Source organism: Aegilops tauschii, chromosome 7 (assembly GCF_002575655.3).
Source record: "Aegilops tauschii subsp. strangulata cultivar AL8/78 chromosome 7, Aet v6.0, whole genome shotgun sequence".
NCBI classification, from domain to species: Eukaryota; Viridiplantae; Streptophyta; class Magnoliopsida; order Poales; family Poaceae; genus Aegilops; species Aegilops tauschii.
The window spans coordinates 542588479-542660567 of NC_053041.3; the positions used below are offsets into that span (position 1 = coordinate 542588479).

Consider the following 72089-nt stretch of genomic DNA (forward strand, 5'->3'; position numbering starts at 1 on the left):
GCTCGTATACTTTGTTGGAGAAGTTGACGAGGAGCTGCGATTCGCCTCTAACAGTACGGCGCTTCACCCCTAGAGCCGTCGCGGCCTTCAGGCCAGCAATGAGGCCTTCGTATTCTGCGATGTTGTTGGAGACTTTCTCGCCGTTCTGAAAGCAGAGTTGCACGGCGTAGTAGAGCTTATCCTGAGTGGGAGAGATTAGTACTGCTCCAGCCCCTGCGCCTTGGTGCGCGAAGGCGCCATCGAAGTACATGACCCAACCGTCCGGTGCCTCGCTTCCTGGCGAGGTGGATCGGTCTTCGCCTTCTTCGAGTGTCAGGGCATCCGTCCATTCCGCCACAAAATCAGCAAGCGCGGTCCCCTTGATGACCCTGGTAGTGCTGAACTCCAACTGGAATGCTTGCAGGTCGATGTTGCACTCAGCGACCCTTCCAGCTGAGTTGGGGCTCCTGAGCACCCTCTCCAATGGGTAGGCCGAGACGACCTTGATAGGGTGGCCCTAGAAGTAGTGCCGCAGCTTGCGTGAGGCCACCCAGAGCGCGAGCAGGAGCTTCTGAGGCATGGGGTCTCGTGCCCTCGCGTCCCGCAACACGGTGCTGACAAAGTACACCGGGTGTTCGACGAGGGCTGGCGCGCTATTGAGGCTCGGGTCTTGCGGAGATTGTGGCGTCTCCTGAGGTGGAGGGGCTCCTAGGGCTTGACTGCTTTCAGGAATTTCGGCAACGTCGTCTTGCCGAGCTTGGTCTTCTGCTGCCAAGGCTTTTGCGGCGCCTTCCTGACCCTGCATTACTGCAGCTATAGCTTGGCGCAATGCGCCCTTGGCTTGGTGTTCCTCCCGAACCGCCACCAGCGCTGTGCTGCCGGAGTACGGGGTGGTGGCAAGGTAGAGCACTAGGGGCCCGAGAGGTCGTGGTACCACCATCACCGGAGGGCTGGTCAGGTACTTCTTGAGGTCTTGGAAGGCTCGGTCGGCCTCCGGGGTCCACTCGAACGGGCCCTTCTTCTTCATGAGCTTGAAGAAGGGTAAGGTGCGCTCTCCCAGCTTGGAGATGAAACACCCTGCTACCTCTTGAGCACTGCATTGGTTTTCCGTTGAAGAGGAAAGGGTGATGCAGCAAAGTAGCGTAAGTATTTCCCTCAGTTTTTGAGAACCAAGGTATCAATCCAGTAGGAGGCCACGCACGAGTCCCTCGCACCTACACAAACAAATAAATCCTCGCAACCAACGCAATAAAGGGGTTGTCAATCCCTTCACGGTCACTTACGAGAGTGAGATTTGATAGATATGATAAGATAATATTTTTGGTATTTTTATGATAAAGATGCAAAGTAAAGAAAGCAAAATAAAAACGGCGCCAGAAATAGCTTGTTGTCGGGAGATTAATATGATTGAAAATAGACCCGAGGGCCATAGGTTTCACTAGTGGATTCTCTCAAGAGCATAAGTATTATGGTGGGTGAACAAATTACTGTTGAGCAATTGACAGAATTGAGCATAGTTATGAGAATATCTAGGTATGATCATGTATATAGGCATCACGTCCGAGACAAGTAGACCGACTCCTGCCTGCATCTACTACTATTACTCCACACATCGACCGCTATCCAGCATCCATCTAGAGTATTAAGTTCATAAGAATAGAGTAACGCTTTAAGTAAGATGACATGATGTAGAGGGATAAACTCATGCAATATGATATAAACCCCATCTTGTTATCCTCGATGGCAACAATACAATACGTGCCTTGCTGCCCCTACTACCACTGGGAAAGGACACCGCAAGATTGAACCCAAAGCTAAGCACTTCTCCCATTGCAAGAAAGATCAATCTAGTAGGCCAAACCAAATTGATAATTCGAAGAGACTTGCAAAGATAACCAATCATACATAAAAGAATTCAGAAGATTCAAATATTGTTCATAGATAAACTTGGTCATAAACCCACAATTCATCGGTCTCAACAAACACACTACAAAAGAAGATTACATCGAATAGATCTCCACAAGAGAGGGGGAGAACATTGTATTGAGATCCAAAAAAGAGAGAAGAAGCCATCTAGCTAATAACTATGGACCCGAAGGTCTGAGGTAAACTACTCACACATCATCAGAGAGGCTATGGTGTTGATGTAGAAGCCCTCCGTGATCGATGCCCCCTCCGGCGGAGCTCCGGAAAAGGCCCCAACATGGGATCTCACGGGTACAGAAGGTTGCGGCGGTGGAATTAGGTTTTTGGCTCTGTATCTAGTAGTTTGGGGGTACGTAGGTATATATAGGAGGAAGAAGTACGTCGGTTGAGCAACATGGGGCCCACGAGGGTGGAGGGCGCGCCAAGGGGGGTAGGCGCGCCCCCTACCTCGTGCCCTCCTGGTTGATGTCTTGACGTAGGGTCCAAGTCCTCTGGATCACGTTCGTTCCGAAATCACGTTCCCGAAGGTTTCATTCCGTTTGGACTCCGTTTGATATTCTTTTTCTGTGAAACTCTGAAATAGGCGAAAGACAGCAATTATGGGCTGGGCCTCCGGTTAGTAGGTTAGTCCCAAAAATAATATAAAAGTGTATAATAAATCCCATTAATGTCCAAAACAGAATATAATATAGCATGGAACAATCAAAAATTATAGATACGTTGGAGACGTATTAAGCATCCCCAAGCTTAATTCCTGCTCGTCCTCGAGTAGGTAAATGATAAAAATAGAATTTTTGATGTGGAATGCTACTTGGCATAATTTCAATGTAATTCTGTTAATTGTGGTATTAATATTCAGATCACAAAGATTCAAGACAAAAGTTTAATATTGACATAAAAACAATAATACTTCAAGCATACTAACTAAGCAATTATGTCTTCTCAAAATAACATGGCCAAAGAAAGTTATCCCTACAAAATTATATAGTCTGGCTATGCTCTATCTTCACCACACAAAGTATTTAAATCATGCACAACCCTGATGACAAGCCAAGCAATTGTTTCATACTTTTGATGTTCTCAAAATTTTTCAATCTTCACGCAATACATGAGCGTGAGCCATGGACATAGCACTATATGTGGAATAGAATGGTGGTTGTGGAGAAGACAAAAAGGAGAAGATAGTCTCACATCAACTAGGCGTATCAACTGGCTATGGAGATGCCCATTAATAGATATCAAAGTGAGTGAGTAGGGATTGCCATGCAACGGATGCACTAGAGCTATAAGTATATGCAAGCTCAACAAAAGAAACTAAGTGGGTGTGCATCCAACTCGCTTGCTCACGAAGACCTAGGGCGTTTTGAGGAAGCCCATTATTGGAATATACAAGCCAAGTTCTATAATGAAAATTTCCCACTAGTATATGAAAGTGATATCATAGGAGACTCTCTATCATGAAGATCATGGTGCTACTTTGAAGCACAAGTGTGGTAAAAGGATAGTAACATTGTCCCTTCTCTCTTTTTTTCTCTTTTTTTTATTTGGGCCTTTTTTTATGGCCTCTTTTTTTTAGTCCGGAGTCTCATCCCGACTTGTGGGGGAATCATAGTCTCCATCATCCTTTCCTCACTTGGGACAATGCTCTAAAAATGATGATCATCACACTTTTATTTACTTACAACTCAATACATAGAACAAAATATGACTCTATGTGAATGCCTCCGGCGGTATACCGGGATATGCAATGAATCAAGAGTGACATGTATGAAAGAATTATGAACGGTGCCTTTGCCACAAATACGATGTCAACTACATGATCATGCAAAGCAATATGACAATGATGGAGCGTGTCATAGTAAACGGAACGGTGGTAAGTTGCATGGCAATATATCTCGGAATGGCTATGGATATGCCATGATAGGTGGGTATGGTGGCTGTTTTGAGGAAGGTATATGGTGGGTGTATGATACCGGTGAAAAGTGCGCGGTATGAGAGAGGCTAGCAATGGTGGAAGGAAGAAAAGTGCGTATACTCCATGGACTCAACATTAGTCATGAAGAACTCATATACTTATTGCAAAAATCTACAAGTTATCAAAGCAAAGTATTACGCGCATGCTCCTAGGGGGATAGATTGGTAGGAAAAGATCATCGCTCGTCCCCGACCGCCACTCATAAGGAAGACAATCAATAAATAAATCATGCCCCGACTTCATCACATAACGGTTCACCATACGTGCATGCTACGGGAATCACAAACTTTAACACAAGTAATTCTCAAATTCACAACTACTCAACTAGCATGAATCTAATATCATCATCTCCATATCTCAAAACAATTATCAAGCATCTAACTTCTCATAGTATTCAACACACTCATAAGAAATTTTTTACTAATCCTGAATGCCTATCATAATTAAAGCAAATTACCATGCTGTTTTGTAGGACTCTCAAAATAATCTAAGTGAAGCATGAGAGAACAAAAGTTTCTATAAAACAAATCCACCACCGTGCTCTAAAAGATATAAGTGAAGCACTAGAGCAAAAACTATATAACTCAAAAGATATAAGTGAAGCACATAGAGTATTCTAACAATTTCCGAATCATGTGTGTCTCTCTAAAAAGGTGTGTACAGCAAAGATGATTGTGGTAAACTAAAAAGCAAAGACTCAAATAATACAAGACGCTCCAAGGAAAACACATATCATGTGGTGAATAAAAATATAGCTCCAAGTAAAGTTACCGATGGAAGTAGACGAAAGAGGGGATGCCTTCCGGGGCATCCCCAATCTTTGGCTTTTTGGTGTCCTTAGATTATCTTGGAATGCCATTGGCATCCCCAAGCTTAGGCTCTTGCCACTTCTTGTTCCATAATCCATCAAATCTTTTACCCAAAACTTGAAAACTTCACAACACAAAACTTAACAGAAAATCTCGTGAGTTCCGTTAGCGAAAGAAAACAAAACACCACTTCAAGGTAATGTAATGAACTCATTCTTTATTTATATTGGTGTTAAACCTACTGTATTCCAACTTCTCTATGGTTTATAAACTATTTTGCTGGCCATAGATTCATCAAAATAAGCAAACAACACACGAAAAACAGAATCTATCAAAAACAGAACAGTCTGTAGTAATCTGTAACTAACGCAAACTTCTGGAACTCCAAAAATTCAGCCATAATAGGACGACCTAGAAAATTTGTTTATTGATCAGAATCAATTGGAATAAATATTTTATCACGTTCTGATGATTTTTAACAATTATTTTCGTGAACAGAAAGTTTCTGGAAGTTTCAGCAAGATCAAATAACTATCATCCAAGAAGATCCTATAGGTTAAACTTGGCACAAACACTAACTAAAACAAAAAAACAAATCTAACCAGAGGCTAGATCAAATATTTATTCCTAAACAGAAGCAAAAAGCAAAAAAAAACTAAAAATAAAATTGGGTTGCCTCCCAACAAGCGCTATCGTTTAACGCCCCTAGCTAGGCATAATAGCAAGGATAGATCTAGGTATTGCCATCTTTGGTAGGCAATCCATAAGTGGCTCTCATAATAGATTCATAAGGTAATTTTATTTTCTTTCTAGGGAAGTGTTCCATGCCTTTCCTTAACGGAAATTGGAATCTAATATTCCCTTCCTTCATATCAATAATTGCACCAATCGTTCTAAGGAAAGGTCTACCAAGAATAATAGGACATGAAGGATTGCAATCTATATGAAGAACAATAAAATCTACGGGCACATAATTCCTATTTGAAATAATAAGAACATCATTAAGTCTTCCCATAGGTTTCTTAATGGTGGAATCCGCAAGGTGTAAGTTTAGAGAGCAATCATCAAAATCACGGAAACCTAGCAAATCACACAAAGTTTTTGGAATCGTGGAAACACTAGCACCCAAATCACACAAAGCATAGCATTCATGATCTTTAATTTTTATTTTAATAGTAGGTTCCCACTCATCATAAAGTTTTCTAGGGATAGAAACTTCCAACTCAAGTTTTTCTTCATAAGATTGCATCAAAGCATCAACGATATGTTTAGTAAAAGCTTTATGTTGACTATAAGCATGTGGAGAATTTAACACGGATTGCAAAAAGGAAATACAATCTATCAAAGAGCAATAATCATAATTAAATTCCTTGAAATCCAAAATAGCGGGTTCATTAATATCTAGAGTTTTGATCTCTTCAATCCCACTTTTACCAATTTTTGCATCAAGATCTAAAAACTCCGAATTTTTGGAACGCTTTCTAGGTAAAGGTGGATCATATTCAGTCCCATCATTATCAAGATTCATATTGCAAAACAAAGATTTAATAGGGGACACATCAATAACTTTTAGATCTTCATCTTTATTTTCATAGAAACTAGAAGAACACGCTTTCACAAAACAATCTTTCTTAGCACACATCCTAGCGGTTCTTTCTTTGCACTCATCAATGGAAATTCTCATGGCTTTGAGAGACTCATTGATGTCATGCTTAGGTGGAATAGATCTAAGTTTCAAGAATCAACATCAAGAGAAATTCTATCAATGTTCCTAGCCAATTCATCAACTTTAAGCAATTTTTCTGCAAGCAAAGCATTGAAATTCTTTTGCGAATTCATAAAATTCTTAACACTAGTATCAAATTCAGAAGGCATCTTATTAAAATTTCCATAAGAATTGTTGTAGGAATTACCATAATTATTAGAGGAATTACTAGGATACGGCCTAGGATTAAAGTTTCCTCTATACGCGTTGTTACCAAAATTATTCCTACCAACAAAATTCACATCCATAGATTCATTATTATTCTCAATCAAGGTAGACAAAGGAATATCATTAGGATAAGAAGAAACACTTTTATTAGCAAATAATTTCATAAGTTCATCCATCTTTCCACTCAAAACATTAATTTCTTCTATCGCATGCACTTTTTTATTAGTAGATCTTTCAGTGTGCCATTAAGAATAATTAACCATAATATTATCTAGGAGTTTAGTAGCTTCTCCTAAAGTGATTTCCATAAAAGTGCCTCCCGCGGCTGAATCTAAAATATTTCTAGAAGGAAAATTCAATCCGGCATAAAAAAATTGTATGATCATCCACAAATTCAAACCATGTGTAGGACAATTACGTATCATTAATTTCATCCTCTCCCAAGCTTGTGCAACATGTTCATGATCAAGTTGCTTAAAATTCATAATATCGTTTCTAAGAGAGATGATCTTAGCGGGAGGAAAATATTTAGAGATAAAAGCATCTTTGCACTTATTCCAAAAATCAATACTATTTTTAGGCAAAGATGAAAACCAAGCTTTAGCAAGATCTAAGCGAAAAAGGAAATAGCTTCAATTTAACAATATCATTATCCACATCTTTCTTCTTTTGCATATCACACAAATCAACGAAGCTATTTAGATGGGTAGCGGCATCTTCACTAGGAAGGCCGGCGAATTGATCTTTCATGACAAGATTCAACAAAGCATCATTGATTTCACAAGATTCAGTATCGGTAATTGGAGCAATCGGAGTGCTAAGAAAATCATTATTGTTGGTATTGGTAAAGTCACACAACTTAGTATTATCTTGAGCCATCGTGACAAGCAAGCAATCCAACACACGAGCAAACAAGAAGCAAGCGAGAAAAAAGCGAATGGAAAAGAGAGGGCGAATAAAATGGCAAGGGTGAAGTGGGCGAGAGGAAAACGAGAGGCAAATGGCAAATAATGTAATGCGGGAGATAAGGGTTTGTGATGGGTACTTGGTATGTTAACTTTTGCGTAGACTCCCCGGCAACGGCGCCAGAAATCCTTCTTGCTACCTCTTGAGCACTGCATTGGTTTTCCGTTGAAGAGGAAAGGGTGATGCAGCAAAGTAGCATAAGTATTTCCCTCAGTTTTTGAGAACCAAGGTATCAATCCAGTAGGAGGCCACGCACGAGTCCCTCGCACCTACACAAACAAATAAATCCTCGCAACCAACGCAATAAAGGGGTTGTCAATCCCTTCACGGTCACTTACGAGAGTGAGATCTGATAGATATGATAAGATAATATTTTTGGTATTTTTATGATAAAGATGCAAAGTAAAGAAAGCAAAATAAAAACGGCGCCAGAAATAGCTTGTTGTCGGGAGATTAATATGATGGAAAATAGACCCGGGGGCCATAGGTTTCACTAGTGGCTTCTCTCAAGAGCATAAGTATTACGGTGGGTGAACAAATTACTGTTGAGCAATTGACAGAATTGAGCATAGTTATGAGAATATCTAGGTATGATCATGTATATAGGCATCACGTCCGAGACAAGTAGACCGACTCCTGCCTGCATCTACTACTATTACTCCACACATCGACTGCTATCCAGCATGCATCTAGAGTATTAAGTTCATAAGAATAGAGTAACGCTTTAAGTAAGATGACATGATGTAGAGGGATAAACTCATGCAATATGATATAAACCCCATCTTGTTATCCTCGATGGCAACAATACAATACGTGCCTTCCTGCCCCTACTGTCACTGGGAAAGGACACCGCAAGATTGAACCCAAAGCTAAGCACTTCTCCCATTGCAAGAAAGATCAATCTAGTAGGCCAAACCAAACTGATAATTCGAAGAGACTTGCAAAGATAACCAATCATACATAAAAGAATTCAGAAGATTCAAATATTGTTCATAGATAAACTTGATCATAAACCCACAATTCATCGGTCTCAACAAACACACTGCAAAAGAAGATTACATCGAATAGATCTCCACAAGAGAGGGGGAGAAGATTGTATTGAGATCCAAAAAGGAGAGAAGAAGCCATCTAGCTAATAACTATGGACCCGAAGGTCTGAGGTAAACTACTCACACATCATCGGAGAGGCTATGGTGTTGATGTAGAAGCCCTCCGTGATCGATGCCCCCTCCAGCGGAGCTCCGGAAAAGGCCCTAAGATGGGATCTCATAGGTACAGAAGGTTGCGGCGGTGGAATTAGGTTTTTGGCTCTGTCTCTAGTAGTTTGGGGGTATGTAGGTATATATAGGAGGAAGAAGTACGTCGGTGGAGCAACATGGGGCCCACGAGGGTGGAGGGCGCGCCCAGGGGGGTAGGCGCGCCCCCTACCTCGTGCCCTCCTAGTTGATGTCTTGATGTAGGGTCCAAGTCCTCTGGATCACGTTCGTTCCGAAATCACGTACCCGAAGGTCTAATTCCGTTTGGACTCCGTTTGATATTCTTTTTCTGCGAAACTCTGAAATAGGCAAAAACAGCAATTATGGGCTGGGCCTCCGGTTAGTAGGTTAGTCCCAAAAATAATATAAAAGTGTATAATAAAGCCCATTAATGTCCAAAACAGAATATAATATAGCATGGAACAATCAAAAATTATAGGTACGTTGGAGACGTATCACACACCAACGCAGTCACTCACCCCGCTAGCTTCTGCATCTCTTTGAGGGTCTGTGGTGGGCTCATGTCCTCGATGGCCTTGATCTTCTCCGGGTTCGCCTCGATCCCTCTGTGGGACACGAGGAATCCCAGCAGCTTGCCGGAAGGGACACCGAACACACACTTCTCCGGGTTAAGCCGCAAGTTCATTACCTGGCGCAGGCTCTCGAAGGTCTCCTCCAAGTCTTGAATCAAGGTTCTCGCCTCCCGAGACTTTACCACTATGTCGTCGACGTAGGCCTCTGTGTTTTTCCCGAGCTGCCGTCCCAAGGCGATGTGCATCAACCGCTGAAAGGTCGCACGCGCGTTGCGCAGCCCGTAGGGCATGCTGGTGTAGCAGTACACCCCACACAGGGTCAGGAAGGCTGTCTTCTCAACATCTTCCACCGCCATCTTGATCTGGTGATATCCTAAGAACGCATCCAGGAAGCACAGCAGGTCGCACTCGGCAGTGGAGTTGATGATCTGATCGATGCGTGGGAGCGGGAACGGATCTTGGGGGCAGGCATTGTTAAGGTTGGTGAAGTCGACGCACATCCGTTCCTTCCCGTCTTTCTTCGGCACTACGACGGGGTTCGCCAGCCATTCAGGATACCGAACCTCGCGAATGGCTCCCGCCGCCTCCAGCTTGCGGGTCTCCTGGACAATGAAGGCCCGCTTCTCAGTGGACTGCCGTCTCGCCCGCTGCTTCACGGGGCGTACATTGGGGCACACCCTTAAATGATGTTGAATCACCTCTCTCGGGACTCCCACCAGCTGATTAGGCTCCCACGCAAATATATCCTTGTTTGCATGCAAGAACCTCACCAATGCTTCCTCTTGACCTGGGTCGAGGCTGGCACCTATGGTAAAGGTGGCTCCTGAGGGTCTGTCCTCGTTGACTGGCACCTGCTTGGTTTCCGCTTTGTCTTGGGTGAACAGCTGCTTCTTCTTGGTAGGCGCGGCCTCCTTAGCTTCGGGGGTACCGGCGCCGGCGGGCTGCGCTGCCGCTGCGGTCTTGAAAGCAATGAGTGTCGTCACGGCCTCCTTGGTGTCCCCCTTGATGGTGAGGACGCCTTTGCTGCCAGGCATCTTCATGAGGTTGTAGGCCGGGTGAGTCGCCGCCATGAACTGGGCGAGAGCTGGGTACCCGAGGATGGCGTTGTATGGGAGACCAATGCGGGCGATGTCGAAGTCGACCAGCTCGGTGCGGTAGTTGTCGCGTGTGCCGAAGGTGACTGGGAGACGGATTTGTCCCAGAGAGTGGGCAGCGCCGCCACCAACTCCTGAGAAGGGCTTACTGAGACTGAGCCGCTCGAGCGGCACGTGAAGAAAGCTGAAGGCCTCCACGGAGAGCAAGTTGAGGCCGGCACCGCCGTCAATGAGGGTCTTGGTAACAGCCACGTTGCAGATGGTGGGCGTGCAGAGCATTGGGAGCATGCCCGAGCTGGCGGTGGAGTTGGGGTGGTCTTCTGAGCTGAAGGTGAGGTCGGCCTCTGGCGCAGCCCAACCCGGCAGAGCCCCCGGGCGCTTGGAAGCGGCCCCAATCTGACGGAGGAACGGCTTGACGTGGCGATCTGAAGGCGGTGCTTGAGAGCCACCCAGCAGGGTTGCGACTGCGTGGTGCGCCGGCACCGCATAGCGAGCAGTCAAGTGGTCGCGGAGTTCCCCCCAGGACGCCACCGTGGATCCAGGGAGGTTGAGCAGCCAGGCGCGTGGCTCGCCGGCGAGGGCCATGGGGAACCAGTTGGCCATCACCTTGTCGTCGCCCCCGGCCTCGAGGACGGCCTCCTCGTACACCAGTAGGAATGGCGACGGATCCGCCGCGCCGTCGTAGTGCGGCGGCATCTCCGGCCTGAACTTGGGTGGCCATCGCACCTGTCGCAGGGCGGGGGCCAGGGCTCGGAGCCCCCTGGCCCCGTCGTCAACACCGGCCGCAGGAGCGGATGGCGGGGCACCTGCCATGGGGGCGAAGTGCGGCGGCGCGGGGCATAGGCCGGTGGAGAGAAGCTACGACACACCCCTACCTGGCGCGTCAAATGTCGGATGTGGGGTGCACTTGAAGTTCCTTCCCTCCTACCAATCTACGCCCTAGCTCGCTAAGATCTCGCGGACGAACTCAACAAACTCACTACACGGAGAGACACGGGGTTTATACTGGTTCGGGCCACCGTTGTGGTGTAATACCCTACTCCAGTGTGGTAGTGGTGGATTGCCTCTTGGGCTGATGATGAACAGTACAAGGGGAAGAACAACCTCCTGAGGTTGAGGTGTTCCTTGTGGGACTAACCCGTGTAGGAATGAGTTGCACTTTCAATACCTACACGGGTTAGTCCCACAAGGAACAAACAAGGATATCCATAGACATAGAGTGATGTTCACATAGGATGATGTCCATGAAAGCATTAGGTTACCTTGTCCCTTGTCTTACCAACAAGAGGGTTTGTGACTCCTTGAACTAGTGCAAGATATGGAAGTTGTTTGCACTTGTCCTTGTCAAAATGATAAGAGTGAAGTATGTTGGCGGAGTCACCCTCAAGAACTCTCTAGTTCTTCTTCTTAGGGATCCACACCATCTTGATGGGAATCCTTGGAGTTGTAGTCGTACTTGATGAAGTGGAACTTGATGTAGTCTTGGTAACCCACTTGACAAAGGACTTAGGTGCTTCTTCAAATGCATCAATCTCCTCTTGAAGCTTGTCCTTGCCTTTTAGCTTGTGGTCTTGTGGTGGAAGATCATCTTGAGCTTGTGTTCCTTGGAAAGAAGTAGGATCATACTTCTCTTGTTGAGGAACAAACTTCATCTTGGGGTATTGATCTTCTTCCCACTCAACTCCATTGGCATTGAACTTTCGTTCAAACCAACACCTTGATTCTTCCAGTGTCTTCCTTGCTTGCGTACAATTTCCTCAAATTGCTTACTTCCGACAAGACTCTTCTAAACACCTTTCTCTATAATCCCCTTCAATAAGCTATTTTCTTGCTCAAGTGTAACTTGGCTAAGAGAATCATTAGTGGAATCAAGAGAACTACTAGAAGCAACAACATTGGATTTAGCATGATTGTTGTTACTACTAGAGGAAGAATCTTTCTTGTTCTTGTTGCTAGATTTAACTTGTGGCATGTAAGTAGACAAGAGTAAATGCTTGGCAATGTAAGAAGAACTTTTCTTGCGAAGATCACCATTGATTGCTTTTAAGAACTCATGCTCTTTCTCAAGGTTGAGCTTTTCAAAGCGTAGCTTCTCATGAGTCTTTAAAAGTTCTCGATGATCTTCCAAGGTAGTTTCATGAGCTAACTTAAGAGTGTTTAGTTCTTTAGTTAGACGCTCAATCTCCTTCTTATCATCGTCATTCGTTTTATCTTGATTATCATGATTAATAGCAAGTTCATCATAGTTCTCATAACTAGAGTTGTCAACAAGTAAATCATCATCTCCTAGCAAATCATCTTCATCACTATTGAAATCAACATACTTGGGGTGTGTTACCTTTGGACCTTTAGCCATGAAGCATCTTCCAATTCCTTCATTTGGTGAGTCAAATATGTCATGGGAGTTGGTTGACACAAGTGCTAGACCAGCAACACCTTCATCTTGATTATATTCGGAGTCGGAGTGATAACTTCTTTCGGAGTGATTGTCGGAGCCGGATACCCATTCACCAACATGAGCTTGATGTCTTCTTTTTGTGTAGCTCTTTGATGATTTGTCCTTCCTCTCCGAAACCTTGCTTTTCCGAGAGGATCTTCGTTCATAACGATCATATCTACTCCTTCTCTCTCTTGGCGGTGATTCTTCTCTTCTACTTCTTCTTTTGGGAGAATCTTCTCTTCTTTTGTAGGGAGTCGTACACTCATTGGAGTAGTGTCCGGGTCTTCCACAATTATAGCAATTTCGTTCACGACTTGAAGATCTCTTGTCATTGTAGGACCTTGACTTGGAGCTTCTTTCCTTGCTTCTACTCTTGTAGAATTTGTTGAAGTTCTTCACCATTAGGCTCAATTCTTCATTGAAGGTTTGTTTCTCACTTGATGATGTGGGAGCTTCACATGAGGCTTTGTAAGCACCACTTGACTTGTTGTGGAGCTCTTCCTTATCCTTAAGTGACATCTCATGAGCAACAATTCTTCCAATGACTTCCGTTGGCTTGAGATCTTTGTAGTTGGGCATCATTTGGATCAATGTGCACACGGTATCATATTTTCCATCCAAGGCTCTTAGGATCTTCTTGATGATGAATCTATCGGTCATCTCTTCACTTCCTAAGCCGGCAATCTCATTTGTGATGAGAGCAAGCCTAGAGTACATTTCAGCGACACCTTCACCATCCTTCATTTTGAACTTGTCAAGTTGACTTTGAAGCACATCCAATTTTGATTCCTTGACGGAGTCGGTACCTTCGTGCATATCTATCAAAGTATCCCAAATTTCCTTTGCATTCTCAAGACGGCTGATTTTGTTGAAATCTTCGGGGCACAATCCGTTGAAGATAATATCACAAGCTTGAGCATTGTATTGCAGCATCTTCAACTCTTCCGCGGTAGCTTCACAGTTCGGTTCTCTCCCATCAAAGAATTCACCTTGCAAGCCAATACACACCATAGCCCAAACGGCGGGGTTATGTCCAAGAATATGCATTTTCATCTTATGCTTCCAACTAGCAAAAGTAGTACCAACAAAGTAAGGACCTCTATGGTGGCAATTTCCCTCGCTAGACGCCATACTCTCCTAGGTTATGAAACCAAGGCTATGATAACCAAAAGCTATGGAAATCAAGGCAAATGGAGACCAAAGCTCTGATACCACTTGTAGGGTTGAAAGTATGTCTAGAGGGGGGTGATTAGAGTACTTGACCAAATAAAAATCTAGCCTTTTCCCAATTTTAATCTTGGTAGATTTTAGCAACTTAGCACAAATCAAGTAATCAACCTACACATGCAATTCTAAGAGTATAGCAGCGGAATGTAAAACAATTGCATATGAAGGCAAAGGGAGGAGTTGGGAGGGAGAAAACGCAATGTAGACACGGAGATTTTTTATCCGTGGTTCCGATAGGTGGTGCTATCGTACATCCACGTTGATGGAGACTTCAACCCATGAAGGGTAACGGTTGCGCGAGTCCACGGAGAGCTCCACCCATGAAGGGTCCACGAAGAAGCAACCTTGTCTATCCCACCATGGCCATCGCCCACGAAGGACTTGCCTCACTAGGGTAGATCTTCACGAAGTAGGCGATCTCCTTGCCCGTACAAACTCCTTGGTTGAACTCCACAATCTTGACAGAGGCTCCCAAGTGACACCTAGCCAATCTAGGAGACACCACTCTCAAAAAGGTAATTGATGGTGTGATGATGATGAACTCCTTGCTCTTGTGCTTCAAATGATAGTCTCCCCAACACTCAACTCTCTCTCATAGGATTGGATTTGGTAGAAAGATGATTCGAGTGGAAAGCAACTTGGGGAAGGCTAGAGATCAAGATTTATGTGGTTGGAATGGAATATCTTGACCTCAACACAAGTGTAGGTGGTTCTCTCTCAGAAAATGTATGTTGGAAGTGTAGGCATGTTCTTATGGCTCTCTCCATGAATGAAGAGTGGGTTGAGGGGTATATATAGCCTCCACACAAAATCTAACCGTTACACACAAATCACCAAACTCGGTGGGACCGAATTAGAAAACTCGATCGGACCGATTTAGTTTAAAATGTGAACGTTAGGATTTTCGGTGGGACCGACATGTGAACTCGGTGGGACCGATGTCGTTAGGGTTAGGGCATAACGTAATCTCGGTGAGACCGATTACACAAACTCGGTGGGACCGATTTTGGTAATAGACAAACAGAGAGTTGGTCAGGCAAACTCGGTGGGACCGATTCGCTCATCTCGGTTAGACCGAAATGTTACGAAGGGGAAACAGAGAGTATGCATTAGAATCTCGATGGGACCGATCGCTCATCTCGGTTGGACTGAAACGTTACGAAGGGAAACAGAGAGGTTGCAATCCCATCTTGGTGAGACCGAGATCCCTATCGGTGAGACCGAAGTGACTAGGGTTTGTGGCAGTGGCTATGACAAGTGAACTCGGTGGCGCCGGATAGAATATTTCGGTGGGGCCAAGTTTGACTTTTGGTTTGGGACATATGTGGATATGAGAAAGTAGTTGAGGGTTTTTGGAGCATATCACTAAGCATTTTGTTCAAGAAACTCATTAAGCAACACCTCACCCCCTTTTAATAGTATTGGCTTTTCCTATGGACTCAATGTGATCTTGGATCACTAAAAGTAAAATGTAGAGTCTTGTGCTTTGAGCTTGAGCCAATCTTTTGTCCTTAGCATTTTGAGGGGTCCACTTTCTAATCCATGCCATGCCGATCATCGAGCTTTCCTGAAATATTTATCTTGAAATAGCATTAGCTCAATGAGCTATATGTTGTTAGGAATTACCAAAACCACCCAGGGATAGTTGAACTTTCAGTGCGCCATACTTTACGGCTTAGAACCGGGACTTCAAAAATGTTTTGAACGACAAGGAGCATATAAGATGTTCCAAGAGCTGAAATTGATATTTTAGACTCATGCCCGAGTTAAGAGGTATGCGACCTGTGACAAGTATTTTGCCTACAAGATGGAGGAGAATAGCTCAACCAGTGAGCATCTGCTCAGAATATCTGAGTACTACAATCGCTTCAATCAAGTGGGAGTTTATCTTCCAGATAAGATAGTGATTGACAGAGTTCTCTAGTCACTATCACCAAGTTACTGGAACTTCATGATGAACTATAATATGCAAGGGATGAGGAAAACGATTCCCAAGCTCTTCGTGATGCTGAAATCAACGAAGGTAGAAATCAAGAAAATCATCAAACGTTGATGGTTGACAAGACCTCTAGTTTCAAGTAAAAGTGCAAGTGAAAGAAAGGGAACTTCAAGAAGAATGGCAAGCAAGTTGACACTCCCATGAAGAAGCCCAAAGCTACACCCAAGCCTGAAACTGAGTGCTTCTACTACAAAGGGAATGGTCACTCGAAGCGGAATTGCCCCAAATATTTGGCGGATAAGAAGGATGGCAAAGAGAACAAAAGTATATATGATATACATGTTATTGATGTGTACTTTACTAGTGTTCATAGTAGCCCCTGGGTGTTTGATACTAGTTCAGTTGCTATGATTAACTCGAAATAGGAGTTACAAAATGAACAAATACTAGTTGAGCGCGAGGTGACGATGTGTGTTGGAAATGATTCCAAGGTTGATACGATCACCATCTCACACTCCCTTTACCTCCGGGATTAGTGTTGAACCTAAAATAAATGTTATTTGGTGTTTGCGTTGAGCATAATATGATTGGATCATGTTTATTGCAATACAGTTATTCATTTAAGTCAAAGAATAATTGTTATTCTATTTACATGAATAAAACCTTCTGTTGTCATACACCCAAGGTGAATGGTTTATTGAATCTCGATCATAGTGACACACATATTCATAATATTGATGCCAAAAGATGCAAAGTTGATAATGATAGTGCAACATACTAGTGGCACTGCCGTTTATTTCATATTGGTGTAAAGCGCATGAAGAAACTCCATGCGGATGGACTTTTGGAATCACTTGATTATGAATCATTTGATGCTTGCGAACCATGCCTCATGGGCAAGACGACTAAGACTCCGTTCTCCGGAACAATAGAGCGAGCCACTGACTTTTTGGAAATAATACATACCGATGTATGCGGTCCGACGAGTGTTGAGGCTCGCGGCGGGTATCGTTATTTTCTGACCTTCACAGATGATTTGAGCAGATATGGGTATATCTACTTAATGAAACACAAGTCTGAAACGTTTGGAAAGTTCAAGAATTTCAGAGTGAAGTTGAGAATCATCGTAACAAGAAAATAAAGTTTCTACGATCTGATCGCGGAGGCGAATATTTGAGTTACGAGTTTGGCCTTCATTTGAAACAATGTGGAATAGTTTCGCAGCTCACGCCACCTGGAACACCACAGCGTAATGGTGTGTCCGAACGTCGTAGCCATACTTTATTAGATACGGTGCGATCTATAATGTCTCTTACCGATTTACCACTATCATTTCGGGGTTATGCATTAGAGACAGCTGCATTCACGTTAAATAGGGCACCATCTAAATCCGTTGAGACGACACTATATGAACTGTGGTTTAGCAAGAAACCTATGCTGTCATTTTTTAAAGTTTGGGCTGTGATGCTTATATGAAAAAGTTTCAACCTGATAAGCTCAAACCCAAATCGGAGAAATGCGTCTTCGTAGGATACCCAAAGGAAACTGTTGGCTACACCTTCTATCACAGATCCGAAGGCAAGATATTCGTTGCTAAGAATGGATCCTTTCTAGAGAAGAAGTTTCTCTCAAAAGAAGTGAGTGGGAGGAATGTAGAACTTGATGAGGTAATTGTACCTTCTCCTGAATTGGAAAGTAGTTCATCACTGAAATCAGTTCCAGTGATTGCTACACCAATTAGTGAGGAAGCTAATGCTGATGATCACGAAACTTCAGATCAAGTTACTACGGAACCTTGTAGGTCAACCAGAGTATGGTACGCACCAGAGTGGTATGGTAATCCTTTCTGGAAGTCATGTTACTAGACCATGACGAACCTACGAACTATGAGGAAGCGATGATGAGCCCATATTCCGCGACATGGCTTAAGGCCATGAAATCTGAGATGGGATCCATGTATGAGAACAAAGTATGGACTTTGATTGACTTGCCCGATGATCGGTGAGCCATTGAGAATAAATGGATCTTCAAGAGTAAGACGGACGCTGATAGTAGTGTTACTATCTAGAAAGCTCGAATTGTCGCAAAAAGTTTTCGACAAGTTCAAGGTGTTGACTACGATAAGATTTTCTCACTCGTATCGATGCTTAAGTCTGTCCGAATCATGTTAGCAATTGCCACATTTTATGAAATCTGGCAAATGGATATCAAAACTGCATTCCTTAACGGATTTCTTAAAGAAGAGTTGTATCTGATGCAATAAGAAGGTTTTCCATCCTAAAGGTGCTAACAAAGTGTGCAAGCTCCAGCGATCCATCTATGGACTAGTGCAAGCATCTCGTAGTTGGAATATACGCTTTGATAAAGTGATCAAAGCATATGGTTTTATACAGACTTTTGGTGAAGCCTGTATTTACACGAAAATGAGTGGGAGCACTACAACCTTTCTGATAAATATATGTGAATGACATATTGTTGATCAGAAATGATGTAGAATTTTCTGGAAAGCATAAACGAGTGTTTGAAAGGATTTTTTCAAAGAAAGACCTCAGTAAAGCTACTTACATATTAGGCATCAAGATCTATAAAGATAGATCAAGACGCTTGATAAGACTTTCTATGAGTACATACCTTGATAAGATTTTGAAGAAGTTCAAAATGGATCAATCAAAGAAGGAGTTCTTGCCTGAGTTGTAAGGTGTGAAGTTGAGTAAAGACTCAAAACCCGACCACGGCAGAAAATAGAAAGAGAATGAAAAGTCATTCCCTATGCCTCAGTCATAGGTTCTATAAAGTATGCTATGCTGTGTACCAGACCTATTATATACCTTAGCATGATTTTGGCAAGGGAATACAATAGTGATCTAGGAGTAGATCACTAGACAGCGGTCAAAATTATCCTTAGAGGACTAAGGAAATATTTCTCGGTTATGGAGGTGATAAAAGAGTTCATCGTAAAGAGTTACATCGATGCAAGCTTTGACTCCAATCTGGATGACTCTGAGTCTCGATCTGGATACATATTGAAAATAGGAGCAATTAGCTAGAGTAGCTCCGTCCAGAGCATTGTAGACATAGAAATTTGCAAAATACACACGGATCTAAATGTGGCAGACACGTAGACTAAAACTTCTCTCACAAGCAAAACATGATCACACCTTATTACTCTTGGGTGTTAATCACATAGCGATGTGAACTATATTATTGACTCTAGTAGAACCCTTTTGAGTATTGGTCACATGGCGATGTGAACTATGGGTAAAGATTTGAACTATTGGTGTTAAATCACATGGCGATGTGAACTAGATTATTGACGCTAGTGCAAGTGGGAGACTGAATGAAATATTCCCTCGAGGCAATAATAAAGTTATTATTTTATTTCCTTATATCATGATAAATGTTTATTATTCATGCTAGAATTGTATTAACCGGAAACTTGCTACATGTGTGAATACATAGACAAAACAAAGTGTCCCTAGTATGCCTCTACTAGACTAGCTCGTTAATCAAAGATGGTTAAGTTTCCTGACCATAGACATGTGTTGTCATTTGATGAATGGGATCACATCATTAGATAATGATGTGATGGATAAGACCCATCCGTTATCTTAGCATTATGATCGTTGATTTTTATTGCTATTGCTTTCTTCATGACTTATACATGTTCCTCTGACTATGAGATTATGCAACTCCCGAATACCGGAGGAACACCTTGTGTGCTATCAAACATCACAACGTAACTGGGTGATTATAAAAATGCTCTACAGGTGTCTCCGAAGGTGTTTGTTGGGTTGGCATAGATCGAGATTAGGATTTGTCACTCCGTGTATCGGAGAGGTATCTCTGGGCCCTCTCGGTAATGCACATCACTATAAGCCTTGCAAGCAATGTGACTAATGAGTTAGTTGTGGGATGATGCATTATGGAATGAGTAAAGAGACTTGCCGGTAACGAGATTGAACTAGGTATGATGATACCGACGATTGAATCTCAGGCAAGTAACATACCGATGACAAAGGGAACAACGTATGTTGTTATGCGGTTTGACCGATAAAGATCTTCGTAGAATATGTAGGAGCCAATATGAGCATCCAGGTTCCGCTATTGGTTATTGAACGGAGATGTGTCTCGGTCGTCTACATAGTTCTCGAACCCGTAGTGTCCGCACGCTTAACGTTCGATGAGGATTTGTATTATGAGTTATGTGATTTGATGACCGAAGTTTGTTCAGAGTCCCGGATGCGATCACGGACATGACGAGGAGTCTTGAAATGGTCGAGAGGTAAAGATTCATATATAGGACGATGGTATTTGGACACCGGAAGTGTTCCGGGTGATACCGGGTCACCGGAAGGGGTTCCGGGCAACCCCCGGCAAATATATGGGCTTAATGGGCCAAGTAAGGGAACACACCAGCCCACAAGGGGCTGGTACGCCCCCTATAGGGCCAGCCACATGGGGAGAAAGGGAAAGGAGAGGAGGAAAAGGAAAGTATGAAGTAGGACTCCTACTTCCTTCCCCTCCCCCCTCCTTCTTTCCCACTTGTCCAAATATGGTAGGGGGGCGAATTGGACTAGGGGCCCAAGTAGGATTCCTCCTACTTGGGCCCGCCCTAGGCTGCCTCCCTCCCTCTCCCTCCTTTATATACGTGGGGAGGGCACCCCTAAAACACACATCAATTGTTCCTAGCCATGTGCGGCGCCCCCTCCACAGTTAACACCTCGGCCATATCGTCGTAGTGCTTAGGCGAAGCCGTGCGCCGGTAACTTCATCATCACCGTCGCCACGCCATCATGCTGACGGAACTTTCCCTCGTCCTCAACTGGATCAAGAGCTCAAGGGATGTCATCATGCTGAACATGTGCTGAACACGGAGGTGTCGTACGTTCGGTACTTGGATCGGTTGGATCATGAAGACGTTCGACTACATCAACCGCGTTACTAAACGCTTCCGCTTTCGATCTACAAGGGTACGTAGACACACTCTCCCCCTCTCGTTGCTATGCATCTCCTAGATAGATCTTGCGTGATCGTAGGAATTTTTTTTAAATACTACATTCCCCAATAGCTAGAAAAGAGTCTTGATGATCCACAAGTATAGGGGATCAATCGTAGTCCTTTCAATAAGTAAGAGTGTCGAACCCAACGAGGAGCAGAAGGAAATGACAAGCGGTTTCAGCACGGTATTTTCTGCAAGCACTGGAATTATTGGTAATAGATAGTTGATAGCAAGGTAACTTGTAGCAAGCAACAAGTAGAAATTGTAACAAAGGTGCAGCAAGGTAGCCCAATCCTTTTTATAGCAAAGGACAGGCCAGAACTTTCTCTTATAGCAAGCAAAGCATTCTCGAGGACACATGGGAATTTCATCTAGTCACTTTTATCATGTTTATGTGATTCGCGTTCGTTACTTTGATAATTTGATATGTGGCTGGACAGGTGCTTGGGTGTTGTTCTTACTTGAAAAATCTTCCCACTTATGAGTACCCCCTCTCGCAAGCATCTGCAACTACGAAAGAAGATTTAAGATAAATCTAATCATATCATGAAACATATGGATCCAAATCAGCCCCTTACGGAATAGCGCATAAACTAGGGTTTAAGCTTCTGTCACTCTAGCAACCCATCATCTAATTACTACTCCACAATGCCTTCCCTTAGGCCCAAAGATGGTGAAGTTTCATGTAGTCGACGTTCACATAACACCACTAAGGGAATCACAACATACATATCATCAAAATATGGAACGAATACCAAATTCACATGATTACTTATAACCTGACTTCTCCCGTGTCTTGAAGAACAAAAGTAACTACTCACAAATCATATTCATGTTCAAGATTAGAGGGGATTGAATAGCATCAAAGATCTGAACATATAATCTTCCACCAAATAAACCAACTAGCATCAACTACAAGATGTAATCAACACTACTAGCAACTCAGAGGTACCAATCTAAGGTTTTGAGACAAAGATTGAATACAATAAATGAACTAGGGTTTGAGATGAGATGGTGTTGGCTAAGATGTTGATGAAGATTGGTCCTCCCACGATGAGAGGGTTGGTGGTGATGTTGATGGCTTCGATTTCCCCCTCCCGGAGGGAAGTATCCCCAACGAAATCGCTCTGCTGGAGAGCAAAAGTGCTCCTGCCCAGGTTCTGCCTCGAGACGGCGATGATTCGTCCCGAAAGTCCTCTCCTGATTTTTATGGCAAATTTCATCATATAGGAGAAGATGGGCCTCGGAGGTTGGCTAGGGGCCCCACGAGCCACCAGGGCGCGTCCAAGGGGGGTGCGCGCGCCCAGATGCCTCGTGGGAACCTAGTGGGCATCCTCTGGTATTTAATTTCTCCAATTTTTTTATTCATTCCAAAATAATTCTTCGTGAAAGTTCAGCTCATTTGGAGTTGTGCAGAATAGATATCTCTGATGTAGCTTTTTCAGGTCCAGAATTCCAGCTGCCGGCAATCTCCCTCTTCATGTAAATCTTGCAAATTAAGAAAGAAAAGGCATTAGGATTACATCACAAAGTGTTATATTGATTAAAGAACATTATAAATATCAGTAAGAAAACATGATGGAAACTGGACGGATGAAGGATGAGCAGGAATTAAGCTTGAGGATGCTTGATACATCTCCAATGTATCTATAGTTTTTGATTGTTCCATGCTATTATAGTATCAATCTTGGATGTTTATTATGCAATTATATGCAATATTATATCTTTTTTGGACTAACCTATTAACCTAGTGCCAAATTCCAGTTGCTGTTTTTTTGCTTTTCAGGAAAACCAATACCAAATTGTGTCCAAACGCTATGAAACTTTTTGACGATTTTTTTTTCTAGACCAGAAGGGACCCTAGAAGCTTCGGGACAAGACCTGAAGTGCCACGAGGCAGCGACAAGCCTGCTAGGTGCGCCTGATACATCTCCAATGTATCTACTTTTTCACACTTTTCCTCTTGTTTTGGACTCTAATTTGCATGATTTGAATGAAACTAACCTCGGACTGACGCTGTTTTCAGCAGAACTACCATGGTGTTGTTTTTGTGCAGAAATAAAAGTTCTCGGAATGGAACGAAACTTTGCGAGGATTTTTTATATCAATAATAAGAATTTCTAGAGCCAAGACCCACTAGAGAGGGGCCCCTGGTTGGGCACAACCCACCAGGGGGCGCCCCCCTCTCCTGGCGCGCCCAGGTGGGTTGTACCCACCTGGTGGCCCCGTTGAAGACCCCCTGATACTATAAATTCACATTATTCCAAAAAAAATCAGGGAGAAAGAATTATCACGATCCACGAGACGGAGCCGCCGCCAAGCCCTGTTCTTCCTCAGGAGGGCAGATCTGGAGTCCGTTTGGGGCTCCGGAGAGGGGGATCTTCGTTCTTCGTCATCACCAACCAATCTCCATTACCAATTCCATGATGCTCCCCACCGGGAGTGAGTAATTCCTTTGTAGGCTCGCTGGTCAGTGAGGAGTTGGATGAGATTCATCATGTAATCGAGTTAGTTTTGTTAGGGCCCGATCCCTAGTATCCACTATGTTCTTAGATTGATGTTGCTATGACTTTGCTATGCTTAATGCTTGGCACTATGGGCCCAGGTGACATGAACTCAGATCTGAACCGTTTATGGATTCATCATTATATCCATGTTTTAGATCCAATCTTGTAAGTTATAGTCACCTACTACATGTTATTATCCGGCAACCCCGGAGTGACAACAACCAGACCCACTCCCGGTGATGACCGTAGTTTGAGGAGTTCATGTATTCACTATGTGTTAATGCTTTGTGCCGGTTCTCTATTAAAAGGAGGCCTTAATATCCCTTAGTTTCCAATATGGACCCCGCTGCCATTGGAGGGTAGGACAAAAGATGCCATGCAAGTTCTTTTAATAAAGCACGTATGACTATTTACGGAATACATGCCTACATTATATCGATGAACTGGAGCTAGTGTCGTATCGCCCTAGGTTATAACTGTCACATGATGAATATCATCCAACAAATCACCGATCCAATGCCTACGAATTTATTTTATATTGATCTCGCTGCGTTACTACTGCTATCATCACTGTTACACTTGCTACAAAATTACTGCTATCGCTGTTACTGTTACCGTTGCTGCTGTGACTACTATGAAAACTATCATTTTACTGTGCTACTAATCGCTTTGCTGCAGATAATAAATCTCCAGGTGTGGTTGAATTGACAACTCAGCTTCTAATACCTTCAAATATTCTTTGGCTCCCCTTGTGTCGAATCTATAAATTTGGGTTGAATACTCTACCCTCAAAAACTGTTGCGATCCCCTGTACTTGTGGGTTATCAAGACCTTTTTCTGGAGCCGTTGCCGAGGAGCATAGCCATATTAGTTGAGTCACTTCGGATTATTATCATATTATCACTATGAAGAATCTGAAGGATCCTAAGCCTAAGATTTATCCCTCAAAGACGAGGGGAGGTAAGGAACTGCCATCCAGTTCTGCTTTAGATTCACCTTCTGTTATGAGTAAAATCGCAACACCACCACATGCTATCAATTCTAATACGTCGCAAGTTATTGATGATGCTACTTCTACTATGAATAATGCTTATGATGATGCTAGTACCTTGCTTGATAATGATGATGTGCCACTTGGTGATTTTCTTGATGAACAAATTGCTAGAGTAATACAACATGATGTTGTTGAATCTAATGATGAGCTTGAAACTGAAACTCCTGAAACACCGGCTAGAACTAGCCTTCCTAGATATGAATTGCCTAAGGTACCGGAAGGTTATGTTATGAGTGAAGAAGCAACTAGAGATATTCTTGCTTGTAAGGATAGAGATGATCTAGAGAAATTACTATGCAAGTATAAAGAAAAATCTTTGAATGCTAGAATGAAATGTGATCGTAAGTTTGCTACTTCACCTATCTTTATTGATGATAAGGACTATGAATTCTCTGTCGACCCAGAGTTAATTACTCTGGTTGAATCTGATTATTTCCATGGTTATGAAACTGAAACTGTTGTGGCATATCTTACTAAGTTGAATGACATAGCCACCCTTTTTACTCATGATGAGAAGACTCGCTATTTATTTATTCTCAAATTATTTCCTTTCTCATTAAAGGGTGATGCTAAAGCTTGGTACGATACTCTTGCTCCCGGTTGTGTGCGTAGTCCCCAGGATATGATTTATTACTTCTCTGAAAAATATTTTCCTACTTATAATAAACAAGCTGCCTTACAGGAAATATTTAACTTTGTGCAAACTAAAGAAGAGAGTCTCCCACAAGCTTGGGGGAGGCCTTGCCAGTTACTTAATGCTTTGCCTGATCATCCTCTTAAGAAAAATGAAATACTTGATATCTTATATAATGGACTAACCGATGCTTCTAGGGACTTCCTAGATAGTTGTGCTGGTTGTGTTTTCAGGGAACGAACTATTGCTCAAGCTGAAGAATTATTGAATAACATATTGAAAAAATTATGATGATTGGACTCTTCCTGAACCACCGCCTAAACCCACTCCGAAGAAGAGGGGTATATTATATCTCAGTCCTGAAGATATGCAAGAGGCAAAGAAATCTATGAAGGAAAAGGATATTAAAGCTGAGGATGTTAAAAATTTACCTCCTATTGAAGAAATACATGGGCTTAATACACCACGCTGCCTAAGGTGGTAGAGTTAAATTGTCTTATGAAGTTCAATGAAAATGATAATCCTCACAATATGCATCCTAGTCAATGCATTTATGAGTTTAAAAACTACATTAGAAAATAAGATCACTTCAATGCAAATGTTATGAGACAATTGAAATACAATTCTCATATGATTGCTCGCTTGAGTGACTTGTTATTTAGAATATCAAATGATGCTAGAGGTGTTGGAAAACATGCTTCTATGGTTCAAACTCAACTAGAACAAGTTGCTAAACCACAAAGAGAATTACTTGATGAAATGAATCATAATATGCACGACTTTGCTGTTAGAGTTGCAACTAGAGGAGGTAAAATGACTCAGGAACCACTTTATCCTGAGGGACACCCAAAAAGAATTATACAAGACTCACAAAGAAACAACACTAGTGCACCTAGTCCTTCTAGAAAGAAAAATAAAAAGAAAAATGATAGGACTTTGCACACTTCTAGTGAACCTGAAATAGAAAAACCTCCTGATAATGAAAATGAAACTTCTATCTCTGATGCTGAAAGTCGATCTGGTAATGAACATCCACCTAGTGATAATGAAAAAGATAATGCTGAGATTCATGAAGACACTCAACCAAATAATGATAAAGAACCAGATAATGATGTTGAGATAGAACCACCTGTTGATCTTGATAGCCCACAACCCAAAAATAAAAGGTATGATAAAAGAGACTGCATTGCTAGAAAACATGGTAAAGAAAGAGAACCGTGGGTTCAAAAACCTATGCCTTTTCCACCCAAGTCAACTAAAAAGAATGATGATGAAGAATTTGAACGCTTTGCTGAAATGCTGAGGCAAGTCTTTTTGCGTACTCGCTTGACTGATATCTTGAAAATGCCTCCTTATGCAAAGTATATGAAAGACATCATCACAAATAAGAGAAAAATACCGGAAGCTGAAATCTCCACTATGCTTGCTAATTATACTTTTAAAGATGGAGTACCTAAAAAACTTGGAGATCCGGGAATACCAACTATACCTTGCTCTATCAAAAAGAATTATGTGAAAACTGCTTTGTGTGATTTAGGAGCTGGTGTTAGTGTTATGCCTTTCTCTTTATATAAAAGACGTGACTTGAATAAACTCACATCTACTGAAATATCTTTGCAAATGGCTGACAAGTTAACTGCCATACCTATCGGTATCTGTGAGGATGTGCCCGTTGTTGTTGCTAATGTTACTATTTTGACTGACTTTGTTATACTTGAGATGCCCGAGGACGACAACATGTCGATTATCCTTGGTAGACCCTTCTTGAATACTGCAGGGGCTGTTATTGATTGCAATAAAAGCAAGGTCACTTTTCATATCAATGGTAATGAGCATACGGTGCACTTTCCGAAGAAACAATTCCAAGTGAATGGTATTAATGTTATCGAAAAATCTCCGACAATCACTATTGGAAGTTTTCAAATACCTCTCCCTACTATCAAAAAGAAATATGAAATGCTTATTGTTGGAGACATTCAAATCCCCATTGAGGTAACTTAGTGATTTACGAAAGTTCTTCGGTTTCATGCTAATCGGAAGTGGTTGTTAATAACACCTGATCAACCTTATTAATGAATCATTTTTGAACGGTATGAAGTTGATGAATTTAGTAAGCACTACTTTCCGTCCCTACTTTTTATTCTCTGTTTTTATTAGTTAAATAAAATAAATGCCATGTTTTGTCTATTTTTTGAATTTCCCGTGCAATAAAAAAATGACCGAAAAATAAAAGTTTTTAGAATGCCCTGAAAATTTTGTACGATTTTTTTTCTGAATATTTAAGAATTTTTGGTGCAAATAATACCAGAGGGAGGTGCACCAGGTGGGCACAACCCACCTGGGCGCGCCAGCACCCCCAGGCGCACCCTGGTGGGTTGTGGTCCCCACGTGGGCCCCCTCACTTATCTCTTCATCCCACATTGTCACCTGCCTCCAGAAAAAAAATCACTCTTGCTCTCTCTCTCCCGTGTTCTTGAGCTCAAACTCGCAGATTTCGATCTCTTTGCTCGAAGCTCCATTTCCGAAACTGTTTCGAGGGATTGTTGCTTGCTATGTGACTCCACCATTTGTCCAATTAATTTTTGTTTTAGTGGTTTATACTTTCAATAAATAGCTACTCTTGGTGCTGCTATAGATGTGCTTGCATGTTGAATTCTTAGTGTTCTAAGTAGTTTGAATGCTTGCTATGACCTCTATGTATCCCTATGAGTAGTTGCTATCAATTTTGTAAAGTTTTGTTGACAATTTTTTGTCACCTCAAAAAATTTATTTTCAGAAAATTGCACGCGGACATGATGAACCTATTTGGAAGGAGTTCTTCGAGGAGACGATCCTCGGGGGCATCTTCTAGTGACAGTTCTGCTCGCCGGTCTTATGTTGAACCAAGTGAAAGTTCCACGCGACATGCCGCCACCAAAACATGTTTATGGCCTTGCGATGAATATATGGTGCGTGTGGGCATCAATAAGGAAATTGAGTAATATGTTCACAATGCCGGTCTCGGTCCCTACCTCTCAGATAAGTGTGAACAGCACCATCTTCTCACTGAATCATTTGTCAAAGGATTTAAATATTTTCCACGTGAGTCTAGGGTGTTGTTTATGCTTTATGATAATCCATTTACTATTCCACTAGAGAACTTTGCTTACCATTGCAAACTCCCATTTTGGGTTTCGCTTGATGAGCCACCAAAGGCTGAGTACGAGTCTTTCTTGACTAGCCTTTGTTACGGTGAAAACAGGGGAGTGAGACAAGGAAGAATAACGAGCATTCACTTTCCCGCAATTCAGTATTTTGCATTATTCAACGGGAAATGCATAGTAGGCAATCAAGACTGTAGCATACTTTGTGCACCAGACATGCGCCTCATTCACACCGCTCTCACTGGTGAAAGGAATTATAACCTTGGAGCGATTGTTGCACGTAGACTTCAACATAACGCCAAAAGTGGCTAGTTCTATGGTGGACTTTATGCCACACGTCTAGCACGAGGGCTGGGTGTTTAACCTTTGCCCTTTGATCCTATCTTACCCACGCAGTATTTAGATTTTGACACCTTAAAAGAGCATAATATTCTTAAGGGAAGGGATGATAACTTCACTTATAATCTGTTTAACCAATCACATGTTGTGGACACATATTTGCATGCGCCTGCTCTCTTTGATTATAACAGCAAGGAAAGATATTTTGTTCTTGAGAGCGAGGACCTAGCTCACAATGCAGCAGTGTTGGTGGCATGGCATGCTGAGGAATCCGCACCGAGAGCCTCGGTGAGCTACCATGCCGACTACTACCCTCCAGGCTACTGATAGACTACCAAGTTAGGCCAAAGCCTAAGCTTGGGGGAGTACGTTTTTCCACCGACATTATATTCATGCTCACATATCATTCTAGTTGTCAGTGCTCACACTTTTTCATTGTATCATCCATGCTTAGATTTATTTTTCTTGCTTTCTTCTTATGTGTTTGAAAAACTTTAGAAAAACCAAAAAAAATAGCTGTAGTAATTTACTTTCTATGCATGCTTAGTAGTAGTACTAAAAAGAAAAAATCCAAAAAGATTTCCTTGTTATTCTTTTGCTTGTTGGGAGCTTTCCCGTGTAAATAGTTTTTCTCATTTTTGTTTTTCCCTTTTATTTGCTTGTTGAAGAAAACCAAAAACTCCCAAAATATTTCAGTGTGTTTCTCTGAATTTCTTTTTCTTTTTATTCGAGTCTTACCGAGGAGAAGACCACGATGAAAATGTTGAGTGGCTCTCATATGAATAACTGTTGAACTAATAAAGAGCCCATTTTACCTTGTCTTCTCCTGTTGAATAAAATGTTTGCAGATTCCAGCTTAGTCCATGGCACTCTTGCACTACTATTATTTTCATATCATTCGGTCGTGCAAGTGAAAGGCAATAATGATGATATTCAATGAACTGGCCGTGGCAAAGAGAAACTGGTATGAACTCGCCTTGTTCTGTCTGTGTAAATATGTTTAACCTAGTATCCAGGCTTCAGCCCATTATGATTAAACATGTTTGCAATGACAATTAGAGATTATAGTTTCTCATGCCATGCATAAATAGCTGGGAGTTGATAATGCTTTATCTTGGATATCAACATAGCGTTAAAATGATTGTGATGTAGTCTGATGATATGGTATCCTCCTCTGAATGTTCGAGTGGCTTGACTTGGTACATGTTCATGCATGTAGTTGAATCAAAACCAACATAGCCTCTATAATATTTATGTTCATGGTGTTCATATCCTACTCATGCTAGTGTCCAATGTTACTTATGCATAATGCCTGGTTATGATCGTTGTTGCTCTCTAGCTGGCAGCTTCTCAATCTTAATTGCTAGCCTTCGCCTGTACTAAGTGGGAATTCTGCTTGTACATCAAAACCTTGAACCCAAAGTTATTCCAGATGAGTCCACCATACCTACCTATATACGGTATTACCCTGCCGTCCTAAGTAAATTTGCACATGGCACCTCTAAAAACTTCTAAAAAATTATCCTTTTTGTGTGCCTGGATAGTTCATGGAACGACAGGAGGTGGTCGATATCTTCCGTGCTAAGCGGGTTATCCTCAGGTCGAGTGTTTATTCACTCGCCATCAAACGAGGAAATGGGCGGTATTAGGGATGCCCAGTTCCAAACTGCAAACATGAAAAAGATTTCATCTCTTCAATAATCAAACAAAAACTCCCAATGGAGTCAAAACCTTTACTTTTACCGCTTGGGAACCGCCACTAGTGTGCTTAGCATGGAAGATGTTGATAACTGATGGTCGTGAAGTGAATGAGAAGGGGGCATGTCTCAAAATTATCATTTATCTTTGTTTTAAAAATTGAGCTCTGTCACCTCTGCAAATCACTGCTTCCCTCTGCGAAGGGCCTTTCTATTTACATTTATGTTATGTCATCACCTTCTAAAAGCGCCAGAAAGTGAGTAGAGCACAGCTGTCATGATTTATGCATTGTGTATAGCTAATGTTGGGTGCATCATGACTGGATCTTTTCTACCATGAATTACAATGTTTAGTCGTTGCTTCAACTTCGGAGGTGCTCTGCATTTATGTTTTGCGGTCTCAGAAAGGGCTAGCGAGATACCATTATTGTCATATTATATCATGGTTGTTTTGACAACGTGTTGCTATTTGAGATATCTTATTATTGCTCGCTAGCTGATTATGTCATTGATATGAATCATTATAATCTTTAAGAGTTATTGTTGACATGGTTGGTTATAATGTTGGCTAAAAACCTGGGTGTTGTTTAAGCTTATTTATGCAAATAAGAGCAAAAGAGTTCGTAAAAGTTTTTTCTTTCTCACTTTCAGTTTATCAACTGAATTGCTTGAGGACAAGCAAAGGTTTAAGCTTGGGGGAGTTGATACGTCTCCAACGTATCTACTTTTTCTCATGCTTTTCCTCTTGTTTTGGACTCTAATTTGCATGATATGAATGAAACTAACCCCGGACTGACGATGTTTTCAGCAGAACTACCATGGTGTTGTTTTTGTGCAGAAATAAAAGTTCTTGGAATGGAACGAATCTTTCGAGGATTTTTTATATCAATAATAAGAATGTCTGGAGCCAAGACCACCAGAGAGGGGCCCCTGGTTGCGCACAACCCACCAGGGCGCGCCCCCCCTCTCCTGGCGCGCCCAGGCGGGTTGTACCCACCTGGTGGGACCGCTAACGACCCCCCTGATACTATAAATTCACATTATTCCAAAAAAAATATCAGGGAGAAAGAATTATCGCGATCCACGAGACGGAGCCGCCGCCAAGCCCTGTTCTTCCTCGGGAGGGCAGATCTGGAGTCCATTTGGGGCTCCGGAGAGGGGGGTCTTCGTTCTTCGTCATCACCAACCAATCTCCATCGCCAATTCCATGATGCTCCCCACCGGGAGTGAGTAACTCCTTCGTAGGCTCGCTGGTCGGTGAGGAGTTGGATGAGATTCATCATGTGATTGAGTTAGTTTTGTTAGGGCCCGATCCCTAGTATCCACTATGTTCTTGGATTGATGCTTAATGCTTGCCACTTTGGGTCCGGGTTCCATGAACTCAGATTTGAACCGTTTATGAATTCATCATTATATCCATGTTTTAGATCCGATCTTGCAAGTTATAGTCACCTACTGCGTGTTATGATCCGGCAACCCCGGAGTGAAAACAACCGAGCCCACTCCCGGTGATGACCGTAGTTTGAGGAGTTCATGTATTCACTATGTGTTAATGCTTTGTTCCGGTTCTCTATTAAAAGGAGGCCTTAATATCCCTTCATTTCCAATATAGACCCCGCTGCCACGGGAGGGTAGGATAAAAGTTGTCATGCAAGTTCTTTTAATAAAGCACGTATGACTATTTACGGAATACATGCCTACATTATATCGATGAGCTGGAGCTAGTGCCGTATTGCCCTAGGTTATATCTGTCACATGATGAATATCATCCAACAAGTCACCGATCCAATGCCTACGAATTTATTTTATATTGATCTCGCTGCGTTACTACTGCTATCATCACTGTTACACTTGCTACAAAATTACTGCTATCGCTATTACTGTTATCGTTGCTGATGTCACTACTATCAAAACTATCATATTACTGTGCTACTGATCACTTTGCTGCAGATAATTAATCTCTAGGTGTGGTTGAATTGGCAACTCAGCTGCTAATACCTTCAAATATTCTTTGGTTCCCCTTGTGTCGAATCTATAAATTTGGGTTGAATACTCTACCCTCAAAAACTGTTGCGATCCCCTATACTTGTGGGTTATCAGCGCCCTAGGGGGGATGCCCCATAGGCTTGTGGGCCCCTCATGGCACCTCCTGGCCTAATTTTAGCTCTATTAATTCCCAATACATCAGAGAGCCACCTGAAACACTTTTTCCAAACTGCAAGTTTGTGTTCCTTCGAGATTCCATCCGGAGGCCTTATCTGGTACTCTACCGGTGGGGGAATCGACCACGGATGGCTTCTTCATCATTCTTGTTGCCCTTTCGATGATGCGTGAGTAGTTTAGCACAGACCTAGGAGTCCATAGCTAGTAGCTAGATGACTTCTTCTCTCTCTTTGATCTTCAATACAATGTACTCCTCGGCATTCTTGGAGTTCTATTCGATGTAATCTTCTTTTGAGGTGTGTTTGTTGGGATCCGATGAATTGTGGGTTTATGATCAGATTATTAATGAATATTATTTGACTCTTTTCTGAATTCTTATATGCATGATTATTATAAATTTCTATTTCTCTCGATCTATTGATTTGGTTTGGCCAACTAGATTGATTTTCCTTGCAATTGGAGAGGTGCTTTGTGATGGATTCGATCTTGCGGTGCTTGATACGTCTCTAACGTATCTATAATTTATGAAGTATTCATGCTGTTATTTTATCATTCTTGGATGTTTTACAATCATTTTATAGCAACTTTATATCATTTTTTGGGACTAACCTATTGATCCAGTGCCCAGTGCCAGTTGCTGTTTTTTGCTTGTTTTTTACATCGCAGGAAATCAATACCAAACGGAGTCCAAACGCAACGAAACTCCACGGGGATTTTTTATGGACCAGAAGGAACCCAATGGGCCAGAGCTGCTCCTGGGGGGTGCCCCGAGGGGGGCACAACCCACCAGGGTGCGCCAGGCCCACCTGGCGCGCCCAGGTGGGGTGTGCCCACCTCGGTGGCCTCCCGCACCCCTTCTTTGCACTATAAATTCCCAAATATTCCAAAACCCATCGGGGTTAACCTAGATCAGAAGTTCTGCCGCCGCAAGGTCTCTGTATCCGCGAAAACCAATCTAGACCCCGTTCCAGCACCCTGCCGGAGGGGGAATCATCTCCGGTGGCCCTATTCATCATCCCGGCGGTGACCACGATGAGGAGGGAGTAGTCCACCCTCGAGGTTGAGGGTTTGTACCAGTAGCTATGTGTTTAATCTCTCTCTCTCTCATGATCTATATCATGGGCTTTGTTAATATAGTCGGATCATGGGCTTTGTCTTGTCGGATTGAATATTCAAAGATGAGAACACATGATATATATCTTGCAATATGAATACTTGTGGTGAAAATTGGGGTATCTTATTGATTCACTTGACATATGTTATGGCATTCAACTCGCGGATTCCCGTGGTGATATTGGGGTAATCTATGCATAGGGGTTGATGCACATTTTTCTCCGGTAGAAACTTCGGGGTCTCTTTGTAGTTCTTTGTGTGGACTGAGCATTATGAATATGAATTTGCTTTGGTGTTATCTTAGTACGAACTCTTGATTAGATCGATCGGAAAGAATAGCTTGCGTTATTCTAGTACGAACTCTAGGATAGATCGAACGGAAAGAATAGCTTTGAGATGGTTTAGTACCCTACAAGCAATATCTATCTTTTGTTCTCCGCTATTAGGAACTCGGGAGTGATTCTTTATTACACTTTGAGGGATAATCATATGATCCAACTATGTTAGCACTGTTGAGAGATTGCACTAGTGAAAGTTCGGACCCTAGACCTCATTTTTAAGCATTGCAATACCGTTTTTGTGCCCGTTTAATATTTGTTACCTTGCTGTTTTATTTATTCAGATTATAAAAATATGTTTCTACCATCCATATTACACTTTTATCATCATCTCTTCGCCGAACTAGTGCACCTATACAATTTGCCATTGTATTGGGTGTGTTGGGGACACAAGAGATTTCTTGTATTTAGTTGCAGGGTTGTTTGAGAGAGACCATCTTCATCCTACACCTCTCACGGATTGATAAGCCTTAGGTCATCCACTTGAGGGAAAATTGCTACTGTCCTACAAAACTCTGCGCTTGGAGGCCCAACACGTGTCTACAAGAATAAAGTTGCATAGTAGACATCAGTGCTCAATCCCAGTGACAGAAAGGGACATGACACATATTTGTATCATTGTCGTTAAGGATAAAATGATGGGGTTTATTCATATTGATTGAGTTTACTTTGGCTATGTCATGTCATCTTGCTTAAGGCGTTACTCCGTTCTTTATGAACTTAATACTCTAGATGCATGCTGGATAGCGGTCGATGTGTGCAGTAATAGTAGTAGATGCAGACAGGAGTCGGTCTACTTGTCTCGGACGTGATGCCTATATACATGATCATTGCCTTGAATATCGTCATAACTATGTGCTTTTCTATCAATTGCCCAACAGTAATTTGTTTAGCCACTGTATGCTATTTTTCAAGAGAGAAACCTCTAGTGAAAACTATGGCCCCCGGGTCTATCTTTATCATATATCAAAATCCAAAAATACTTTGCTGCAATTTATTTACCGTTATTTTTATTTTGTATTTTTGTTTATCTATCTACCATTATCAAATTTGATCGTTGCAATTAATCGACAAGGGATTGGCAACCCATTGTTTGCGTTGGGTGCAAGTATTTGTTCTTTTGTGTGTAGGTGATGTTCACGAGGTCTTGTGTGGTTCTCCTACTGGATTGATAACCTTGGTTCTTAATCGAGGAAAATACTTATCTCTACTGTACTGCATCATCCTCTCATCTTCAAGGAAATGCCAACGCAGCTCACAAGTAGCAGGAGCGACGCAGCATGCCCTCCTCATGCTAGGGTTCAACAGACCCACGCCGGCCATTCTTATCGCCGCCGCCACGGCCTCGGTAAGCACTTACTCGTCAGTCGTTCGCCCTCCACAGAGGCAGTCACCAAGCTCGTCCACAACACTGCAGACGGGCGGTCTCCATCCATCGCACGGCCATGGTGCGACCCGCTTCTCCACATCACCAGACGACAGCGTGATCGTTCCTGCAACCCCCGCTCTAGAGGCCAGCATCAAACCCCCCCACTCCCGCTTCCAGAACCTACCTGGTGCCTTTCACCCATTGCACGACCCCTCACTTATACATGGGCCCTCCGACGTGCCCCCTTGCCCAGGGGGCCGCCGTCGACCACCATGTGTATATGGGAATGTCCTCTTCTCAGCCTGCCAACCTACAGACCCGCTCCACCAATTCATTAAAAACTCTGCCCATTTACCAATTCAGGCGAGGCTCCTACCCCACAATGACTATGATGAGGTACTAGTGGCCATGTGTGGCGGGGCGATCCTCGCGGACCTCAAGCCGTCCATGGTGCCTTGGAGGGTGATCCAGACAATGTTGTGGCCCGAGAAGAGGAGGCCCGGTAGGGGCCGGTGCTTCACGAGGCTCGACGGATTTAGGGTCGGGCTCGGGGTGGAGGACGATGATGTGGATGTCAAGGAGTTTAAGGTCGACATTAGGGAATCCGACTTGGATGTCGGGCGGGGTGGGGTGGCTGAGGAGGATAATGGCGCGAGGTTGTCGAGAGCAATCCGTTCACCGCCGTCAAGAGGTCCCTCTCTAAAGGTATTGGCCCCATGTCGCTGAAACCGGTTTTAATCCATGTATTAGGAATAATTTTCGTCCTTGTCTTGTAGAAGATACTGTAGTATCACATTTTCTCATTTTTAGGTAGGACATAGATGTTTGAAACTGCCTATGGTTAAATTTTTGACGGGGTTAAATATTTGCTTATGTTGTTAAAGATTTCAATATATTCTTAGATCATAGCCCAAGCCGGAGCTGGGACCTGACCTCCTGGCCACGTCCGGGGCATGACATCCATGGACACATGTGTAGAATATTGTAGTGAACCACAATAGGCCCATCGCCTAGTGTGAACCTGGCTCCTCCCTTGATTATAGGTAGCACCATACCAAATAAGCCAACCCGCAAGAGGGGTTTTCTATTTTTACGTGGTTTCTACTCTTACATTTCCTGGTTTCATGCGGTCTAGGCATGTACGTTTTTCGATTTCAGATGATTTACACTCTTTTTTTCTCAAAGTAGAATGGAGACACAAATTTACGTATTGATCTGCAACATAATTTATGCATCAACCAACCCAGAAAGACCGCCCCGAAGTTACCTTTTGCCATTGTTAGTTAGGATACAAGGTTGGAAACCACGTAATATATAGAAAGTTCTTGGATATTATTAAATTTTTCTGTTTATGGTTTCACAATTTTTATGCTATTTGAGTATAAAATAATCAGGTGTAGATTTTTTACCCAAAACTATGTTTTGGCCAAGAGTTGGTGCTTGATTCATGCATCAGCCGTCACATCCTCTCAAAAGAAACAAAACTGCTCTCAAAGTATTTCTTCTCGGTCTCAAGTAAGACGCACAAAATCATGAATCAATGTTGCCACGTTATTTCACATTTTTTTTAAATCTCTATATACATGATTAGATCATGAACACATTATAAAAAAGTTTTAATGTTCATACAGATTCATTAACTAACTGTATAATAATGCTAATGATTGCACATACTTGATAGTAAGTCAATCAGGGTAAGTAGATATGTATGATTTACAAGGATCATAGACTTACAGAGTCATTTATAAGGGGATATTGGTTGAATACTAGCAAAAGAGTCAGTGTGTTGCAACGCGTGAGAAAATAACACATGTTCTTAACCCAATAATCATGAATCAAGACCCTAATAGGCCCACGTCCTTTATTTTCACATGGCATCATATTTGTGTTGTCGACGGTGGCCTTAGTGCCCACACAACGAAAACGCGTTTGTATGTGGTTAGTCCTAATGCGTCTCTTTCTTTCTTTCTCTCTCTCTCTCTCTCTCTCTCTCTCTCTATCTATCTATCTATCTATCTATCTATCTATCTCTCTATCTCTCTCTCAGGCACACTCGCTCAGAATAAGATGAGAAATATGTTGTTTTTCCAGCGAGTTTTTTCAGAGGTGTGCATGAGTGGTTATCGATGTTTTCTTTCCTCTCAATCTAGTCTTAATGGGTGTTTATTTGCAATTCGGATCGTCGCCGGCACGAAAAAGACCGGATCGTGCACTATAGATTAAGTTTGCACCAAAATAATATTTTAGAAATATTTAACTGCTAAAAATAACATCATATAGATTCTACACATTTTTCTAATCAAATTTGATATATAACATGTTAAAATCGGAGTTACGGTCTAAAAGATATGGATAATTTTATTTTAGATAAACTGCAGATTGATTAACTGAAAAGTCATGAGGTTTTCTGTTAAAACGATAAAAAAAGATTCGGCTGACTTACAGATGGACGGCGGGTTGATTATCTGAAACGCTAGGGGGTTTTCTGAGAAAATGCAAAAAAACAGTTTGGTTGTGACTTAAACGTGTATTGTGGGTTAATTTATAGAAAATAGAGGGTTTTTTGCAAAAAGTGTGCGATGGATGACGAGAAGCACTTCGTGCTTTATTATTAGGTAAAGATTAAGTAAGATACAAGGTCGATGTCATGTTCATTTTAAAACGAATGTTAGATCTCCATATACATGGTTAGCTCAAGAATGTGATGAGAACATTACAATGCTAACTTATAATTCATATAATTATCGCATAATAATGTTAATGATTGCACATAAAGTACATGCTAGTAACTTAATGGAGTAACTGTATTTTTCTTTGAGAACAACGGAGTAAGTAGCTACGAGTGACTTACAAGAATCTTAGAGTTACACACAATCATTTATGAGAAGATTTGGATTAAACGTTCAATTGGATGAGCTCGCCCAATAAAGAAGCGAGTACGACAATAATAGAGTCATACTACAGGTGTGTAGTACGATCTTGAGCTAACAAATGTCGTAACTAGCTATGAGTGATTTGTAAAGATCTTAGCATTACACACAATCATTTATGAGAAGATTTTTGGTTAAACATTCAGCTCAATGAAACTCGGACAGAGATGTACTATACTAGTAGTACAGTGGTACTACAGGTGTGTAGTACATTCTCGAGCTAATAAATGCCATAACAAGGTATGAGTTATTTACAAAGATCCATTACAAACAATCATTTATGATAAGATTTTTGGTTAAACGTCCGGTTGAATGAGCCTATCCAATAAACCTAGATGAAGAGACTACGACAACAGTAGATTCATACTACAGGTGTGTAGTGTAATCTCGAGCTAGTAAATGATGTAACTAGCTATGAGTGATTTGCAAAGATCCTAGCATTACACACAATCATTTATGAGAAGATTTTTGGTTAAACGTTCACTTGGATGAACCCATCCAATAAACCCAGACGTAGAGTGTACGACGATAATAGTACAGTCGTACTACATCGCGTAGTGCCATATTGAGCTAATAAATGAAGTAACTAGCTATGAGTTATTTGCAAGGATCTTAAAATTACATACAATCATTTATAAGAAGATATTGGTTAAACGTTTGGTTGGATGAATCCGTCCAATAAACCCACATGAAGAGAGTACAACAACAGTAGAGTTGTACTACACGCATGTAGTACAATATTGAGCTGATAAATGGCATAATTATGAGTGATTTGCAAAGATCTTAGCATTACACACAATCATTTATGATAAGATTTTTTGTTAAACATTCGGTTGAATGAACCTGTCCAATACAGTAATAGTACATTTATAGTTTTATACTATAAGTTTGTAGTAAAATATTGAGCTAATAAATGATGTAACTAGCCATGAGTGATTTGCAAATATCTTACATTATACATGATCATTTATGATGAGATTTTTGGTTAAACGTTTGGTTGAATGAACCCGTCCAATACAGTAATAGTACAATTATAATACAGGTGTCTAGTACAATATGTATAGCTAATAAATGACGTAAATAGCCATGAGTGATTTGCAAAGATCTTAGCATTATACATGATCATTTATGAGAAGATTTTTGGTTAAACGTTCAGTTGGATGAACCTGGACAAAGAGTGTATGACAGTAGTGGTACAGTCGTACTACATGTATGTACTACAACAATCTTGAGCTAATAAATATTGGCTTGCCTCCAAATAAACAAAGTCAAACATACATCCATCTGTTCATTCGCGAGGCATAATACAAGAAATACCACTTCTCCCATGGACAAGCACGCAAGATTCACCGAGTAGAAACACTCACTTTCGGAACCTGCCTCGTGCGTTCCTCCTGTCGCACGGCCTCTCGCTAATGCGTGAGCCCCACCACGCGCCCTCTTGAACCATCACACAACCACAACATATATAGGGGACTGGCCTCGCCCCGACCTGCCAACCCACACCTGCTGTCTTGCTTCATTAGAACCTCTGCCCATTTACCAATTCCGGCTAGGTCCCTTCCCCCAACGACGACTGCGACAAGGTACGAACAACCATCATGTGCGGCAGAGCATTACTCGCGGACGTCAAGGTTCCCGTGGTGACGCGGAAGGTGATGGAGGTCACGGTGTGGCCCGAGAAGAAGAAGCACCGGCGAGGAGGTGGCGGGGGTCGGCGCTTCACGGGGCACAGCGGGCACAGGGGACTCGAGCTATACAACGAGGAGGAGGACTTTGAGGCCGATTTTGAGAAGTTCAAGGCTGACTCTAGGGACTATGACCTGGATCTCGGTCACGGTGGGGTGGCTGAGAAGGACGACGATGATGAGGAAGTCGAGATCAAGCCCTTGGTCGCCGTCAAGAGGTCCCTCTCCCATGGTATCAACCCTGGTTCGCGTGGACTAGTTTTTAATATGCGTATCATTACCTTTAGTGCTTGACTATGTATTACGACATTCGTCTTGGTTTATTAGTCTCCATCGTATTTTGGGTCAAATTTTAACAAACTAATTAACTAATAAAATATTAATGCATGTCGTAAAAAAGATATTGTTGGATTCTTATTTGAGTGTAGATTTGATATTATTTTTGCTAAGTTTAACTTATGTATTTGCTGGTTAAAATCGTGGTAAAAAGTATGACCTAAAAATGCGAGGGGGGCTAGTAAGCAGGATAGAGGTAGTAGAAATAGGAGATTATGTGATTGGTTCGAGAACAGTTTGGTCGTTCGATTGGGTGGTAAGAGAAATTTTGCAGGGATTGTTGTTGGAAGGCTATGTTTCGGTGGTGTTACTCTTGTTTGTTTAGTGATTTTGGATTGGATGTGCTATCATGGAGTGATTTGGGTGACGAGTTAGGCTTTTCCATCTCTGTTGTGTTCGGTTGGTAGGCTATTTCTACCGAGGTCTGGGCCTCTAGAATTGTTTCCTTGTTAGATAGTTGTAGGTGCGTTAGGAACCGAGGATTGTTCTATGCTTGATTCATTTATCAGTCTAAATGATTATTCTACTAATCATTGAATCAAACTGAAAAAATATCCTTGATTCTGCATCGTCTATAATGCAATTTGTAGATTAATAATTGCGGAATGATGTCGAAGGTCTATAACATGAGGTCTGTTTATCAGAACCCTGGATTTTTTATTAAGTTGTGATTTTTATTTTTATTTATTTGTTTTGTGGGTGACTCATGATGCTTTCACTCGAACTCGACTCATCATGGTTCAGTGTTCATTACGATCATTTTATTTTACATATAAATTCATGACAAAATTATTTACTATTTGTGAGAAAAATTTGTCCGTGTTGGTCCCTCTTAGCATTGACATTGATTTTCCATTGTAGATGACTTAAGCACCATGCCTACTGCTAGTTTTGACGGTCCTTCAGAAAGGCCAGCAAAAAGGAAGAGAAAGAACCAAATCAACGTTATCCGTCGGCGCCCCTTGGGTAAGTGGGCTGCTGAAATCAGAGATCCTAGCAAGGGTGTCTGTGTCTGGCTCGGTACTTTCAACAGTGCTAAAGAAGCTGCAAGAGCTTATGATGCTGAAGCACACAAGATCCGTGGCAAGAAGGCCGAGGTTAACTTTCCAGAGGAACCAACAGGATCTGCTGACTTTGCATCAAACCAACCACCTGTCCCTGCAATGAACTCTGCTGCCCCTATTGAAGTTCCTGTAATGGATATCTACTCTGACCAGGGAAGCAACTCTTTTTGCTGCTCTAACTTGGACTGGGAGTATGACACCAAGAGTCTAGATATATCATCAATTGCTCCCATTTCTACCATTGCTGAAGGAGCAAAATCTGCGGTTGTCAAGAATAACACATATAACTCATTGGTGCCTCTTTTTATGGAGAATAATGCTATCAATTTTGAACCTTGGATGAGATATCTTATGGATGATAGCGTGGATGAGTTGATTGATAGCCTACTGAATTTTGATGTGCCTCAGGATGTCGTTGGCAACATGGACCTTTGGAGCTTCGATGACATGCCCATATGTGGCAAATTTTTCTGAGGGATTCAAACCATGTATATCGGAACAAAGGGTAAGCCTTTGCAATTTGGATGTTCAGTATGAGGTTGATAATATGTTCATTACTTTGAACTTTTTGTTCCGTGTTTCAGGAATAAGACTATGGGAGATTGGGAAGCACTCTATTTTCACCTTCGGCCAACATATGCTTATGTTCAAGCTTAGATACGAAAGAGTTGCATCCCGTTTCTCTTTTGTAATCGACCCTTTCCCTAGTTGTATGTCTATGTGTGGCAGACATTTATTAGATTGATGAACCGTTGTATTTATCTTTTGTCAACTTTTATGTCGTCGCTATCATTTCTGAATGTGAACATCATGGATTTGTGTTCGGTTTGCTTTAATCTGTGTGCTTGACCGCTTTTTCCCTTTAGAGAATTATAGGGTATTGATGAGAGATGCTCTTAGATGAGTATATTTTCTCCTCTTGAAAAGTGTGGTTTTTAAGTTTTAACTGATCCCCTAAACATAACTCCCTGACTTTTTGCCAATCTTTCTAGTTTTAGTTTGCGTACTATATTTCAACTACATTTTTGCACACATATTAAATCCAAAGATAATAATTAAGGTCCACACAATTCACGAATATCACAATTTTAGAGTTTATACAAACCAAATTATTCAAATTGAAACGCACGGAAGGGTTCAAATGAAGTAAAGAGCACGATAAAAGTACAACTATGAAGTGCTATGGAGATGCCATTGATGCTCAACAAGATCATCTTGAAGTTGCGTATGAAATTCTCTATTCTCGATGCTTGTGTGCGGAAATGGATCCCCGTAAAAGAGAAGCCAACAAATTTTCTTTACATCTTTCTAGGGAAAGCGAACGCTTGATCAGAAGCTACACATCTCGTCGACTAAAACTGAACATCTTATACTACTAGCTATGAAACTACGTACTAGCTAGCAACAAATCCAATCCCCATTCTCTCCCCCACCCCACCCCTCTATCTCTTTCTTTTCTCTCGAAGTGCTCTGAATTTGGCTGTTCTTTCTGAACATGCAGCGCCGCTACCTCGGCCCTGACAGCTCCATCTCCTCCGCCATGTCGACTGACCGCGCCTCGTCGCTGCCGAGGCTGCTGCCGCCATTGTCATGGTAGTCGTTGAAGGAGCCCCACCCGTTGGGGTCGTTGCGGTGGTCGTCGCCAAGGCCGTCGCGCGGCGGCCGGTTGGTGGCCTCCCATTTGTCGGCGAGGCCGTCGCCTTCGAGCATCCGCACCACCTCGGCCATCCTCGGGCGGTGGGACGGCTGGAACTGGGTGCAGAGCAGGGCGACCTGCACCATCTCGGCCACCTCGATCCTGTCGTAGTGAGGCCCCAGCTCTTGGTCGACCAGCAAGTCCAGCATCTTCTCCTGGTGCACCTTCCTCACCTTTCAAATGAACAGACCAAACATATATACTATCAGATACAAAATGCTTTGGTGTTGAGCGTCAATGGAGACAAGAGTAGAGATGTATGGGCTTGGCGCTTACCCAGTCAAGCATGACGCCCTTGTGGGTGAGGCTGAGGCCGGAGCCCTTGCCGACCTCGAGCGCGCGCTGGCCGGTGACGAGCTCGAGCAGCAGGACGCCGAAGCCGAAGACGTCCGTCTTGTCGGAGGACTGGCCCGTGGAGAGGTACTCGGGGGCGATGTGGCCGACGGTGCCGCGCACGGCGGTGGTGACGTGCGAGTCGCCGTGGTCGAGCAGCTTGGCGAGGCCGAAGTCGCCGACGACGGCCTCGTGGTGCTCGTCCAGCAGCACGTTGGCGGCCTTGACGTCCCGGTGGATGATCTTGGGGTCGCACTGCTCGTGCAGGTACAGCAGCCCCCGCGCCGCCCCCACCGCGATCCGCTTCCGCGTCTGCCACCCCAGCGCCGGCTTCCCTGCAACATACACGCCAAACCCCAAACATCATACATACATACATACATACATACATACATACATGATACATACATACATACAAGTGGAGACTACGGCGCGCGTACTGTACATACGTTCCCAAGGGTACCAGTCTACGTGCCAGATACAGTAGCGTAGCATGTAGATAATGCAGGCTGCAACAGCGACCAGACACGAGCTGGTAGTACTAGCTGTGTGTGTGTCTGCGTGCTCTGCCGTCTGCCCTGCCCTGCCCCTGCCCTCCCTGTCGCGGTTGCAGCGAGCAGGCCGAAAGGAAGCATGAAACAAAACGTAATCCTGGGCTGCGCCTGCGCCCTAGTACTACGTCTACGCCCCCGGCCGGGACCACGTACGTATTCATGGTCATGGGGTGGGACATGGCATAGCGCCGCTCAGGCGGTGTCCGTGGTCGCGCCCTGGCGCCCGTGCCCGGCCGTAAGTGGCAGTGAAGTAACTGTGCTGGAGCACCGCTGCCGTAGTCATGGTGCAGGGGCGTGCCGGGCGCCGCGGCAGGCGGTCAGGATGCGGACAAAACGTGAGCGCGGTGGCCTGTCTCGCCTGAGCGGCGCTCTGCGTGGGCGGGCCACGGCCGGCAGCGACAAGTACAGGGCGCGGTGGGCGCGACCACGCCTGAGGCACTGACTGGCATGCGCAGGGCGGGGCTGGGCGGACTACGGCCTCCCATCCCATGCATGCATGGTCCCCCGCCCGCGGACCGCCCCGTCGATCTCACTCTCGTTCACGGCCACCGGCGCCAACGTTAACGTGTATGTAATGCATCGGTGCATGTCACGTACATACGATACGTACCTCGGAGGCGGGCGGCGACGGAGCCGTTGGGCATGAAGGGGTAGACGAGGAGGCGCTCGCCGGAGGCGGCGGCGCAGAAGCCGAGGAGGCGGAGCAGGTGGCGGTGCACGGCGAGGCTGATCATCTCCACCTCCGTGCGGAACTGCGCCTCCCCGGACGCGCCGCTGGGGTCCTTGAGCCGCTTCACGGCCACGGCCGTGCCGTCGGCGAGCCGGCCCCGGTACACGTCCCCGAACCCGCCCCTGCCCAGGATGTTCCTGGCGCTGAACCCGTCCGTGGCCGCGTGCAGCTCCCGCAGCCCGAACTGGCGCACGTTCCCCAGCCGCGCCGCCACCCCGCCCTCCAAATCTCTACCACCTTGCTCTGCATCCAATAATGAATCATTGACATGATAATATGCGTGACAGAGGAGGATGATCGACGGCGGCGCTTGCTTACCGAGGAGGGAGGGGCAGCGCTGCCGGCGCCGGCGGCTCCAAAGAAGACAGGACACGGCGAAAAGCAGCAGGGAGGAGGCGCCCAGGCCTGTCCCTACTCCTACTCCCACTCCCACCGCGCCAGCCTTTGACCTGCTCCCTGCACACACAGGAATGCCCAAACAAAATTAAACGTTGATGATCCCCAGCTCAGCTCAGCTGCTGTCCCCACAGTACGGGAGGAGAGACGTCTGCTCCCAATCGCAGTCGCAATCGCGCGCTACAGGGCAAAGGAAAGTGGGGTGGAAAGGAACGGAAGACGGAACTCTCGCTCTCGACCACGCACTCCCAGAAAGCAAAGCAAAAGCAAAAGCAGCCACGACTAGACAGGCAGGGGTAGCATAGCAATGGATAGAGGTGTGCTCACTGCTGCTCGGGGTGGACGTGGATGCCAGCGGGAATGGCCCGGTGGCCGGAGCCAGCGCGGCGGCGCAGTCGACATGGCTGCCGCAGATCATCGGATTGCCCACGATGCTGCACGTATGCCAAGACACAGATTTGGTTAGTTAACAGGATATACTACTACAGTGGCGATTGGTCTGGGGTGGCAGTTCGAATTGAATATGAAAGTGAGTAGAGGAGTGCAGCATACTTGAAGGTTCTTGTGGGGAAGAACGGGACAGGGCCGGAGAGGTTGTTGTAGGACAAGTCCCTGGGGACACGAGCAGCAACGGGCGTCGGATCATGGATCAAATTCAACCAATGGAAGAAGAAAAGGCAAAATGCGGGGGTAATTTTGTACTGTAGCTTACAGGAAGGAGAGCTGTGGGATGCTGGCCAGCGACGCGGGGAACGGCCCCGACAAGCTGTTGTTGTTTAGCCTCCTACGCCAAAAACACACAGAGACATAAGCACCTACTAGTAATTTAACTGTTCAACATTCCATGAAGTGGTGGTAACAGTAGCGAGGAGTGTAGTGTTCTATGGGGTGGCTCACTCACAGGTACCGGAGCTTGGAGAGGCGGCCCAGCGTGCCGGGCGCGCGGCCGGAGAAGCGGTTGTTGGAGAGGTCCAGCGTCTGCAGCCTCGGCAGCGCGCCCAGCTCCGGCGGCAGCCGCCCCGTGATGTTGTTGTTCTGCAGCAGCCTGAAAATTACTCACAATCGACCCATCCATCAGCGTGTCTGAACTCTGAAGCGCACACAAGCAAGCAAGCAAGAAACAGAGGGCCTGTGGATGATTACTCACACTTGCTCAAGATTAGTGAGGTTGGCGATCCTCCCGGACAGGGTCCCCGACAAGCCCTGGCTGGGCGCTCCCCTGAAACGCGGCCGCACGAGACCGATTAACGGAGCTGTGAGAAGGAAGAGGATACCGGGGGGGAGGGAGCGACGGAGCTTACAGGCCAATGACGAGGTTGTGGGGGGAGCAGGTGATCATGGCCCAGCTGCAGGGGTCGACGGAGTCCTCGTCCCAGTTGCTCAGCACGCCGTGCGCGTCCACCAGCCCCTGCTTGATGGCCACCAGCGCCATCACTGCACGTGAGCCCGCAGCAGGTGATTAAATTAATCCACCACGACGGCGATAAGCAGCGCCAAGAAGTGCGTGAGAAGACGAATACCTTCGGCGTTGAGAGGCTCCGAGGAGAATGCGAGGAATGGGGCGGCGGAGAGGAGGAGGAGGACGACGACGACGGGAAGGAGTGGAGGGTCAGAGACAGAGGAGGCCATCGGAGCGGTGGGGGGGATGATGGAGGCGAGAGGCGCCCGAGGGGGAGAGTGAGAAAAGCGTGGGAGGGAGCGGAGCAGAGATGATGGGGGTGGCTTCGCTTTGCTTTGCTTTGCTTTGCGTCGCTGCTCGCTTTTTCTCGTCTCGTGTCGTGCGACGGTGCAAGGGAGAGGGAGAGAAAGGAAAGAAAAGGCTGCATGCATGCGATTGCCATGGCATCTTTCGTTCGAATATCGATGGAACGAAAATGATCATTCATGCCGTGGAAACTGACGGGTGGGGCCGGGGATGCTGGCCGGCTGATGGCTCTGTTTCGGAGTTTGTGTGCTGTGTGTTTTCCTTTCTGGTCCTGGGTGTTGGGGGCTGGAAACGGACCTTTTTTTTGGGTTCTTTTTCCTTGTTGGGCGTGGTGTTGTTGTGTGAGATGAGGTGGTGAGATGGTCATGAGTGCTTGCTCGGGAGGATGAGTGGAGCCGATCCGTGGATGAAACATGTTGCAGGGTGGTGGTGATCATCGTGTCATCGTCTGAAAGAAAAGAAAGGGTAGGTGCTGCAATGGTGCTTGTCATTTTGTCAACACGTGTCATGTACCTTCACACATCTATGTATAAATGGCTGGAAAAACCTCTTTATGGGTGCAATTGTAGATGGATCTGGGAAGCAAAATCGCCTCTGAAAATCCAGATCTTCTTATGGCAAATGGCACAACATGTGGTGCTTATCAGAGCTGTGATGAGAAGAAAAAGAATGGCCGGGGAACCCTGTGTGTTCCTTCTGCAACAATGTTGAAACAGCATTCCATCTGTTCTTTTCTTGTCCTGTGGCACGAGTAGCTTGGAGGGCTATTGGAGTAGTCCTGGGGACTGAGCTCTGCCCTAATAATACATGGCAATTCTATGTGGGGTGCAATATGTTCTTGCCTAATGGATCTAGATTCTATACTGATGGAGGTGCTCTCTTGGTGATTGGTGCTGAGTCGGCGTCGCTCAGCAGGCGTCTGGCTGCTGGGGTTGCTGTGCTTCGTCAAGGCTTTCTTATGAGCAGGCGTTATCTGTGCTGGGAAAAATGTTAGCTGGCCTCACTTTTGTGTTCCCTCCTGGTTTGTAATAGGTTTGAACTAAGTAGGTGCTGTCAGGTTTTCGTCACATGGTGCTCCTTTCGATGACGGGCGAGCATAGTGGATTTCCTGGCAGTGTGTTGAACTCGCTGCCTCCTTTCCTCTTCCTGATTATGTCAGATACTATTGTATTTCCGTTTCATGCAAATGGAAAGGGGCATGCCCGGTTCAAAAAAAATGTACATTCACACAAGTTAGACTAGCTTGTGTTTATCATATGATCTCATAAACATGCTTTTATATAATTTTAAACCCCCTAAACTCTACATTATTGTGACGCACACAACCATTCTTGTAAGCAGGGTACCGAACAATTGCAACTATGACCGACTACTACACGATATGAGACTAACACATATGACTAAGTCGACTACTTCCGCAACGACGTCTTCGAGAAGGGATAAATCCCCTAGCGACATCGTTGCCATGTTCGACTGGAGATGGTCTGGACAATAGTAATTCTCATCCTGATTGCTGAGACCAATCAATGAAGACCATCACAAGAGCAAGTGTGTACCAAGTAGGCAACACCTTGAACAAGGTAACGACGCAACTTCGTCGCTTCTAAGCCCTGGCAAAAAATATTAGGACAAGAGTTTTCACTCCAAATATGTAGCGGTATTCCAATCAACATGTTGATGATGGATTGTTCGATAGTCACATCTCCTAGTATTCCATGCTAGAGCCAAAAGGTATAATAGCCACCTAAACCATTTTCATGTTACTTTTTTTCTTCTATGTCATCATGCCACCATTGCATTGCAATAATTAAACATGATCATGATAATCGCAATAATAATTTTAATATGGCAAATTATAAATAATATTTCTATTATTTATATTATGCATTTTATACCACTTTGTTCCTTTTTGCCCTTCAACACCAAGACTCACTCCCAAATTTTGCACCTGGTGTTCTTTAGTCAACAGAGGCGTACACCAAAAATTCAGTAATGTTAATAATAGGACATCATACTTTTTAACCATGGAAAATCTAGTGTTAATAATCATACCATAAAATGAAGTGAACTCAGACGTCGGATTTTAACCATGGCAAATATTTGACATCCATGCTAAAGGAAATTGCCATAACTACGATCGGTTTGCCATGCTCAAAGATGTTCGATTTGTAGCGAAGTCCTAATTTGGGGGTGGGTGGGTGGGGGGAGCTTTGAAATATGTCAAAGAGGCCACATTCAATTCTCAACTCTTTTAGAATTTATTTGGCTCTTCATATAGTTTCAAAACCCTTTTTTTATTTTTTATTTTAAAGGAAATGAAATATCCTATCCTAATTCAACCCAAACAACCCATTAGAATATTTGACGTGTAGACCCATTACCTCAACAGTAGTAGGCCGGCCCAGCTCCACCTAACCCACTCCGCAGCCCAGTCCATGATTAACCAGCAGGCCTTGATATGCCTCAAACGTATCTATAATTTATTAGTGTCTCGTATATGTTTATATCATTTTGTCGTAGTTTTGGCATCAATTTTATTATTTTCTAGACTAACTTATTAACTCAGTGCTCAGTGCTAGTTGCCTTTTTCTGCATGTTTTTGGACTTTCAGATAAATCAATTTCATGGAGCTGCAAAAATTCCAGAAAAAGTTTTGTGCCAGGAAGCTTCCAGAGTACCTAGGCCCACATGGGGTAGCCATATGGGCCCCAAGAGGCCAAGAGGTGGCCGTGTGAGCCACCTGGTGCTCCTTTCCACCGCCTCTCGACGCATATATTTTTTGTTCGCCCTAAAACCCCTAAATATCGAGGAGCCATACCTTTCCGCTGCCCCTCTCTGTTCCAAACAAATCTAATCTGGAGGCCTTTTCCGGTACAGTGCCAGAGGGAGAAATCATCTCGGTGGACATCTACATCAACCTATCTTCCACCATTATTGTTCGTGACTAGTTTCCTTTGGACTATGGATCCATAGCAGTAGCTAGACGCTTTTCTTTCCATGGTTTCTCAATGCAAAGATCAGACTATGGATCCATAGCAGTAACTAGATGCTTTTTTCTCCATTGTTTCTCAATGCGAAGATCACATGAGCTTCCCTACGTGATAATGATCTCTTTGATGTCATTTTTTGATGTGTTTGTTGTTGTGTAATTAATTATCATTTTATTTGCGCTCAAGATCATGAAGAATTCCAATTTTTGGATTAAATCATAGTGGTGACTGAAAGATAATAATAAAACAAAACATGCTAGGGCTAAAGGTTTCACCTACATCTGTGTGTTTGCGCTCAAGACCTTATCCAGATAATCAACATTGCAATGGTAAACATTCTTACATATATATTTTGTCTACGTGTTGTTGTGGAACATGCAGCCAAACAACCCCATGACCGACTACTATCGAATCAAGGTTCTATTGTCCAACCAAGACCATTCCGCACAATGGGACACCTCAGTTATTAAGGACCTCAAATCCCTGAACTGGGAGTTGGAAGCACCTTTGTCAGAATTTACAATTGAACACGATGCGGGCGATGCAACTCAACAAGTAGAAGGTTGAACTTTGGTGGTACACTACAGGAGAAACTTTGGTAGTTTACCATGGCTTGATGTTATAGTTGTCATGCGAAAGCCGTTGAGCAATGGAATCTTTGGGGCACATTTTCAAAGAAGAAAGGAGATAAGAAAAGCATCAATCCAGGTCAAACTACCACAAAATTAATAAAGCGGGAAGGTTTGAAGAGATGTCTGGCATAAAAAGCTTTTGAACCTCCTTTTGAAAGCTTCTTCAATCAAGTTACTAAAAGTCCCCCGGGCTAGACAAGTCTTTAGCAAAACTAGGTGCTCTTTGTATAAAGGAAGGGCAAAGTCAACATACCAATCCCTGTTTCAAAATTGGAAGAAGCAATAGGAGGTTCCCATCAGAAAGGCATAGAACAATAAACTCTCTTAAAGCTTTCCCGAATTAGTCTTTCGCTTGACTTGGCTCAACAGAGGTCATGTCTCGATCCTAGCGTGAGGGGACTACTCATACATCGCGAATAAATCACAAGCAATAGACATTGTAAAGATTCATACTTGCAGATGAACTATTATAAGTCTTACAATGCTGCTTATCATGATGTACTCTCGATTACAAGTTTCATGCTTAATGGAGATGTAGGCTACGGTGGAGATGGCGGTAGTCAGCCTAGCGGCTCTGATGAATGTTTATCACGTTCCGTCCTCTGGCGGTGAAGGGATTTTCTCTCCTTTAAGTTTAGAGCTCTTTTACAGTACCCCTAATTATATATAAGCCGTCCATTTAGTCAAATCCAACGGATAATGTTCACTGGTACTCCAACCTAGTATCAAAGGTGTACCGACATCAAAAGTTGTGGAGTACCGTTATCTTAAGGGTAAAATGGTACCATGGACAATTACGTAGGGTAACTGCTGCAATTTTAGTTATGAACGCAACGTGGATTGCATCATTTTCTGACTCATTTTTATCAAAAGATCATCACAATAATTAAACCCTAAGTTTATCAACTGGACCCGCTGGCGAGACGGCTGCCAGAGACCTGTAATTACTTTCTTTTTGATAAGCGATCCATGGCAAGAGAACGAGATGCAGAGTTGCAGACCTTGAGCACCGGAGAATCAAAACCAATGGGACAGGTGACAAGTATATGCACTTAGGGTCGAATCTTACTAACAGCAAGCGACTGCAAACATCAATTTAATTTCAACCAACGAACACCAATTACGGAAGGAGCAAAATCGATTATGTAGAATTCGGGCGGTGCGCCGGCGTGGCGGCAGCGGCTGAGACGATAGTCGAGCGAGAGACGAGGGGGTGATCCAGATCAATCGGCGCTTCCGCAGCCACCAAGATGTACGCATCAGCAATCTTGCATGTAAACCGAATTTAGGCACAAACAGCGCAGACGGGTGAAATGGGTTTTTGGGGCGCCTCCTATGAATAAGCCAAAGACACGTTCACAGAAGTAGTCAGCCATGACGTCACATAGTAGGTGGCAGATGGTATGAGCGTGGACATCCATGCTTGTACCACACACATCGTCTTCTCATCCCACTGTTGCGAGCTCATGTTGATCGGAATTGACCTTCACGCCAAATATACTTCCTTTATGACTTGATTTATCACCTAAAATAGCTCATTTATGTAGGAAATAAAATAAACAAGGATATTTACAATCCTTTTTTAATTGTTAGTTATTAAAAGACAACTCGGAGTGATTATCCCATAAAAATATGAGAATATTCGGTTTAAACATGGCAATAGAAGTGAAAATTCACTCATCAATTTTTACGCAACATGGATGACAGCATAATTTTCGGATCGGCTCATTTACTCACTTGGCATAGGAATAGTTTCAGTCTCATATGACTTTATTATTGGCATTATATTGCCTCTTTTACCATGTTGAACGATTAGGTTGATTGTGTGCATTTTTGCTACGCAGTGGCCAGATGTCGTTCATCATGTTTTGTATTTTTGTGTGTGTGCGCGCGCGCGTGGAATTCATGCTTTGTATTTATTATGAATTACTCTGTCTCATAGTATAAGAGCGTTACACTATACTAGTGTTGAAAACACTCTTATATTATGAGACGGAGGAAGTAATATACTTACATCTTTATCGGAGAAAAAAAAAACCCGGAGAAACCACTTGAGAAGCCGACAATGAACCATCGAGCACCTGTACCGGCCCTGCTTTAGCATTCACAAAACGAGGCCTACAACTTGATGGTCTTTTTGCTTCGAAGAACAAATGGTGGCTGCAAACACCATGAGTGGTAATCACCGGCTTTGGCATCGTTAACAGAGGTCAATCAGCAGCAATAATCCCGCAACACGGCATCACAGTTCAATGAAACATGTCCCCCCAAGCCACACGCACAGCACGCGTTTTGTTCTTTTGAAATATTGTTCGAGGCCGGTGGATCTTGATTCTTGAACCACATTATCATGCGTTAGCTGCGTACCATCAGAGCCCAACAACGGCATGCTCTTCCCGGTCTACGTGGCCTGGACATCATGACCAGGCTGCTGGACGACCACCGGCGTCGAGGGCTGCACCCCTACGGGTTGCATAAAACCAGGAGTGGTTGCCCTAAACCCTCGTCCAGCTGCAGGGGCGCGGCCGCCGTCGCAGGCGGCATGGATATGTCACATGGTCAACCAAAGCAATCTCCTTCTTTTTTTGAGGGAGTCAACCTAAGCAATTTCATAAGCTTTCTGTTGAGTATCGTGATTATTAGAAAAGCTAGGAAAGCATATGATATTATTCTACCTTGCCTTATACTCAAGATGATTATGTACTCCTATATATATGCCCACGAGGTTCAAGCAAGAAAGACAACAATTCCACCAAACATTTCTCTCCCTTATAACATGGTATCAGTTTCCGGGTTCTAAACCCTAGCCGCCGCCGCTTCCGCACCCGCGCGCCGCCCCGGGGGCGGTCGGCCTCCATGACCACCGCCGGGGGCCGCGCCGCCCGTACCTAGGGTTCGTCCGCCGGCCGTGTTGGCCGGCTGCCCTAGAGAGTCTTTTTCCCGAACCCTTACTCCGGATTTTCTCGCTCCCTCGCTGGTCGTTTTGATCGGCGTTTTTTCTTTTTGGTTTTTTGATCTAATTTTGATCGGTTTGCGTCGCCCGCCGCCACCGTCGACCCCCGTGCGCCTATACTCCAACACCAGCGCGACCGACCGGCCTCTTCACCAACCCGGCAGCCACGCGCGGCGAGGCAGCCTGTGCCGGCCATCACCGCCATGCCCCCGAGTTCAACGCGCCCCACCGCCGATCGAGCAACGGGCTGCCGCTGCATCGCTCTGTCGGGCCGCAGCGTCGCCGCCCTGTGGTTCTCCCTGTGGCTGCACCGATCCGCGCCGCCGCCGCGTCGCCCCTTCGGACCGTAGCGCCGCAGCACGTGGTCCCCGCCGCCGCCTTGAGGTTGTTCCCGTGGTTGCACCAACCCTGCATGCTGCCGCTGCGTTGCCCTTCGGAACGTAGTGTCGCGGCCCGCAGTCAACCGCCGCCCCGAGGCTGTAAGTGCATCTAGTGCCCCTTAGTGATTTTGGTGTATTGAAGACTTATAGGTTAAGGGACTAATGTGTTTATGAGTGTATACAGGTCTATAAGTCTATGAGGAGTTTGATATTTACAGAGAAAGTCGACCCCTAAAAATGAAGTTCTTCTTCTGAACACTTTGAAAGTGAAGAAATTGGTGTAACCCTGAAGACTTGGGATTCATATGAGGAACATGAAGCGTGAAGACTTTTATTTTCATAGTTTCATTTTCTCTTTCTTGAATCATAGGAAACACCGTACTGTTAAAGGGGGTCGAAGAAATACTAAGGAAAAATTTCCATGTGATGCTCAGCTCAAAATCCTACACCTACCAATCCCTTTGAGTGAAGCCATTGAAAATCTCATACAGTTCAGTCAATTTCTACAGTGACAGAGACGAAGTTCTTCTGGTCTCTGAGGAATTTGTTCTGACTGAGGAGTTAGGAATTCGCCAGTGCGGATTGCCTACACAGTGAGGAACATGATAGCCCTGAGGAATTTGAGCCTCAAATATCCGACCGTTGCTGTGCTACGCGCCAGCTGTCCCAAAATATCTACCCACCTAACGGTCATATCATTGAAGGACATTTATGTCTTATCATGGCGGGCTGCTCCCTAGGCTATAAATAGCCGCCCCCTACAACCACTAGCTGGTTGGCTGCTCCGAGAGAAACTGACACTTGTCATTTGAGAGCATCCCATCCTCCGAGGACTTTGAGCAAAAATCATCAAGTCAGGAAACCCAAACTCAAACACCTACAAACCCAAAGTGATTGAGCATCACTGAAGAGATTGATCCTGCGTGGATCCGATGCTTGTTACCTTTGAAGACGGTGCTTCTTCCAGACGGTTAGGCGTCATGGTCTAGAGCATCCAAGAGGAATTGTGGATCGCCGAGTGACTGAGTCTGTGAAGGTTTGGAAGTCTCCTGAAGACTTATCACGAGTGATTGGGCGAGGTCTGTGTGACCTTAGCTCAAGGAGAATACAGTGAGGACTGTGTGTCCGGGACTGTGTGTCCTCAGGTTTAAATACCTAGCCGCTCCAACCAGACGTACAACTAAGACAACAAATGGAACTGGTCTACCAAATCATTGTCTTCACCAAGCTTACTGGTTCTATTTCCTCAACTCTTTTATTTCCTCATAACTGTGTTGTGCGCTTGTTCATACTGTGTTTGAAGACTTTGACTTAAGACTTTCTCAATTTCCTCAGTTCAATCTCTTCAGTCTGTTTGTCTTCATCCTGTGTTATCATGTGTTTACGCTTTCTAGACTCTGTGCTTGTCTTCATTTCATCATGATGACCATGCTTGTGTTCTGTTATGTTTACTTTTGAGTATTTATTCCGCTGCAAGTAGTTCTTCACTAAGGAATTTCCTCACCTGCAAATTCCTCAGTGAAGAATTCATGAAAATCCCCTATTCACCCCCTCTATTCGATATAACGCACTTTCAATTGGTATCAGAGCAAGGTACTCCTTTGTTCTGTGTGATTTTGGTTTAACCGCCTGGAGTTTTAGTTATGTCGACCGCAGGTATGATCAAGGTCTCTGCTGGGTGTCCTACATTCGATGGGACGGACTACCCCTACTTGAAGAATAAGATGCGTATGCATCTTGAGGCAATTGATAACGATCTCTGGTATGTTGTGGAAAATGGTGTTCCCTCAGTCACACCTTCTCTGAACGCTACTGACGTGAATAGATTCAAGCAACTCGATTCTCAAGCGAAGAACATCATATGTGGTCATCTGAGCAAAGGGCAGTATGGAAGAGTGAGTGCTTTGGAAACTGCCAAGCTTATCTGGGATAGGCTGTCCAAAGTGAATAAAGGAGTCTCAACACAGCGTGACTCTCGAGTTGACGTTCTTCGCAATCTCTTCAACCGCTTCAAAAGACTCGACAATGAAAATGTTCAACAAACCTTCGATCGCCTCACTGACATCTCAAATGAGCTTCAAGCACTTGGTGCCACTGACATCACCGACCATGAGGTGGTGAAGAAATTGCTGAGATCGCTTGATTTCTCATTTGATACTCTGGCACTGATGATACAAGAGCGTGCTGACTACAAGTCACTTGATCCCGCTAATATCCTCGAGAGGCTAAATACTCATGAGTTCCAGCTTGCTGAAAAGAGAGATCTCTACGGTTCGAGCTATGGCAGATCACGTGCCCTGAAGGCCAAGGCAGTGTCTGAATCTGAAGATGAAGATTCTGGCAGCAACCTTGGTGATCCTGAAGAACTGAGCCATGAACTAGCACTGCTCGTGAAGAAATTTCTGAAGTTCTCAAAACGTGGTCGCTTTGGAAAACCCTCAAGGAGCAATGATTCCTCATCCAGTGACTACAAGAAGAGACTTTGCCACAAATGCAAGAAACCTGGTCACTACATTCAAGATTGTCCTTAGTGGGAAAAGGAATCAAATAAGAAGAAATACAAGGATTACAGTTCTGATGATGCAAAGAAGAAGAAGAAATCCTCAAAGTCTTCATCATCAAAATCCTCAAAGTCTTCATCTCACAAGAAGAGCAGCTCCAAGAAGGCTCGGGCATTCATTGGCAAGGAAATGTACTCTAAGGCTGAATCTGAGGAACATGAGGAAGAGGAGGCATCTGAGGAGTCCGAGTCCGGTGTGGCGAGTCTAGCCCTTGCTACTGCATTCGTCAGCAAGTCTATCTTCAACTCTGAAGAAAATGACCTCACCAACAAGGCTGAAGAAGGCAATGATGACTACGCTCCCACCTATTGCTTCATGGCAAAGGGTGCCAAGGTACTCAAATATACCTCCTCTGGATCAAGTGAGAATGAATCTGATGAAAACCTCAAGCCCAGCTACTCTAAACTTGCTAAGATTGTTGTGATAAAACTAAAGGCTTTTGAAAAGGTTCAAAATATGCTAGACAAAAGTGATGATATGTTGGGTGAAGAAATGGATCGCACTAAAACCTTAATTGAAAATCTTCAGAGACTTCAGTCTAGGTTTGATAACCTCCAAGGTCATCATAACACTCTCTTATCTGATCATGAGAAGCTTTCTTATGAATTTCTTCAGAGAAAGCAAGATCTTGAAAAGCTAAGAGTGAGTTATGAAGATCTTCAGAAGGAGCGCAATTCATTACTTGCTCAACAAATCAGCGCTTCTTGTTGGAAATATGCCCTAGAGGCAATAATAAAATGGTTATTATTATATTATCCGGAAATCGTAATACATGTGTGAATACATAGACCACAACATGTCCCTAGTGAGCCTCTAGTTGACTAGCTCGTTGATCAATAGATGGTTACGGTTTCCTGACCATGGACATTGGATGTCATTGATAACGGGATCACATCATTAGGAGAATGATGTGATAGACAAGACCCAATCCTAAGCATAGCACTAGATCGTGTAGTTCGTTTGCTAAAGCTTTTCTAATGTCAAGTATCATTTCCTTAGACCATGAGATCGTGCAACTCCCGGATGCCGTAGGAATGCTTTGGGTGTACCAAATGTCACAACGACTGGGTGGCTATAAAGGTGCACTATAGGTATCTCCGAAAGTCTCTGTTGGGTTGGCACGGATCGAGACTGGGATTTGTCACTCCGTATGACGGAGACGTATCTCTGGGCCCACTCGGTAATGCATCATCATAATGAGCTCAATGTGACCAAGTAGTTGGTCACGGGATCATGCATTACGGAATGAGTAAAGTGACTTGCCGGTAACGAGATTGAACGAGGTATTGGGATACCGACGATCAAATCTCGGGCAAGTAACGTACCGATTGACAAAGGGAATTGTATACGGGATTGCTTGAATCCTCGACATCGTGGTTCATCCGATGAGATCATCATGGAACTTGTGGGAGCCAACATGGGTATCCAGATCCTGCTGTTGGTTATTGTCTAGAGAGGTGTCTCGGTCATGTCTGCATGATTCCCGAACCCGTAGGGTCTACACACTTAAGGTTCGATGACGCTAGGGTTATAAGGAAGGTTTGTATGTGATTACCGAATGTTGTTCGGAGTCCCGGATGAGATCCCGGACGTCACGAGGAGTTCCGGAATGGTCCGGAGACGAAGATTTATATATGGGAAGTCCTTATTCGGTCGCCGGAAGTGTTCGGGGGTATATCGGTATTGTACCGGGACCACCGAAAGGGTTCCGGGGGTCCACCGGGAGGGTCCACCTGCCCCGGAGGGCCCTATGGGCTGAATATAGAGGGGAACCAGCCCCTAGGTGGGCTGGGCGCCAAACCCCCCTAGGGCCCATGCGCTTTGGGTTGGGGGGAAACCCTGGAGGGGGCGCCCCCCTTGGCTTGGGGGGCAAGCCTCCCCCCTTGGCCGCCGCCCCCCCTCTAGATCCATCTGGAGGGGGCCGGCCCCCCTCTCCCTTGCCCCTATAAATAGAGGGGGGTGGGAGGGCAACAGCACCACATCCAAGGCGCAGCCCCTCCCCTCCCCAACACCTCTCCTCCTCCGCGTGAGCTTGGCGAAGCCCTGCCGGAGAACTGCCACTCCACCACCACCACGCCGTCGTGCTGCTGTTGGAGCCTTCTTCCTCAACCTCTCCCTCCTCATTGCTGGATCAAGGCGCGGGAGACGTCACTGGGCTGCACGTGTGTTGAACGCGGAGGCACCGTTGTTCGGTGCTTGGATCAGATTCTGCCGCGATCTGAATCGCTACGTGTACGACTCTTCCAACCGCGTTCTTGCAACGCTTCCGCATCGCGATCTTCAAAGGTATGAAGATGCACTCCCCTCTCATTGCTAGTAAACTCCATAGATTGATCTTGGTGATGCGTAGAAATTTTTTAATTTCTGCAATGATCCCCAACACTTCTCAGGAAGAATTTGTTCCTCCATGTTTGAAATGCATTGAACGTGAATCTGCTAATTCTTCACCTGAATGTTCAAATGATTCTAATTCTACAAATTCTTCAATTGTCTCTGCTATCACTAATTCCTCATCTGAGAACATTGCTAGTATCACTGATGATGCAGGGCTGAAGGAATTGTACATGACAGGCATGTACAAAAGCCTCAAAGGGCATTAGACTCTTTGTGATGTGCTTAAAAAGCAGATCCTCAACAGGAACCCTAGGAAAGAGGGTATTGCCTTTGAGAGGAAACTCAATGCTGATGGTACTTATGGGAAGCCTGAGCAGTACCCCAAAACCTCATGGGTTGCTGCAAAGGGACCTCCAGTAGAGCCATCTAATCTATCTGGCTTTACATGTAAATCTCCTCATTCTTCTGATGAGTCATTTGACTCCAACTATAAACTGTTCAAAAATCAGAATGGTGAAGTATTTGCTAGATATGTTGGCACTAACTAAAGGAACGGTTCCCCTATGAAGAAAATCTGGGTTCCCAAAAGGTACCTTGAAAATCTTCAGGTGAATGTCCTCATGACACCACCAGTGAAGAACAGGAACCCCAGATCAAACTCTTCGTATGGACCCAATTCTTCATATGGATCCAAGTCCTCATACGGACCAAATTCTTCACGTGGATCAAATTCCTCAAAAGGATCAAAGTCCTCATATGATCATCATCGTGCTAACACCTCTGTTTCGCAGGGAAGAGCTAAGGCCTATGAATATGAGCATTATTCTTCTAACCATTATGTTCATAAGTCTTCGAAGAATTTCTCTACTTATTTATATGCTTACCCTAACTCCTCTTATGTGAAACGAAATGGACTGGCTTCTATGCCACCTTTCTCATATGGAGCTCGCAGAGTGATGAACTCATTGCCACCCCTTCAGATGTGGGTGGTGAAGAAAAAGAACTAATCCCTTATGCAGGGTCAGGTCTCCAGACGTGTTAAAACGTCTGAAGAATTTGCTGGAGACCTGAAAGTGCCTGAAAGGACGCAGGCAAATCATGAAGAAATGAACTTTCATTTCTCACGTCCTCATACTGCTTTACCTATTCTATTACTTGATGAAATTGATCTGATGAATTGATGTCATATTCTTCACTAATGAAGTATATGAGTTCATAAGCTGCACTAATTCATCTGCAGGATGATCAACCCAAAGCCAATGAGTGGGTCCTCGATAGTGGATGTAAAAATCACATGACTGGTGACAAGAATCTATTGATGGATGCTCCCTCATCTCCATCGCATCTGAAGCATATCATCTTCGCTGACAAAGGCAAAAGTCAGGTATTGGGTCTAGGTAAGGTTGTGATCTCAAAGGATCGACACATGGACAAAGTCATGCTTGTCGAGTCTTTAGGATACAACCTTATGTCTGTCTCAATGCTTTGTGATCTTGATATGGTTGTTGTCTTTGGCAAGTATCGTTGTGTTGTGATCATGGAAGCTGACAATTCCAAAGTCTTCGAAGGCTTTAGGAGAGGAGACTTGTATATTGTCTACAGGACCACAACCAGCCGTGTGCCTACTTGCAAAAGCTTCAGAAGGCTGGCTATGGCATCGACGACTTGGTCATGTAGGCATGAGGAATTTGCACACGCTTGTGAAGAAGAAGCATGTCATTGGCATTGAGAATGTCAAATTCCTCAAGGATCACTTGTGCGGAGCCTGTGAAGCTGGAAAGATGACCAAGGCTAAGCATCCAGCGAAGACAATCATGACTACCACTCGACCATTTGAATTGCTTCTTATGGATCTTTTTGGTCCTAATCATTATTCTGCTATTTCAAATGATGCATCTCAATATGGCTTTGTTATTGTTGATGATTACTCTCGTTACACATGGGTACACATTGTTACTTACAAACATGAAGTGCAGGAAGTCTTCAAACGATTTTCTTCGAGGGCTTCAACCAAGTTTGGTGTGAAGATCAAGCACATCAGAAGTGACAATGGAACTGAGTTCAAGAACTCTGGTCTTGATGACTATCTTGATGAACTTGGTATTACTCATGAGTTATCTGCTCCTTATACTCCTCAGCAGAATGGCGTCGTGGAGCACAAGAACAGGACTCTTGCTGAGATGGCTCGCACTATGCTTGATGAATACAAGACGCCTCGTCATTTCTGGATTGAGGCAATTGATACTGCGTGCCACATCATCAACAGAGTATATCTTCACAAATTCTTCAAGAAGACAGCATATGAACTCCTCACTGAAAAGAAACCCAATGTGAGTTATTTCAAAGTCTTCGGTGCTAAATGTTGGATTAGAGATCCTCATCACAACTCTAAATTTGCACCGAAAGCACATGAAGGTTTCATGCTTGGTTATGGAAAGGACTCGCACACCTACGGGGTCTTCAAAAACGTTCTTCACAAGGTTGTTGAAACTGTAGATGTGCGGTTTGATGAAACTAATGGCTCGCAAAGAGAGCACCTACCTTCTGTGATAGATGAACCAGCACCTGAGGAAACTATCAAGTTCAAGGCTACTGGGGATGTCATTCCGACCGAAGAATCTGCTGAAGAATTCATTCCAGAACGTGAAGAACGTCGAGCTAATGCACCTGAAGAAAATGGTGCTGAAGAAAATGCTGATCAAATTCATCGACGGCAACCAGCTCATCCTCGCGTTGCGAAAGAAGTGCAGATTGAGAAAATCATCGATGACATTGAAGCACCAGGTCCTCTCACACGCTCAAAAGCTTCCCATTTGTCTAACTTTTGTGGGCACTTTGCTTTTGTCTCTATCATAGAGCCCACTAAGGTAGATGAAGCATTTCTGGAGCCTGAGTGGATTCAAGCTATGCAAGAAGAATTACATCAATTCGAGCTCAACAACGTCTGGGAACTGGTCAAACGTCCAGATCCTCGCAAGCACAATATCATTGGCATAAAGTGGATCTACCGCAACAAACAAGATGAAAATGGCCTTGTTGTGAGGAATAAGGCACGGCTTGTAGCTCAAGGCTACACACAGGTTGAAGGAATTGATTTCGATGAAACTTTTGCACCTGTTGCTAGACTTGAGGCCATTCGCATATTACCTGCTTATGCTAACCATCATGATATCACCTTATATCAAATGGATGTGAAAAGTGCATTCCTCAATGGTAAGCTTGAGGAAGAAGTATATGTTGCTCAACCCCTAGGTTTTGAAGATCCAAAGCATCCTGACAAAGTCTTCAGACTCAATAAGGCCCTCTATGGCCTCAAGCAGGCCCCTCAGGCGTGGTATGATACTTTGAAGGAATTCCTCATGAAGAAAGGCTTCAAACCCGGTTCACTCGACCCTACCCTTTTCACTAAATCTTATGATGGTGAACTGTTTGTGTGCCAAATATATGTTGATGACATTATCTTTGGCTGTACTGACCACCGTTATAGTGATGAATTTGCCTATATGATGAGTGAAGAATATCAAATGTCTATGATGGTAGAATTGAAATTCTTTTTAGGTCTTCAAATTCGTCAACAGCGCAATGGCATATTCATATCTCACGGGAAATACCTCAAGGATGTACTGAGGAAATTCGGCATGCAAGATTGCAAAGGGGTCAAAATTCCAATGCCCACAAATGGCCATCTATGCACTGATGAAAATGGTATTGACTTCGATCAAAAGGTATACCGCTCCATGATTGGTTCTCTATTGTATTTATGTGCATCTAGGCCAGATATTATGCTTAGTGTTTGCATGTGTACCCGATTTCAAGCTACACCGAAGGAATCACACCATAAGGCTGTGAAGCATATTCTTCGATATCTAGCTCACACACCAACACTTGGACTATGGTACCCCAAGGGCTCGGCTTTTGATCTCATTGGATATTCAGACTCTGACTATGTTGGTGATCGTGTGGACCGCAAGTCAACATCTGGCACATGTCATTTCCTCGGAAGATCTTTGGTCTGTTGGTCCTCGAAGAAACAGAACTGCGTATCACTGTCTACTGCTGAAGCTGAGTACATTGATGCTGGTTCTTGCTGTGCTCAATTGTTGTGGATGAAGCAAACTCTCAAGGACTACGGTGTCAACGTGAAGAATGTGCCTCTCTTTTGTGACAACGAGAGTGCCATCAAGATTGCTCACAACCCAGTTCAGTACTCGAAGACAAAGCACATTCAGATTCGTCATCATTTTCTTCGTGATCATGTGTTGAAGGGCGACATTTCTATTGAGCATGTGAAGACTGAAGAACAGCTAGCCGATATCTTCACAAAGCCCTTGGATGAGAAGAGATTTAGCAAGTTGCGGTGTGAGCTAAATATCTTAGAATCTTCAAATGTTCTTTGAAAAGGACACTCATCCTAACACTTATGCAAAATTGATGACTTAGATGTGCAACACATGAAGCAAAGTTTTTCTTCAATCAATGAAGACTAACAATCTAAGTGTGAAGAAATTAACGAAGAATTTAATTCTCAGAGCCCTACGACAATTGTACGCGGTGTCTGAAATCATCATTCTTATACGGTGGGTCATGCCACCACCAAAAGTTGAAAATCTTCAATTTGAGTTTTTTCCTCAGTTTTGAAATTCCTCAGTTGTTCATGTTCTTAAACTTTGCTTTGTCTTCACTGTTTCCGTCGTTTTTCTTCATTGGTTATATATATATATATATATATATATATATATATATATATATATATATATATATATATATATATATATATGAGTTTATGTCCTCTACGGCATTCACTTACTGCTATTTCTTCAAGTTGTTTTTTTCTGCTAAGTGAATGTGATCGGACCCTTCCCCCTCTATGCTAAACTCAACCCAATCTATTCACAAATTCTTCATGTGCATTCTATTTGAAACTTGTTCAAAATCTTCACTGTGTCCTTGTCAGCTGAAGAATTTAAGAACGGAACTTTTAACTTATCTTATCTAAATTTTTGGCTTTGCTGCTCAAACCGTTCCGCATTCCACGAAACACTTACCTATTCACCCACGATCTCACACGATCTCCACTTCTCAGTACGTGGGTGACACATGTCAAGCGAATGAGAAGGGTCAGGGGCACGTTCGTCCAATTTCTTCGGGCGAACATTTTTTCACCGTGGCTATAAATACCCCTCCCCTTCCTCACTTCTCTTTTACTCCGCTCGACCTCATGCCAGCTCGAGCTTCTCAAACCCTAGCGCCGCCGCTACTTCATCGTCACCGGTGAGGAAGAGCTTCACTGCCTCGACCTCATCGCCGTCGTACTCGCGCCGGCTGTGGATTTCTTCACTCCGCCACCGCCGTAGCTGTCTTCCTCAGCCGAGTTAGGGCGTGGAAGATCTGAACTGACGAACTTCACATCTTCACCTCTCAGTTCGTCGTGTTCTTCGTCCAGGGTAATTAAAAGTTACTTTTACTACCATCTTTGATTCGATGAATTTCTACAAAATCTTCAAAAGTGTTTATTCTTCAAATTCTTCACACCCTAAACACCTCACATGTCATCTGTTCTTGATTCATTTCTCTAAGCTATATTTTTATTCAAGATTCCTCAATTGTGTGGATTTCTGATCTGTACAACTCTGGAACCTAAGACAAAGAACGCTTAGTGAAATTCTTCAAGACTCATCTGGTCAAATTCCTCAAACTTGTTCTTTTTGAAAAACCTCTGAGAACGCATATGGCCTCTCCAAATTCCTCGCAACTATACTCTGTTCACAGGTACTCATGTCAGCTGCTGAATCACTAGGTTCTCATCAATTTAACTCATTTGCAGCGTTCCTCGAAGAAAAGTTGCATACATCTTCAGAAAATTCAATTGTCCAAATTCCTCATCTGAAGAAAATGGCTGATGGAAAGAAGCCACAAAAGGGAGGAAAGAGGCCTGAGGTTAATACTGCTTTTGAGATCCCTGATGACATATATAAGGATTACTGCACTCCTGATGAGGCCAAGTTTGGCAAGGAGGAGAAAAATCAGCGCAAGGTGCTCATCTAGAGGATAGAGAGGAGATGGGCACGGGAATGGGGGGAGTACAAGTATGTTACTCCCAAGTACATGAAGAAATTCGCTCTCAATCCTCCATGCCCAAGACCTCCATTGGCACCTGGCCAAGAAGCAGATCCCACCAGCCTCAAGCGCGGTGAGGATTATCCTGATGAATGGGCCAAGCGCCAGGCCAAGTTGGCCAGACAAGCAAGAGAAGCAGTGAGGAAATTCAACGAAGACTCTGCTGCTGCTACTGCTGCCACTGCTGAGGCCTCTGCTAGCAAGCCGAAGAAGGCCATGACAAAGAAGCCTGCTCATAAGCCAAGTGCTTCACCCTCAATACCCTCACGGCCCAGTTCCTCAGCAATGCCCTCACGACCAGAATTCAAAGCCCTCACGGCCAACTCCTCATGCTGCTCCCGCTCCAAAGTCCTCAGCTCCTCCGCCAAAGTCCTTAGCTGCTCCAACCAAATCCTCTGCACATGTGCACCTTGCCATGTGCCAAAGGACGATAGGCATCTCTATTGCCTCAGGAGCTTCTGCTAGTTCCTCAGCTGCACCAAATTCTTCAACGAGACCCTCTCTGCTGAAGACAAAGACCACTGCTGGACGTGGCTCTCGCCCAAGTCCTCACAAGAAGCAGGTCACCTTCCAAGTGTCGTCTGATGAAGACAAAGCTGATGATGATGAACTTGCAGAAATCATCAGAGATAGGCAGGTCAAGGCCGCTAGAGCCAAAGGCAGCAATGGGCCTCTTCTTCTGGATCCGAAGCTGATCCTAGACTTCATTGATCTATGGCACAAGGATCCCAACACGCCTTTGCCGGAGATGAACCTCACTCCTGGTCAAAGTCATGTTTTGACTGCCTTCATCGAAGAAGAGAAATGGAAATTTGAACAAGGAAGAAGAGTGAAGAAAGCGCAGTACAAGAAACAGCGTTTTCTGAAGCAAAATGTTATGAAGCTTTCCCCCGAAGAACTCGTTGCCTTGCAAGCTGAGATCAAGCAACTGAGTGATGACTTTGATCGTTACTACACTGACTGGCTTGGAGCCAAAGTCAGGTTTGTGAAGTTGACTGAAAAGTTCACGTCCAATGTTGCAGCCCCAACGCAACAAGAAAATCCTCAGGCTGAAGCATCTGCTCAGCCGACTGAAGAAAATGCCAGCACCGCTAATGACAATCAAGCTGCTGAAGAAACTCAAAGCACCAGGGCTGATGACTGCATTCCAGCCGCTGAAGAAATTGCCAGGGCATCCACTGGTGGTGTGCCTGAAGAAAATGAAGAAGTCAGGGCAACTGCATCAGTTATGCCTGAAGAAATTCAACCAAATTCCTCTGCTCCTCCTGCGCCTACCCCAACTCCGATCCTTCCATCTGCATCAGATGTGAAGAAGACCAAGGCTGCAAGCGTGCAGCAGTGAAGAAAAGGAAGGCATCAACTTCATCACATTCTTCAGCCCCGAAGAAGATGAAGCCATTGACTAGCTCATTTGACAACCCAATTGATGTTGTTCCTATTTCAACCATGTCATCAAAGGACCTTGTTCCTTTTGATGAAGATTATGTGATTCCAAGTGAATCCGATGAAGAGATTCCTTCTGCTGCTTCGTCAGAGCAGTTGGATGAAGAAATTGAAGTGGATGCAATCCCTTCAACACCAATTGTCTCCTCGCCTATGCCTCAGTTCACTGCTGAAGAGGCCGGCGTTGAAGAAATGGAAGAAGAAGATGTGGACATTGGAAGCACTACTCCAGTGATGAATGATGACATTTGGGAAAGTTAGCACCCCAACTCTCCTCTATTCACACCACTCCAACAAATTCCTCAGTCCCCTGTTGCTACTGAAGTACAAATGGGATCTGAAGAACCTCGTAAGACTCCATCTGTCCATGAAAAAATTCCAGCTACTAGTGCTGATGAAAATGTAAATGAAGAATTGAAGATCCAGGCTGTCACTGAAGAAGAAGCTGAAATTCCTCAGCCTGTGGAACCTGAGATTGCGATTCCTGAGGTGTGAAAGTGCGTTATATCAAGTAGAGGGGGGTGAATAGGCGATTTTTATGAATTCTTCACTGAGGAATTTGCCGGTGAGGAAATTCCTTAGCGAAGAACTACTTGCAGCGGAATAAGTACTCAAAAGTAAGCATAACAGAATACAAGCATGGTCATCATGATTAAATGAAGACAAGCACAAAGTACAGAAAGCGTAATCACAGGATAACACAGGATGAAGACAAACAGACTGAAGAAATTGAACTGAGGAAATTGAGAAAGTCTTCAGTCAAAGTCTTCAAACACAGATATGACAAGCACACAACACAGTAATGAGGAAATGAAAGAGTTGAGGAAATAGAACCAGTAGGCTTGGTGAAGACAATGATTTGGTAGACCAGTTCCAACTGCTGTCTCAGTTGTACATCTGATTGGAACGGCTAGGTATTTAAACCTGAGGACACACAGTCCTCACCGTATTCTCCTTGAGCTAAGGTCACACAGACCACGCCCAATCACTCGTGGTAAGTCTTCAGGTGACTTCCGAACCTTCACAAACTCGATCACTCGAAGATCCACAATTCCTCTTGGATGCTCTAGACCTTGACGCCTAACCGTCTGGAAGAAGCACAGTCTTCAAAGGTAACAAGCGTCGGATCCACGCAGGATCAATCTCTTCAATGATGCTCAATCACTTTGGGTTTGTAGGTGTTTGGGTTTGGGTTTTCCTCACTCGATGATTTTCACTCAAAGTCGTCGGAGGATGGGATGCTCTCAAATGACAAGTGTTAGTTTCTCTCGGAGCAGCCAACCAGCTAGTGGTTGTAGGGGGCGGCTATTTATAGCCTAGGGAGCAGACCGACATGATAAGACATAAATGCCCTTCAATGATATGACCGTTAGGTGGGTAGATATTTTGGGACAGCTGGCGCATAGCACAGCAACGGTCGGAAATTTGAGTATCAAATTCCTCAGGGCTATCATGTTCCTCACTGGGTAGGCAATCCGCACTAGCGAATTCCTAACTCCTCAGTCAGGACAAATTCTTCAGAGACCAGAAGAACTTTGTCTCTGTCACTGAAGAAATTGACTGAACTGTATGAGATTTCCAGTGGCTTCACTCGAATGGGATTGGTAGGTGTAGGATTTTGAGTTGAGTATCACTTGGAAATTTTTCCTTAGTATTTCCTCGACCCCCTTTAACAGTACGGTGTTTCATATGACTCAAGAAAGAGAAAATGAAACTACGAAAACAAAAGACTTCACGCTTCATGTTCCTCGAATGAATACCAAGTCTTCAAGGTCACACAAATTTCTTCACTTTCAAAGTCTTCAGAAAGTCTTCAGAAGTCCAAAGTCTTCAGTCGAAGAACTTCATTTTTAGGGGTCGAATTTCTCTGTAAATATCAAACTCCTCATAGACTTATAGACCTGTGTACACTCATAAACACATTAGTCCCTTAACCTATAAGTCTTCAATACACCAAAATCACTAAGGGGCACTAGATGCACTTACAAGGTGATAATGCAATTGACTGACACTCCTCAGCCCAAGCCAAAGGATCCATTCTCAAAGAAGCAGAAATTCAAGGCTGATGACTTCTTCGGCGAGCACGTGTTCTTCACTGACTATAATCCCTATGATTCTTCTCGTCTTAGAAGGAAGCGCTTCTGGACCGCCAGCCAGGCCAACTTCTATTCTTCACTGCTCTTCAACAAGGACAAAGTCTTCAACCACGAGCATATTCCTCATGTGGACATGGAATCACTGCCATGCTTCTCACCTGTCCTCAGTGTGCTTCATGACGCAGGCCTCCTCAACTTTTGCACAGACATAGTTGACTGGAATGAAGAGCTCATTCTTCAATTCTACGCAACACTGCACATCACAGGAGATGCTGACGATGTGAACTCCTGGGTTTTGGACTGGATGACCGAAAACACTCAATATAAGACACCGGCCTGTGAATTACTTCACGCCCTGCCCATCAGTCCTCCACCTGAAGGAGCTCGTTGCCTGTACCAAGAGCCTGAACTGACTGCCCATTATATGCAAGTTCTTATGAAGCCTCTGAAACCTGGTCAAGCCCCAAGGACCAAATTCCTCGTGAGGGAATTGCTCTATGTGCCAAGAACAGTCTATCACATTCTGACGAAGACTATGAGTCCAATCAAAGGCCACGACTCGAATGATGAGGAAGTCGTTCGCATCATGAAGAATCTGATATTCAACATCATGCATGGCATCCCTGTCAACTATCATGATTTCTTCATGAGGACTCTGGCCAATGTCGCTCTCTCTCCGTTTGAGCTGAAGCCTTATGCTCCTTGAATCATGAGATTTCTTAGAACAAGGTCTTCACTCAACTACAAGCCTGATTTTCAGAATCACCTCAGCTACTTGCCCCCAATCGAAGTCCTCAAGCGGACATATTCCTCAGCTAATGAAAAGGCAAGGCACCTGCTGTTATTGATGAAGGCATTCGTCCATTGGATGGTCAGTTTTGCAAAGCTGCATCTTATTCCACCAATGATGACTCTGCCACACATGATTCTGCTGCCAATGCACCAAAGTCTACTCCTCAAGCCACAGCTCCACGAGTGATGACTGACCGTGAGCTGCTCCTTAGTCTTCACAAGAAGGTGGATCGAAACCATAAATGGGTTAAGCGTCAGTTTGGTTCTATTCTTCACAACATGACTGCCACACATAATGCAGTGAAGAAAAATCATTACTACCTCAATGAAGTATTCGGTCGCACCTGGGCTGTTCTGTCTCACATTTATAGCGAAGAAGATCTGAAGAAAATGGATCTCAAGGAAGATTTTGACTGGTCTGCTCCTCCACCGAAGAAATACAAGAAGGTCAAGGTTCCTTCCTTGGTGGCCAGCTCATATTCTTCATCGCGCGAAACCGACGAGCATGAAGACTTGGACGACACTGCGGCAGGCCCTACTATGACAAACGACCCCACCAACGCTGGCGCTCCTCCATCAACATGATATTCTTCAGGGGCGTTAGTCCTCATTTTCGATCCTTTTGGTCATTCGATGACAAAGGGGGAGAAATTTGAGTTAGTCTTCAAGCAGATCTATCTTATATGGGCATTTTTTTGCTAAGTTACAACTCTCGTTCTTCTGATGACTTTGCTGGATCGAGTTGTAAACTTAAACTCTATGGTGGCCTGATACTTTTGCTGAGCTCTTCTGCATGCTTATTCGTCATTAATGTTTATGCACGCATGCTGAATTACATCATTCACCATATTTCATCATGCATTTCAAATTCTTCATATTATATGTCAAATGCGTGTATGAATTACAAGATATAGGGGGAGATCTCCATGATTTTACTCTTCAAGTGTGCATTGCTTCAAAAGCAAATTCCTCACTATGCACATCTTTAGGGGGAGTTCTTCTATATCTTGCAATCAAATTCCTCAATACCAGTATTTACACTTCATATGATTATCCCCGTTGAAAACTTAACCTATATTGTCATCAATCACCAAAAAGGGGGAGATTGTAAGTGCATCTAGTGCCCCTTAGTGATTTTGGTGTATTGAAGACTTATAGGTTAAGGGACTAATGTGTTTATGAGTGTACACAGGTCTATAAGTCTATGAGGAGTTTGATATTTACAGAGAAAGTCGACCCCTAAAAATGAAGTTCTTCTTCTGAACACTTTGAAAGTGAAGAAATTGGTGTAACCCTGAAGACTTGGGATTCATACGAGGAACATGAAGCGTGAAGACTTTTGTTTTCATAGTTTCATTTTATCTTTCTTGAGTCATAGGAAACACCGTACTGTTAAAGGGGGTCGAGGAAATACTAAGGAAAAATTTCCATGTGATGCTCAACTCAAAATCCTACACCTACCAATCCCTTCGAGTGAAGCCATTGGAAATCTCATACAGTTCAGTCAATTTCTTCAGTGACATATACGAAGTTCTTCAGGTCTCTGAGGAATTTGTTCTGACTGAGGAGTTAGGAATTCGCCAGTGCGGATTGCCTACACAGTGAGGAACATGATAGCCCTGAGGAATTTGAGCCTCAACTATCCGACCGTTGCTGTGCTACGCGCCAGCTGTCCTAAAATATCTACCCACCTAACGGTCATATCATTGAAGGGCATTTATGTCTTATCATGTCGGGCTGCTCCCTAGGCTATAAATAGCTGCCCCCTACAACCACTAGTTGGTTAGCTGCTCCGAGAGAAACTGACACTTGTCATTTGAGAGCATCCCATCCTTCGAGGACTTTGAGCGAAAATCATCAAGTGAGGAAACCCAAACCCAAACACCTACAAACCCAAAGTGATTGAGCATCACTAAGAGATTGATCCTGCGTGGATCCGACGCTTGTTACCTTTGAAGACTTTTCTTCTTCCAGACGGTTAGGCGTCATGGTCTAGAGCATCCAAGAGGAATTGTGGATCGCCGAGTGACCGAGTCTATGAAGGTTTGGAAGTCACCTGAAGACTTACCACGAGTGATTGGGCGAGGTCTGTGTGACCTTAGCTCAAGGAAAATACGGTGAGGACTGTGTGTCCGGGACTGTGTGTCCTCAGGTTTAAATACCTAGCCGCTCCAATCAGACGTACAACTGAGACAGCAATTGGAACTGGTCTACCAAATCATTGTCTTCACCAAGCTTACTGGTTCTATTTCCTCAACTCTTTCATTTCCTCATAACTGTGTTGTGCGCTTGTTCATACTGTATTTGAAGACTTTGACTGAAGACTTTCTCAATTTCCTCAGTTCAATCTGTTCAGTCTATTTGTCTTCATCCTGTGTTTACGCTTTCTGGACTCTGTGCTTGTCTTCATTTCATCATGATGACCATGCTTGTGTTCTGTTATGTTTACTTTTGAGTATTTATTCCGCTGCAAGTAGTTCTTCACTAAGGAATTTCCTCACCTGCAAATTCCTCAGTGAAGAATTCAAAAAAATCGTCTATTCACCCCCCCTCTAGTCGATATAACGCACTTTTAGAGGCCGTCCGCTCCCGGTCGTCCCCGAGACTGCATCGACCCTCGCGCTGCCGCTGCGTCGCCCCGTCAGGCCGTAGCGAGTGTGGCACGCGGTCCCTGCAACCGCCATGAGGTCTTCTCCGTCGTCGCCCCGACCCGCGCGCTGTCATTGCGTCGCCCCTTCGGGCCGTAGCGTCGCAGCGTGCGGTCTGCTCCGCTGTCCCCACGCGTCGACTTCCACGTGATATGCGCCGCGCCGCCTCCCTTGGCGCGGGAACGTCACCGTCCGTGCCGGTCTTCGTCATGCTGTCGGGTTCATTATCGCCTACTTCGAGCACCGCGGCCGCGCTCCTTCTCTAGCCGCCGCCGCCG

The 72089-nt window shown here is 44.1% G+C and overlaps 2 protein-coding genes across 2 annotated transcripts; one reads left to right on the plus strand and one right to left on the minus strand.

Annotated features, from left to right (window-relative positions):
• Nucleotides 1-39900: 39900 nt before the first annotated feature.
• Nucleotides 39901-42287, plus strand: LOC109778616 (ethylene-responsive transcription factor 1-like). The gene is made up of 3 exons (XM_020337185.4): nt 39901-40283; nt 41249-41956; nt 42036-42287. Exons 1-2 carry the CDS (start codon nt 39965-39967, stop codon nt 41923-41925), a joined length of 996 nt encoding a protein of 331 aa, XP_020192774.1. The 5' UTR covers nt 39901-39964; the 3' UTR covers nt 41926-41956; nt 42036-42287.
• A 358-nt stretch (nt 42288-42645) lies between these two features.
• On the minus strand, nt 42646-46958 carry LOC109778615 (probable LRR receptor-like serine/threonine-protein kinase At2g23950). The gene is made up of 11 exons (XM_020337184.4): nt 46681-46958; nt 46462-46594; nt 46308-46379; nt 46062-46205; nt 45873-45944; nt 45713-45772; nt 45488-45594; nt 45083-45220; nt 44645-45007; nt 43424-43815; nt 42646-43320 (listed from the first exon to the last, which is right to left on the minus strand). The coding sequence occupies exons 1-11, from the start codon at nt 46787-46789 to the stop codon at nt 42958-42960; spliced, it is 1953 nt and encodes a 650-aa protein (XP_020192773.1). The 5' UTR covers nt 46790-46958; the 3' UTR covers nt 42646-42957.
• Between the last annotated feature and the right edge of the window lie 25131 nt (nt 46959-72089).

Coding starts and splice junctions, on each gene's coding strand:
- LOC109778615 (XM_020337184.4), bottom strand. CDS start 46,789: ATGGCCTCCTCTGTCTCTGACCCTCCACTCCTTCCCGTCGTCGTCGTC. Junction 46,380..46,461: donor CACAACCTCGTCATTGGCCT/GTAAGCTCCGTC, acceptor GCCGCGTTTCAG/GGGAGCGCCCAGCCAGGGCT. Junction 45,008..45,082: donor GCGCTGCCCCTCCCTCCTCG/GTAAGCAAGCGC, acceptor TATTGGATGCAG/AGCAAGGTGGTAGAGATTTG.
- LOC109778616 (XM_020337185.4), top strand. CDS start 39,965: ATGTGCGGCAGAGCATTACTCGCGGACGTCAAGGTTCCCGTGGTGACG. Junction 40,284..41,248: donor CAAGAGGTCCCTCTCCCATG/GTATCAACCCTG, acceptor TTTCCATTGTAG/ATGACTTAAGCACCATGCCT.